Source organism: Eptesicus fuscus, chromosome 24 (assembly GCF_027574615.1).
Source record: "Eptesicus fuscus isolate TK198812 chromosome 24, DD_ASM_mEF_20220401, whole genome shotgun sequence".
NCBI lineage: Eukaryota > Metazoa > Chordata > Mammalia > Chiroptera > Vespertilionidae > Eptesicus > Eptesicus fuscus.
Genome location: NC_072496.1, coordinates 867,664 through 934,790, shown reverse-complemented (window position 1 = coordinate 934,790; position 67,127 = coordinate 867,664). Strand labels below are relative to the sequence as shown.

At 66.0% G+C, this 67,127-nt stretch overlaps 3 protein-coding genes across 3 annotated transcripts in view; 2 read left to right on the top strand and 1 right to left on the bottom strand.

Annotated features, from left to right (window-relative positions):
• IGFN1 (immunoglobulin like and fibronectin type III domain containing 1) overlaps positions 1-10,915 on the top strand; it is a 26,903-nt gene extending 15,988 nt beyond the window's left edge. The window contains exons 14-24 of the mRNA XM_054713151.1: positions 540-681; positions 1,816-2,115; positions 2,945-3,244; positions 3,651-3,824; positions 5,043-5,171; positions 6,005-6,307; positions 7,014-7,102; positions 7,646-7,841; positions 7,995-8,294; positions 9,300-9,626; positions 10,902-10,915. Coding sequence (XP_054569126.1) covers positions 540-681; positions 1,816-2,115; positions 2,945-3,244; positions 3,651-3,824; positions 5,043-5,171; positions 6,005-6,307; positions 7,014-7,102; positions 7,646-7,841; positions 7,995-8,294; positions 9,300-9,626; positions 10,902-10,915 — 2,274 coding nt within the window. The remainder of the gene's footprint in view (positions 1-539; positions 682-1,815; positions 2,116-2,944; positions 3,245-3,650; positions 3,825-5,042; positions 5,172-6,004; positions 6,308-7,013; positions 7,103-7,645; positions 7,842-7,994; positions 8,295-9,299; positions 9,627-10,901) is intronic.
• Positions 10,916-26,127: 15,212 nt separating this feature from the next.
• Positions 26,128-53,347, top strand: PKP1 (plakophilin 1). The gene is made up of 14 exons (XM_054712894.1): positions 26,128-26,721; positions 34,179-34,279; positions 43,337-43,728; positions 44,545-44,689; positions 45,388-45,595; positions 46,694-46,871; positions 47,905-48,019; positions 49,210-49,365; positions 50,099-50,275; positions 50,461-50,614; positions 51,352-51,538; positions 51,972-52,056; positions 52,424-52,528; positions 53,075-53,347. Exons 1-13 carry the CDS (start codon positions 26,520-26,522, stop codon positions 52,496-52,498), a joined length of 2,175 nt encoding a protein of 724 aa, XP_054568869.1. The 5' UTR covers positions 26,128-26,519; the 3' UTR covers positions 52,499-52,528; positions 53,075-53,347.
• A 5,052-nt stretch (positions 53,348-58,399) lies between these two features.
• TNNT2 (troponin T2, cardiac type) lies at positions 58,400-65,824 on the bottom strand. Its single transcript, XM_054713150.1, has 14 exons — positions 65,790-65,824; positions 65,435-65,445; positions 65,300-65,314; positions 64,803-64,907; positions 64,240-64,275; positions 63,673-63,706; positions 62,679-62,739; positions 62,308-62,424; positions 61,390-61,467; positions 61,033-61,143; positions 59,578-59,687; positions 59,044-59,134; positions 58,856-58,896; positions 58,400-58,637 (listed from the first exon to the last, which is right to left on the bottom strand). Exons 1-14 carry the CDS (start codon positions 65,822-65,824, stop codon positions 58,592-58,594), a joined length of 891 nt encoding a protein of 296 aa, XP_054569125.1. The 3' UTR covers positions 58,400-58,591.
• Positions 65,825-67,127: the final 1,303 nt, after the last annotated feature.

The following is a 67,127-nucleotide window of genomic DNA, read 5'->3' as shown; positions in this document are numbered from 1 at the left end:
TCGATGTGTCTTTTTTTTTTTTAATATTTTTTAAATTGATTTCAGAGAGGAAGGGAGAGGGAGAGAGAGAAACATCCACGAGGAGAGAGAATCACGGACCGGCTGCCCCCTGCACGCCCCCTACTGGGAATCGAGCCTGCAACCCAGGCACATGCCCTTGACCGGGAATCGAACCCGGGACCCTTCCGTCCGCAGGCCGGCGCTCTATCCACTGAGCCACACCGGCCAGGGCTCGACGTGTCCTTTAAGGCCGCGTACAAAAGCCGCTTTGTCCGCCTAACGAGGCAAGACCCCTTGGCCCCGGGACGGCCTCTGACCTCTGGGGAGGGAGCGTGCCCCCCCCCCCCCCTCCCCCCCCCCCCCGTGTTTCCTGGCTTCATCTCTCACGTGGGCGGATAATGGCCCGGCCCCGCCCCCCTTTGATGCTCACCCGCCCGTCACGGTGGCTCCTGCGATCGCATTGGTGGCGGCCCCCGGGGGGGCGGGGCCGGAGGAGCCTGGGCGGGAGCTGATTGGCTCAGCTGCCGGCCTGTTTGCAGCTCAGCGCCCAGGACGGACTCGTCTTGGAGCAGGAGGGCCTGGTGCGCAGGCTGCTCATTGCCCACGCGCAGGGCGCCCACGCCGGGAGGTACAGCTTCGTGGCCGGCGACCAGAAGAGCGAGGCCACCCTGACGGTCCGAGGTGAGGCCCGGCCCGCCCTCGCCCGCCTGGCGGTCCCCCGAATGGGAGGCTGGTCTGCAGCCAGTGTCCCGCCCACCCTCCGTCTGAGAGGACGGCTTTATTATTTTACTAGAAGCCCGGTGCACAAAATTCATGCATCGGGGGGGGGGGGGGATGTCCCTCAACCCAGCCTGCACCCTCTCCAATCTGGGACCCCTCGGGGGATGTCGGACTTCCCTCTCACAATCCGGGACTGCTGGCTCCCAACCGCTCGCCTGCCTGCCAGCCTGATCACCCCCTAACCACTCCCCTGCCAGCCTGATCACCCCCTAACCACCCCCCTGCCAGCCTGATCACCCCCTAACCACCCCCTGCCAGCCTGATCACCCCCTAACCACTCCCCTGCCAGCCTGATCACCCCCTAACCACTCCCCTGCCAGCCTGATCACCCCCTAACCGCTCCTCTGCCAGCCTGATCACCCCCTAACCACTCCCCTGCCAGCCTGATCGACCCCTAACTGCTCCCCTGCCAGCCTGATCGACGCCTAACCACTCCCCTGCCAGCCTGATCACCCCCTAACCACCCCCCTGCCAGCCTGATCGACCCCTAACCACTCCCCTGCCAGCCTGATCGACCCCTAACCACTCCCCTGCCAGTCTGATCGACACCTAACTGCTCCCCCGCTGGCCTGATCGCCCACAACTACCCTCCCCTGAAGGCCATCTTGTGGCAGCCATCTTTGACCACATGGGGGCGGCCATCTTGTGCAAAGGCGTGAGGGTCTAAATTTGCATATTACCTCTTTATTATATAGGATTTATTTACATATTAATATATATTTTTAATTGATTTCAGAGAAAGGAGAGGAAAGGGAGAGAGAGATAGAAACAGCCATGATGAGAGAGAGTCATGGATCGGCTGCCTCCTGCACGCCCCCTACTGAGGGTGGAGCCCACACCCTGGGCGTGTGCCCTTGACCGGAATCGAACCCGGGACCCTTCTGCTGCAGACAAACACTCCCTCCCCCCGCCCCCCACATTAGACCTCAGGTTCCTCACTCTTCGCCCAGACTTAGGTCTCTGAGCCCTTCTGTGCCCTCCCCCGGCGCCTGGGGCCCCGTCCTCCCTGCCCCCCTTGCCCTGTGTCGCCCCTAGACCCCCCGGTCATCGCCGCGGACGTGATGGCGAGACTGAAGGAGCCGCTGGTGGTCAAGGCGGGGAAGCCGCTGAGCGTGAAGGTCGCCTTCGAGAGCCGCCTCCCGGTGCAGGCGGCCTGGACGAAGGACGGGGCCGCGGTGGACGGCACGGGGGGCCGAGGGGCGCAGGTGGCCCTGGGCGACGGCTTCGCCCGGCTGTGCCTCCCCAGCGCCAGCAGGAGGGACGGCGGCCAGTACAGCGTGACGCTGCGCAGCCAGGGCGGCTCCGTGTGCGCCGGGCTCACCCTGCACGTCATAGGTACCCGCCCAGCCTCCCCCACGGCCTGGGGCCCCGGCGCTGACCCTCCAGCCCACCGGCCGGCTGTTTAAGATCAAAGCAGCTGCCCCCCCACAATCCCCTCTCCCCTCTGCAGCCTGGGGGGAGGGAGCCCTGGTCCTGAGCGGGGCTGGCTGGTGCAGCTGGAGGGCTGAGCGGGGCAGCTGGTCTCAGGGCTGGTGTTCTTCATTGTACCTCCCTGGGCATGTTCATATGTGTGAGTGTGTGCATGCATATGGTATGTGCACACGTGTGAGTGTGTGCATGCGTGAGTGTGTGCATATATGTGTGCACACATGCATAGGGTATGTGCACACGTGAGTATGTGAGTGTGTGCATATGTGTGTATGCATACATGTGCATATGGTGTGTGCACACGTGTGAGTGTGCACATGTATATGTGTGTGCATATGGCTAAGTACACACATGTGTGGCTGGGTACGTGTGCATGTGTGTGGCATGTGCACACGTATGAGTGTGTGCATATGTGTGTATGCACGCATATGCATATGGTGTGTGCACACGTGTGAGTGTGCGCGCATGTATATGTGTGTATGCATATGGCTATGTACACACATGTGTGGCTGGGTGTGTGTGTATGCATATGGTATGTGCACACGTGTGAGCGTGTGCGTGTGTATATGTGTGTGTGCATGTGTGTGTGTTGGCACCAAGGACACCTCTAGATCCTACCTGGCTTCTCTGGGGGTCCCCCCACGGCAGGCTTATTTGCTAACCAGGGTGGGGGTACACCAGGCCCCCCCAGTTCCTCTGACGCCCCTTCTCTTCCTGCCCCTCCCCCGGGTCCCAGACAAGCCCCAGCCGCCCCAGGGCCCCCTGGAGGTGCAGGACTGCCGGGGGGCTGGCGTCTGCCTCCGCTGGGGGCCCCCCCGGGACGACGGGGGCCGCGCCGTGGAGCGCTACGTGGTGGAGCGGCGGCAGGCCGGCCGCAGCACGTGGCTGAAGGTGGGCGAGCCCCCCGCCGACGCCACCAGCTTCACGGACGCCCAGGTGGAGCAGGGCAGGAAGTACGCCTTCCGCGTGCGGGCCGTGACCTCGGAGGGGCCCGGCGAGGCCCTGGAGTCAGAGGAGGTGCTGGTGGCTCCCGAGGGTAAGAGGACGGACGGGTGGGGGGGAGTGGGGGGCTCGGGCTCCCCTCTGTGCCCGGGGCGGAGGGACTGTGCAGGGTCGTGGGTCCTCGGTGGGCACCGTGGAGGCGCCCCCTCCCCGTGTCACTCAGGATCTGGAACAAGATGTGGGGTCTGCTCCCAGCCGGGGCCCTCCGGACGCAGGGGACCCACGGGCGAGCCCGGGGGGGCAGGTGACCTCGTCCCCCACAGACGCCCGTCTGGCGGGACCCCTCGGCCATGGGCTCCTCTGTCCCCGTCCCTCCCCGGGCAGCCGGGACGCGTCCCTGAACAACGCTCCCCGGGGAGAGACCATGTGGCCCCACAGACACCCCACCGGCCCCTCCGACCCGTCCTGAGCCTCCGGCTGATCCCCCCCTCCGCCCCCAGCGCGCCCTGGGCCCCCCTCGGCCCCGGCCATCCTGTCCGCCTCCAGCCAGAGCATCACCCTGAGCTGGACGGCGCCCCGAGGCCCCGGCAGCGCCCACATCCTGGGCTACCTGGTCGACAAGCGCAAGAAAGGAAGCAACACGTGGGCGGCCGTGACCGAGCAGCCGGTGCCTGGTGAGCGGCCCGCACCCTCGGCCTCCACGGCCCCGGGCGTCCCCCTGGCTCCGAGGTCCTGGGGTGACTCGGGCCAGATGCGCCCCGATCCTGGGGATGCTGGGAGAAGGCGGGGAGGGACGTCCAGGGGGAGGAGGGTGGGCGGAAATACGGCTCCACACCCCACGGCACCCAGGACGGCCCCCTCCCCCCGCATCACCCCAACAAGGAATCGTGTGGCCACAGTGTCCACCGCACGGAGGGGAGACCCCGGGCTGGCGGGCATCTTGGGGTGGAAGCCGGAGACATGGCCATTAGCCTGTACCCCCGTCCACCCTTGACCTTGGGTAGCTCACTCCCTGCTCAGGCCTTAGCGTCTCAACCACAGGGGAGAGGTTAAGCCCGGCCGCCGTGGCTCAGTGGTTGAGCCTCGACCTAGGAACCAGGAGGTCAGGGTTCGATTCCCGGTCGGGGCATGTGCCCGGGTTGCGGGCTCCATCCCCAGTAGGGGGCGTGCAAGAGGCAGCCGATCGGTGATTCTCTCTCATCACGGATGTTTCTCTCTCTCCCTCTCCCTTCCTCTCTGAAATCAATAAAAATACTAGGTGCACCGGCTAGTAATGCGGATTGACCCTCTACCGGTTAATAATGCGGGTTTTGTCATCAAAGAAAACACGATCATTTCAAGAGAAACATCGAACGTGCTTTGTTCAAAGTAACATCCATCGCTAGCTACACATTTCCCCCATCTTTCAGGGGATTTGTGGGTACCGACCCAATAGAACTTTTCTTGTTTTGAGGCAGACCATTCAGAGACCCCATTGTCCACGCCTCCGTACGTGTTGAAGGGCTGCTCAGACAGTGCGTGTGCCGCCGGTCGGAACACGGGGTCGTCTGAAGGAGCGATACAACAAAACAGCACACATGTCACATCGCATACATATCAACATACGTGTGACTCCATCTATTGAATAAAATCCGCATTATTCACCGGTACACCTAGTCTGTTCGAACAGAAAGATGAGGGGTTAAGGCACCTGCCCGTGGCCACCCGGCAAGTCAGTGGCAAGGATTGGGGGCCTGAACCCCGTGAGCAGCGCCCGCTGCGCCGTGGCGAGGTCTGGGTCTCCCCCGCCGGCTGGAGCGCGGGGCTGTGTGGGGCCCCGGGACCCCCAGGCCCTGCCTGTGTCCCGTCGCCTGGTCCCGCCCCCGGGGCGCTGACGGGCGGGTCTCTCACAGAGCGGAGGTGCACCGTGACGGACCTGCGGCACGACTGCCAGTACGAGTTCCGGGTCACGGCCGTGGCGCCCTCCGGCCCCGGGCAGCCTGGGCCCCCCTCGGACCCCGTCTTCGCTCGGGACCCCATGAGTAAGTGAGGCGGCAACCCGGGACGAGGGGGGTGGAGGGGAGCTGGGGGCGGCTCTGAAGCCAGGAGACAGGACAGGAGGCCGCGGGTCAGGGACAGTCGGACGGGAATGGCCAGGCCCGGCCGGCGTGGCTCCGTGGTGGAGCGTCGACCTAGGAACCAGGAGGTCACGGTTCGATTCCCGGTCAAGGGCACAGGCCCGGGTTGTGGGCTCCATCCCCAGCAGGTGGGTGTGCAGGAGGCAGCTGATCCATGATTCTCTCTCCTCATGGATGTTTCTCTCTCTCCCTCTCCCTCCTCTCTGACATCAATAAAAAATATATTAAATTAACAAAGAAAAGGCCTCGCTGAGAGTCAGGCAGTCTGGGAAGCACAGATCCAGACGCCTCTGTGACAGGCAGTGGTAACGAGCAGCTCAGAGCTCAGGACAAAGAGATACAGGATTCTATGCCCTGACCTGTGTGGCTCAGTGGGTAGAGCGTCGGCCTGCGGACTGAGGGGTCCCAGGTTCGATTCCGGTCAAGGGCATGGACCTTGGTTGCGGGCACATCCCCAGTGGGGGGTGTGCAGGAGGCAGCTGATCGATGTTTCTCTCTCATCGATGTTTCTAACTCTATCCCTCTCCCTTCCTCTCTGCAAAAAATCAGGAAGATATATTTTTTTTTAAAAAGAGAGATACAGGATGCTAGTCTTTGGGATCTTGGGGATGGAGACGTCACCCACGGAGCCCCAGGTGGCAGGAGTCACGGGGGGATGGTGGGTGGGGGGAGCGGGGGGGGCAGGGGCGGCTCCCTGGAGGAGGTGCCACGCCTCACGCTCCCCGGTGCTCGGCCAGGACCCCCCGGGCCCGTGAGGGACCTGCAGGTCACAGACACGTCGCACACCAGCATCAGCCTGCGCTGGGCCGCGCCGGACGCCCAGGACGCGGACGAGGCGCAGGGCTACGTGGTGGAGCTGTGCCCCTCGGACAGCCTGGAGTGGGCCCCGTGCCACGCGGGCACCGTGGCTGGCACCGCCCACACGGCCAAGGGGCTGCGGCCCCGGGCGGCCTACTTCGTGCGGGTCGTCGCCGTGAACGAGGGGGGCCGCGGCGAGCCCGCCGTCCTGGACGTGGTGGTGCACGCCATGCCCGCCCAAGGTGAGCGCCCCTCCCTCCTCGCCCTTCCTGGGGGGAGGGGGGGCGCCCTGAGCGGCCTAACCAGGTCACGTCCACGGAGCACCGACTACGTGCGGCCGGGCCCTTTCAGACACGGTTTCCCGTTGCAACTTGTAAAACAATCCCACGAGGTGCTCTGGCTGGTGTGGCTCAGTGGATAGAGCGCCGGCCTGTGGGCTGAAGGGTCCCAGGTTCGATTCCTGCCAGGGGCACATGCCTGGGTTGCAGGCTAGATCCCCCAGTAGGGGGCGTGCAGGAGGCAGCCGATCCATGATTCTCTCTCATCACTGATGTTTCTATCACTCTCTCCCTCCTCCTTCCTCTCTAAAATCAATAAAATATATTTTTTAAAAATCCCAGGAGGTTCGTATGGGCACATCCCCCATGTTCACACGAGGCACTGGCCGGGCCTCACCCCCCCTCCCACCCCGGCTGTGGCAGAGACGGGATTTAAACCAGGTGCCCCCCTGGCCGCCCCGGCCGCCCTGGCGAGGCTCCGGAAGAGCTGGCTAACGCTGTGTCCCGCTCTGTCCCTGCCCAACCCCGCCCTCCCCTCCGGGCTCCCTCAGGGCCTCGGGGGCCACCTGTCCCTCAGGTCTCAGCCCCGCCCTCCCCCGCCCTCCCCCGCCCGCCTGGTGGTGACCCTGACGGACAGCAGAGGGCGTGACGGCCGCCCTGTGTGCTGCAGTCTCTCCCAGGTTCCTGGTGGACGCCAGCACCAAGGACGTCCTGGTGGTCCGCGTGGGGGACACCATCCGCGTGCCCGTCCGCTTCGAGGTGAGCGCGTCTGCCCGACGGCGTCGGGAGGGGCCGTTGCCCGCGGCCAAGGGAGCCAGGCTCGGCCCTCGGTGCCCTTCTGACCCGGGTTGGCGCTGGGCATCAGGCCACAGGGAGAGAAAGGGGGGAGGGAGGCCTTAGCTAGTGTGGCTCAGTGGATAGAGCGTCGGCCTGCGGACCGAAGGGTCCTGGGTTCGATTCCGGTCAAGGGCATGTACCTCGGTGGCAGGCTCCTCCCGGCCCAGGCCCTGGTCGGGGGCGTGTGCAGGAGGCAACCCATCGATGTGTCTCTCTCACATGGATGTTTCTCTGTCTCTCCCTCTCTCTCCCACTCTCTCTAAAATTCCATGGAATAATATCCTCGGGGGAGGATTAACAACAAAAAAAATAATAAAATAAAAAAGGAAGGAAGGGGTCTCCTCGCAGGCCCAGCCCCACCCACACCCCTCCCAGCACCCCCTCTGCCCCAGGTCCCCGCGGGCCCCCCCCCCAGGCCGTGGACACCCCAGAACCATCCCTCCCCGCGCTCCCCTCTCCCCCCAGGCGGCCCCGCTGCCCGAGGTGACGTGGCTGAAGGACGGCCTGCCCCTGTCCAAGAGGAGCGTGACCTCCACCGAGGACGGCCTCACCCGGCTCCTGGTGCCCGCGGCCGGCCTCTCGGACAGCGGCCTCTACCGCGTGGTGCTGAGGGGCCCGCAGGGGCAGGAGGCCACCCACACCTTCACGCTCAGGGTGGCAGGTGAGGCGCCCGGGCCCCAGGCCTCAGCTATGCACCCCCCCTCTCCGCTGCCAGCCCCCGGCCCCCACCTGTCTGTGCAGGGACCGCACCCCAACCCTCCCAACGGCTGATTCTTTCTTCCTGTTTTTTATTTATTTTTTTTAATGAAAAAAGCGAGGCCGCAGGCCCCGGGGCCCATCCACCTGCAGGAGAACGTGCCGGGGACGGTGACGGCAGCGTGGGAGCCCTCGCCGGACGAGGCCCGGGGCGTGCCGCTGCACTACACCGTGCTGATGCGCTCGGCGGCGCACGGGCCCTGGCGCGAGGTGGCCGACCGCGTGCACACCACCCGCTTCACCTTCCTGGGCGTCGTCCCCGGCCACGAGTACCACTTCCGCGTGGTGGCCAAGACCGAGCTGGGCGCCAGTGAGCCCTCGGACTCCACCCAGCCCTGGTGCCTCCCGCGGCGGCGAGGTGAGTCCGGGCACCCCCGGGGCCGCAGGGGATGGGGGTGCCCAGGCCGCGTGGCCAAAGCGGCCGGAGCGCGTCTCCGTGGGTAGCTGGACCCTCTCCTGCCCGACCCCCCTGCACCGGGTCCTCCGAGTCCCTGACTCGGGGGGTCCCACCTCCGTGGGGAGGACGGAGGGGCTGTGGGTGCCTGGGGCTCCAGGTGCCCTCGGGGGGCAGGCCATGAGGTCAGCGGCTCTCGGAAAACGCAGCCAAGCAGAGGAGAGCTTGGACACAGGCCCCGGTGTTAGAAGCGAGGACGGAATCAGGCGCATTTCCTAACGTTCAGACACGCCTGGAAGGTTCCCCTCCGAAAAGGGAGGCGACGCTGGCTTTTCACGCGCTCTGTGCCCTCACGTGTCCACAGGGGACCTGTGTTAGCTCGTGGTAAAAAAATAAAAAATCCGCCCTCACCGGTGTGGCTCAGCGGACAGAGCGTCGGCCTGCGGACTGAAGGGTCCCGGGTTTGATTCCGGTCAAGGGCATGTACCTTGGTTGCGGGCACATCCCCAGTGGGGGATGTGCAGGAGGCAGCTGATCGTGTTTCTCTCTCATCGATGTTTCTAACTCTATCCCTCTCCCTTCCTCTCTGTAAAAAAAATCAATAAAATATATTTTAAAAATAAAAAATAAAAAATCCCTTGCCCAGCCGGCGTGGCTCAGGGGTGGAGCGTCCACCTATAACCCAGGAGGTCAGGGTTCGATTCCCGGTCAGGGCACAGGCCGGGGTTGCGGGCTCCATCCCCAGTGGGGGGCAAGCAGGAGGCAGCCGATCGGTGATTCTCATCACTGATGTTTCTCTCTCCCTCTCCCTTCCTCTCTGAAATCCATTAAAATATTGTTTTTTAAATTAAAAAAATAACAATAAAAAGAGTGAGGCAAGCCTGGGGCCTGCTTGTCAGGAAGGACACGCCGTGGGCAGCCGCCTGCCTCCCTCTGAGCCTCCCGTCTGTCCCGGTGCTTCCCTCCCAGACAAGGTCCCGGCGAAGGCGCCGCGCCACCGGGAGCCGGACCGCGGCCAGAAGCCCTGGTTCCTGGTGGGCCTGCGCTCGCACCTGCTGCCCGCGGGCTGCGAGTGCTGCATGAGCTGCGCCGTGCGGGGCTGCCCGCCGCCCCGCGTCACCTGGTTCCGGAACGGCGAGAGCCTGGAGGGCCGCCGCGGGGCGTACAGCACCGACACGCTGGGCGTCTGCTCCCTGGTCATCCCCGGCGTCGGCCCCGAGGACAGCGGCCTGTACAAGGCGGTGGCCGAGAACGCGCTGGGCCAGGCCATCAGCACGGCCACCCTCCTCGTCACAGGTACCTGCCGGCCTGGCCACGGCCGGGCTCGGGGAGGGGAGGGAGCCAGGGGCCTGGACACCTGCCTGCAGGGGTCCTGGAGGGTGGGGTGGGGGCTGGGCGGGGTTCTCCGAGTGGCCGCCATGGACTCTGCCTTGAACCCGGCCCTCGCTGGCCCTCGCTGGCCCTCCAGGGCCCCCGGTTGGCTGGTCAGCAAAGGTGGCATGGGGACCGCATCGTGGACGGGCGATGCGTGGCGTCCACAGAGAAAGAGGTTTATTTTTTTTATTTTTTTTTAAATATATTTTATTGATTTTTTACAGAGAGGAAGGGAGAGGGATAGAGAGTTAGAAACATCGATGAGAGAGAAACATCGATCAGCTGCCTCCTGCACACCCCCCACTGGGGATGTGCCCACAACCAAGGTACATGCCCTTGACCGGAATCGAACCCGGGACCCTTGAGTCCGCAGGCCGAGGCTCTATCCACTGAGCCACACCGGCTTCGGCTAGAGAAAGAGGTTTGGAGTTGCCTGTTCCCTCCGTAAACATGGCCGCCTGTGGAGTCAGCGCCCAGAGCCGTGGCGGTTCTCCCGTCGGTAAACCTCTTCACAGCGGAGCGAATCGCGCACGCTGAAAAGAAAGCATTGCTCGCCCTGGCCGGTGTGGCTCAGTGGGTAGGGCGTCGGCCCGCGGACTGAAGGGTCCCCGGTTCGATTCCGGTCAAGGGCACGTCATGTACCTCGGTGGCAGGTTCCCCGGCCCTGGTCGGGGCGCGTGCAGGAGGCAACCCATCGATGTGTCTCTCTCGCATCGATGTTTCTCTCCGTCTCTCCCTCTCTCTTCCACTCTCTCTAAAAATCAGTGGGAAAACATCCTCGGGGGAGGATTAACACACACACACACACACACAATTTCTCCCCAATGATCTCATAGTTTGAACATCTCATAGTTTGAATAGCCACATAAATAACCCTAAACACTTTTAATTATTCAGAATTGTCCTTGGTACAAAAATGGCCCTTGAGCTCTGGCCCGGGACCCCCCTCCCCGCCCTGCGCCCTCTGTGCCAGGCACTCGGGGGCCCCTCAGAACCCCCGCTGGCAGAGGTGCCTCCTGCCTGGGTGCTGAGGGCTCCGAGAGCACCTTGTGGTTCTGGGTTCGAGCCCACGGCCCCGCGGCAGAGCCCAGTCCTGACCCCTTTGCTGTAGGACCGTCCCACTCAGCAGGTGTGTGTGGGGGGGGCGGGCGCTGCCCCCCGGGACCAGCCCGATGCCCTGGTGTCCGTGTCTTGCAGATCCCAGCTCCTAGCCCGCCTCGCCCTCGATGGCCCTGCCCGGCCACCCAGCCTCGGAGGAGGACGGACGCCTGATCGCCACGCGGGCCGGACGGAGGACGCCACCCGGAGGCCAGGGCGGCAGCAGCGAGGGGCCTCTGGGAGGTCCCCCCAGGAAAGCCCGTGGGGACCCCAGCCTCCGGCCCCACCCACAGGCGAACCTCTCCCTTCCCCCTGCTGCTTCCTTCTCACTGAGCCCCCCCACCCCGGGGAGCCGCCTGCAGGGGGGAGGCCGAGCCCCGGGTGGGAAGACCTGGGCCGCTGTGACCCCAGGGAGGGGACGGGAAGGAGGTCCCAGGTCCTGGCTGGGCACTGGGGCCCGGAGGACACGTGGGGGGGCTGCTCGCCGTGCTTTTCCTCATTAAAACATTGGGCGACCACTGCGATGGCCCGGAGGTGTGTTTGGGAGGCGGCTCCCGGAGCAGAGCCTGGAGACCCGGCTGCAGCTGGGGGGGGGTGGTGGTTCTGGGTTGTGGAAAGAAGGGGGTCAGAATCGGGCCGACGACGAGGCCAGCACAGTCCAGGGGAGAGGGGGAGGGGGCCCTCCCTCCATGTGTGTCTCCTGTGGGTCAGTGTCTCCGGGGCACTCGGGCCGTGCTGGGCCGGGGTCTCCCCACATTCATGCGAGGGCACACCCCAGCTGTGAGCTCCTCTGTCCCGGGGAGACTGTGACTCGGTCAGCGGGGAGCCTGGAGCCCAGGCCTGTGAGGAGGGGGGCTGACTCCTGCCCTCAGAGGGCGGGGGGCGGCAGGGGACAGCGAGGTCTCAGCCCCCTCCTCTGAGTCCTATCCCCCCAAGTCAACCAGCCTGCCATTCCAGACCTGACCACCAGGTGGCGCTGCAGGCTCTGCAGTGGCTGGGAAGGTGGCAGAAGTGTGATCTGGGCCCAGCCCACGGTCTCTGGCCTCGCCTCCTGCCCCCGTCTCCCCCAGGTCTCTCTGGGAGAACTGTCTAGTGGACACAGGAGCCCTGGATGGGCCTGTATGGCTGCCTCCCCTCCCACCCTCCAGGGCCTCAGCGTGGCCAGACCCTCAGCCTGGGGCCTCCCGGAGGTGGGGCCTGGAGCTCGGGGTGTCACTGAGAGAGTCCTCAGGGTGGAGGCCCGGAGGCAGGACCCTTGAGGGCCTGGGGGGGTCTGGACCGGGGGGGCCTGGGTGGGGACAGGGTCGGGGCCATCAGGCCCTGACTGACAGGTCCTCTCCCGCTTGGCTCTCTGACTCCTCAGCAGCTCGGACCCCCCTCCTCTGCCCTGCTGACATGGAGGCCGCGCCCCACCCCAGCAGCCCTCCCCTCTCCTTCCTGACACCAAAGCTGGGGTCCCTGAGGTCAAGGAGTGGTGTGTGGGGGTGCAGCCAACGTGACCCCCTCGGGGCCTGGGCAGGACTGCAGCGCGTGCCGTCAGGGAGAAGTGGACGGGCTGGTGGGAGAGACGCCGAGGCCGGACGGGGCCAGGGGCGCAGACCCGGCCAGGTGTGGGTGCTGGACAGCACACAGGCCTCTGTCCCGCCCGCGCCCACCTCCCGGGCGCTGGCAGGCCGGCCGGGGTGGGAGGACCGTAGGGCGAGGCCGGGCTGCTGACAGCTGGTGTCCCGGGACGCGGTGTCCTGGGTGCGGAGCTGGGACTGGGGTGCAGGCCGGGGAGGGTGGGGCCCCCAGGGGCCGGGGACGAGCGCTTCTCCAGCATTTGGCCGCCGCCGAGCGCCTGGCGGGAAGCTGCCCGCACTCAGCAGTGGGGCGGCCCCTCCCAGGAGCAGGGATGGGTGCGCCCTGGGCCCTCCTGCCAGCCCGCCCCTCCCCCCCCCGCCCCGGAGGGTAACCTGCCCCCTCCCAACCCCACAAAGCCCCTGCCCTGCACCCCGACAGTCCCCTGTGGAGCCCTCCCCTTTGTCCCTCCGTCCCCCGCCCCTCGGCTTCCAGCCCCATAACAGTCCCCACCCCCAGGGGCCTGCCCTCCAGGCCGGGGGTCTCCAGGGCCCCCTCCGGGCCTTGAGGGAGACGCACGGTGTCCCTAAGGCAGGACCCCACCCCACCCACCCGCCTGGGGCTGTCCCTCCTCAGGGGACCCCCGGGACCAGGGCCGAGGGAGGAGCAGGTCTGACGCCCACCGGGCAGGGGACGGGGTGCCCCCTGCACCCTGCTGTCCCGTCCAGCTCGGCTGCGGCCTCGGCCAGGACGGCCCCCTCCCGGTCCAAACGCTGGGGTGACGCGGGGGCTGGACCGGGTGCCGTGGGGGCAGCAGGCCTGGCCTTCGCTGGGGGGGGACACGGGGGGGAGGGGGAGTACAGGGGGGAGGGGGCACGCGGGGGGAGGGGGAGGGGGGCCTGCAGGCTCGGGCTCGCCCTCCCTCAGCCTCGGAGCCTCCTGGGGAGGGCAGGTCCCCGTTCTGCTGAGCTGCCAGTTTCACTCTCCTGAGAGCGTGTGAGTGTGTGTGTGTGTGTGTGTGTGAGTGAGAGAGAGAGAGAGAGAGAGAGAGATGACGAGGGAGTTGGTCCCTGTTGGCATCACCTGCCACCGAGGCTGGGCTGCCTGCCTGGGACCCCCTTCCCCTCCCGTGGGGAGATGCAGGCCTCCACCCCCTCCCCCCGCCCGGTCCGGGGCCTGGGCTCTCCCGTTCCCGGCTGGCGGCCGGCGGCACGTCCTGGCGGTTGCGCGGGGTTAGGAAGGGCAGGCGAGGCGTCGGGCCAGGGCGGTGGGTGGGGGCCTCCTCTGGTGCAGGTGAGCCAGGTGTGGCTTTGCTGTTCCCCCGGGGGCCTCCGCTGGGGGCCCCCCCCGCCCGCCAGGCCTGGCCTCGCCCAGGAGGCTGCCGTCCATCAGGGGCCGGGCCCCGGGGGGCTGTGGGGTCTGAGGCCCTGCGGAGAGAGAGCTCGGGGTTCGGGCAGCGCTCACGGGGGCTTCCCCACCCCGGGGCCTGGAGGGCGCGGCCGGCCCAGCCTGCTGTTGCCCTGGCAGCCGCGCCGCCCCCCCCCCCGCCATAACCCCCCCGCCCCCCGCCTGCGTCAGGGGAGCTGTCGGCGCTTGCACTGGCTTCCCAAGCGATGAGGCAGCACCCCGCCCGCCCCACGCCACCCCGACTCACGCCCTGTCATTCCCAGCGGCCCAGCCCCTGCAGGGCTCCCCGAGACCCCTCCTCCAGGGCCTGTGGCTGCCCGCCCACCCCCCCCGCCCCGTGTCCCCAGCAGGCAGTGCCCTCGGAGGAGGGGGACCCATGGCAGGGGGACTGACACAGAGCTGCAGGTGGACAAACCCGCTGTGGGTCCGTGCTCAGCTCACGCCAGGCCCGGGGGTGGGGTGGGGGGACCTGGATGGGGGGTTGGGGGGGGGCGGGTGTTACAGCCTTGTCACTCCCCGGGCCCCTGGCCCTGTGGCTGCCCACGTTCCCAACTCCCGCCTTCCACCCTGTCTTCCTGGGTGACTTGGGTGGCCATCGAGGCTCGTTTTAGTTTTATTTATTTTTTTTAAATTTATTTTTATTGATCTCAGAGAGGCAGGGAGAGGGAGAGAGAGAGAGAAACATCCATGATGAGAGAGAATCATGGACCGGCTGCCTCCTGCACGCCCCCCACTGGGGATCGAGCCCGCCACCCAGGCCTGTGCCCTTGACCAGGAATCGAACCCGGGACCCTTCAGCCTGCAGGCCGACGCTCTATCCACTGAGCCACCCCGGCCGGGGCTGTCGGTTGTCCTCCGAACCCCTCTCCCCTCGGGTCCCTTCCGCCCCTGTGTCTGTCCCTCGCCTCGGACACGGACACGACGGTTTGGAGGCTTCCTGCCGTTCTATTTTTAGCCTGACGGGCTGCCGTTCCTAAACCTTTTCTTCGACAAAGCGGCGGGCGTTTCGCTCCGCATCTGTTTTCCTAAGCGGCCGCCTCCCTCCCTCCCTCCGCCTCGCAGCCCGGGTTGGCCGTGACCTTGTCCGGGTTCCCACGGCAGGAACACGCTCTCGGACACAGGAGACGTGGGCGCGGGGCCGGCCTCTGCGTGGAGCGTGGGTCTCCTTCCCGGCTGGACTCTGTCCGCCCACCCCCCCGCCCCGGGCGGCGCCTCCCGTCCCCGGCACCCCCCCCCCCCGCACCCCGCGGGCGTTCTCCCAGCTGCTGCGCTGACACCAGCAGCTCTGCCCGCACCCTCTGTGCGCCCGGGTCCGAGGCCGGTGAATCACAGCTGCTCCCATTGTTCCCCCGATTGCCTCACGCACGGCGAGCCTGCCCTCCCCCCTGGGGCGTCCCAGAGACAGGGCCCTGCTTCCTCCCGGGCCCAGCTGGGCCCAGCCCTGCCACCGTCCACCCTGCAGCCCCCGAGGGGCCGTCAAGGGGGGGCTGGGCTTGGAAGAGGCCAGGTGGGATCTGGAGACAGAAAAGCAGGGTCGTTCTAGGCCGGGGGGCGGGGGGACCATGGGTGACACGGCCGGGTGAGGAGAGAGAGAAGGGGTGGGGAAGACCCAAAAGGATTGAAAATGGGGCCCTAGCCCCGTGGTCGGCAAACCGCGGCTCGCGAGCCACACGCGGCTCTTTGGCCCCTGGAGTGTGGCTCTTCCACAGAACACCACGGCCTGGGCGAGTCTATGTTGAAGAAGTGGCGTTAGAAGAAGTTTAAGTTTTAAAAATGTGGCTCTCCAAAGAGATTTCCATCGTCGTGCTGTTGGTATTTGGCTCTGTGGACGAATGAGTTTGCCGACCACTGTCCTAGCCGGTGTGGCTCCGTGGCTGAGCGTCGGCCTGCGGACTGCAGGGTCTCGGGTTCGATTCCAGTCAAGGGCACAGGCCCGGGTTGCAGGCTCACCCCCCAGTGTGGGGTGTGCAGGAGGCAGCCGATCCATGATTCTCTCTCCGCATGGATGTTTCTCTCTCTCTCTCTCCCTCTCCCTTCCTCTCTGACATCCGTTTAAAAATATATTAAAAAAAAAAAAAAGGAATTGGGAGCGGGGACCCCCACGCTGCCAGTGGCGCTGTTTACCGTCATCTAAAGGTGGGCGCCCCCCAGGCGGCCCTCCGTGGGTCAGTGGGCAGACGAGGTGAGCTCTGTGCGTACAGCAGAAGGTCACTCGGCCACGGAGAGGGAGCGTGGGGGCATCGAGCTCTGTGGAATGGGCCAGCCCCCCACGTATCCGACCCGGAACAGCCCAATCCCGAGGGACGGGGTGCAGGAGGGGGCGCCCGCGGTGGGGAGGGTACCCCCTGGTGGTCTTTATTGGGGTGGAGTGTCTGTCTGGGAAGATGCAAGAGTCCTGAGGATGATGGCGGAGATGGTTGCACGACCGTGGGAAGGTGCTTCATGCTTTATTTTTCTTTTTTCTGTTAATCCTCACCCGAGGCTATTTTTCCACTGATTTTTTTTGTTGTTTTTTTAGAGAGAGAGAAGGGAGGGGGAGAGACAGAGAGAAACATCCGTGTGAGAAAGACACGTCGATGGGGGCTGCCTCCCACACGTGCCCCGACCAGGGCCCGGGCCGGGGACGGAGCCTGCAACCCAGGTCCATGCCCCTGACCGGAATCGAACCCGGGGACCCTTCCGTCCGCAGCTTGACGCTCTATCCACGGAGCCACACCGGCCAGGGCTGCTGAATGCCTCCCAACTGGACACTTAAAAATGGTGAAAATGGTCCATTTTTGCCCCGGCCGGGTGGCTCAGTAGGTTGAAGCATCGTCCAGTTCAGCAGCAGAAGAGTTACGGGTTCGATTCCCGGTCAGGGCACGTGCCTAGGTTTCAGGGGGCAACTGATCAATGTTTCTCTCTCTCTCATCAATAAACATATCCACAGGTGAGGATTTTTTTTAAAAAAGACAAATTTTATGCCCTGGCCGGTGTGGCTCAGTTGTTAGAGCGTCGGCCTGCGGACCGAAGGGTCCCGGGTTCGATTCCCGGTCAGGGCACAGGCCCGGGTTGCGGGCTCGATCCCCAGTGAGGGGCGTGCAGGAGGCAGCCGATCCATGCTTCTCTCTCATCATGGACGTTTCTCTCTCTCTCCCTCTCCCTTCCTCTCTGCAATCAATAAAAATGTATTGTAAAAATAAAATAAAATAAAAACCAAGAGGCCGTGGGTGTGTGTTTTATAAACGTGACCCATCCCCCCACCTAAACCCTTCAGACCTAGAAACTCGGCCGGAGCCCCGAGGCTTGGAGCGGGGAGGGGCCCGGTTCATTCGGGGCGGGGCTGGGCACGGGGGGTCCCTCAGGTCCCCCTCTCGGGCGGCCCGGGCTCTGGGCGCCCCGGGCTGCTGTCGGGGGGCCCGTCTGGGTGACTCCGGCCCCTCCCGCTGTGAGGCCGGTGATGACGGCGAACTTGGTACAAACAGCAATTAGGGTAATTGTTCTGTTTGGACGTGACCAGAGTTGATGGTGCGGTGGGATCGGCCCCCCGGCAGCCTCTTGTGGGGGGACACACAACCCTGTGAGGGGTGAGGGGTGGGGGAGAGGGTGGGGTGCTGGGGGCAGGGGGGCACAGCTGGGGGGGGGGGGGAGTCCCAGTCCTGGAGGATCCAGCAGGCACCCTGCCTTACACCACAGACCTCGTCGCCATGGAGACCGACGGCTCCCGCCAAACCCAAGCGATTTCCCAAGGGAAATGCAGCTCGGATCCCTGGATCCCAGCCCACGGGCTCCTGGGCTGGGGCGGCGGGGCCCACGGCTCCCCAGGTGCAGTCTCTTGAGGTCCCGCCTCCGGGAAGGCAGGAACGCGGCGGGCTCAGCCGCCAGCGTGCTGTGTGACTCCGGACAAGTCGCTTGCCCTCTCTGGGCTGCCGTGTCCCTGCTTGTAAAACGAGGGGTTGGGGTTGGTGCTCGAAGCCGGTTCCCCTCACGCCTTCATGTGGGTGCGACCCCCGGGGATCGGGAAGATGCTGGGGCAGCAGGAGGGGGCGGGGCCGAGGCCCCGTTTCTAAGAACCTGCTGCGTCCGGGGGGCTGCGTCCGGAGGACCAGGCTTGGGGCCGGTCACCCACCCCGACTGTCAGAGGCCACCCGCGCCCTGTCCCCGCCCTCCCGGGGCTGCTGGAAGAACAGAGGGGCCGCGGCATGTAGGAGCCCCTGGCACGCGGCAGGTCCCGTGTAAATGCCGTGTTTGGGAACCTCACCCGTCGCGTGGGTTGGGCTCTCCCCGGCGCGGGGCGCGGGCACGTCTCTGAGCCTCGGACGTGGGGGTGACAGAAGCCCCCCTCGGGCCGGTGGTGAGGACTCAGCCCGATGAGACCACAGAGCGGACACCGGGCACCCTCGCTCCTCTCGGCCGCTATCCCACCCGCAGGGCGGGACGGTGAGGGGTGGCGGCCGCTTCCACCCTCGGCTGCTCCCCTTCTCATCCTGGGAGTCCAGGCCACTCCCTCCATCCCCAGGGGGGCCTCAGAGCTAATGGGGGAGCCGGGGGGGCCTCAGAGCCAATGGGGGAGCCGGGGGGCCTCAGAGCCAATGGGGGAGCCAGGGGGCCTCAGAGCCAACGGGGGAGCCGGGGGGCCTCAGAGCTAATGGGGGGGGGCAGGGGGGCCTCAGAGCTAATGGGGGAGCCGGGGGGGCCTCAGAGCCAACGGGGGAGCCAGGGGGCCTCAGAGCTAATGGGGGAGCCAGGGGGCCCTCAGAGCTAACGGGGGAGCCAGGGGGCCTCAGAGCCGATGGGGAGCCGGGGGGCCTCAGAGTTAATGGGGGGGGGGGGCAGGGGGGCCTCAGAGCTAATGGGGGAGCCAGGGGGCCTCAGAGCTAATGGGGGGGCCAGGGGGCCTCAGAGCTAATGGGGGGCCAGGGGGCCTCAGAGCCAATGGGGAGCCAGGGGGCCTCAGAGCTAATGGGGGAGCCAGGGGGGCCTCAGAGCTAATGGGGGAGCCGGGGGGCCTCAGAGCTAATGGGGGAGCCAGGGGGGCCTCAGAGCTAATGGGGGAGCCAGGGGGCCTCAGAGCTAATGGGGGAGCCAGGGGGGCCTCAGAGCTAATGGGGGAGCCGGGGGGCCTCAGAGCCAACGGGGGAGCCAGGGGGCCTCAGAGCTAATGGGGGGGCCAGGGGGCCTCAGAGCTAATGGGGGGCCAGGGGGCCTCAGAGCCAATGGGGAGCCAGGGGGCCTCAGAGCTAATGGGGGAGCCAGGGGGCCTCAGAGCTAATGGGGGGCCAGGGGACCTCAGAGCTAATGGGGAACCAGGGGGCCTCAGAGTTAACGGGGGGGGGGGGGGGCCTCAGAGCTAATGGGGGAGCCGGGGGGGGGGCCTCAGAGCTAATGGGGGAGCCGGGGGGCCTCAGAGCTAATGGGGGGCCAGGGGGCCTCAGAGCTAATGGGGGAGCCGGGAGACTGATTGACAGGTTGACCGGCGCCCGGTCCCAGTCCTCCCCCTGGCCGGGGCCTCGGTTTACCCATCTAGGAGCAGAGTGCGGCCCCCCCAAGCTCCCAGCGCCGCCCCCCCCCCCCAGCTCTCAGGACGAAAGACCCGCAGACAGACAACGTCCACGTGTCTCCTGGCCGAGTGATGGCCCCGGGCCGCACCTGCCGGGCCCTCATTCGCTGAGAAGGAAGGGCCATGAGGGTGACCGTCGGTCGTCAGCGCTGGGCCCCGGCGTCCTGGCTTCGTAAACCCCTCCCCAAAGGGTGAGGCGCCGTGGCCACTTCCTTTCCCACGGTCGCCGCGGGCCCGGCCTGGCGCATGGCTGAGGGGCCGTGTCATCCTGGCGTGTGCCCGGCAGCCCTGGTGCCGCCCCGGGCCACGGGCCGTGGGCCCGCTGAGAGAGGCCCACCGCGCCTGCCAGGACGGCTCCCTGCCGTTTGGGGTCGGGGCCCTGTTTCCTGGGCTTCACCCCCTGGGTCCTGCCGGGCTCCGGGCAGAGGCCATGCTCCCGGCGTCCGGCGTCCTGGGCTCGGCCGCGCGGCTCCGTCCTGCCTGGTCTCCACGAGGCTCTCCTGCAGGGACACTGGCCGTGGGATCCAGGGCCGCCTGCACCCGGTGACCTCATGGCGAGAGCCCGTAGGGGGCACGACCTCCTCCCCAATCTGGGCACACGCAGGCTCGGCCGGACCATGGACCGCGCCTCGGGGGCCACCACGCGGCCCCTCATGTCCTTCCCCAGACCCTGCACTCGAGCAGCTCTCCGCCCAGGAACGTGGTGTGTGTGTGCGTGTGTGTGAGTGTGTGTGTGTGTGTGTGTCTATGTGTGTGTGTGTATGTGTGTGTGTGTGTGTGTGTGTCGTGTGTGTGTCTATGTGATGTGTGTGTGGTGTGTGTGTCTATGTGTGGTGTGTGTATGTGTGTGTCTATGTGTGTGTGTGTGTGTGTGTGTGTCTATGTGTCTATGTGTGTGTGTGTGTGTGTGTGTCTATGTAAGTGTGTGTGTGTATGTGTGTGTGTCTATGTGATGTGTGTGTGATGTGTGTGTGGTGTGTGTGTCTATGTGACGTGTGTATGTGGTTTGTGTGATGTGTATGTGGTGTGTGTGTCTATGTGACGTGTGATGTGTGGTGTGTGTGGTGTGTATGTGGTGTGTGGTGTGTGTGTCTATGTGATGTGTGTGTGTGTGTGTGTGTATGTGATGTGTGTGTGTGTGTGTGTGTGTGTGTGATGTGTGTGTGTGTGTGTGATGTGTGGTGTGTCTATATGATGTATGGTGTGTGGTATGTGTGGTGTGTGTGAGTCTATGTGATGTGTGTGGTGTGTGTGTGTGGTGTGTGTGTGATGTGTGTGTGTGTGTGTGTGTGTCTATGTGATGTGTGTGTGATGTGTCTATGTGATGTGTGTGTGGTGTGTGTGTCTATGTGATGTGTGTGTGTCTATGTGATGTGTGTGGTTTGTGTGTGTGTGTCTATGTGATGTGTGTGTGGTGTGTGTGGTGTGTGTGTGGTGTGTGGTGTGTGTGTCGTGTGTGTGTCTATGTGATGTGTGGTGAGTGGTGTGTATGTGGTGTGTGTATGTGGTGTGTGTGTGATGTGTGGTGTGTCTATGTGATGTGTGTGTGGTGTGTGTGTGTGTGTGGTGTGTGTGTGTCTATGTGATGTGTGTGTCTATGTGATGTGTGTGTGGTGTGTGTGTCGTGTGTGTGTCTATGTGATGTGTGTGTGTGTGTGTGTGTGTCTGTGTGATGTGTGTGTGTGTGTGTGTGTGTGTCTATGTGATGTGTGGTGTCATTAACAGCCCCCCCATTCCTCTTTGTCAAAAGGGCCCAGGCCCAGCCCGAAGCCCCGCCCACCCGGCGCAGACCAGAGGTGCGGGCCGGGTGCTCCTGGTGACGGGCGCTCCCAGCAGGAGGGCACGGGCGGGGCTGCCATGGCGGCCTGGTGAGCGATGGGGCAAGGCCGACGGGAGAGAGGTTCTGCCACTCAGCAGCTTCTCCGCCCGCCCAGGCCTTGGGGCGTCTCGGCTCCCCGTCCGTGCCCATCCACAGCCCGGCAGCTCCGAACAGAAACACCGACCGGGATGCCAGCTGCCCTGGGTGTGGCCGCCCCGTCTGCGGGCGCGGGCGGGTGACTCATCAAATTACCACCAGGCCGTACGGGGCTGGGGTTGGGGTGGGCAGGTGACTGAGACAGAGAGGCCGAGGGCACGGGAGCCTGCTCAGCTCTTTGGGGCGCACACCGCACGCTCCTGCCGGCTCGGCGGCCCCCGCGGCCGTTCCCCGGGCCCCGCTCCACCTCCCGGGGGCTAGCCATCTCCCAGCCCCGGGCGGCGGGAGCGACGCCTCCAGGAAGCCCTCAGGGATTTCTCCCTCGGAGCCTGGCTTCCCTTCAGGCCTCAAGCTTGTCCCTGGCTCTCCACCCTCATCCTCCCCCAAGGGAGAGGGAACCCATGCCCCCTCGAAAGGCCTCTTGGTACTCAGCTCATCTTCTGGCAAATCAGGGGCCCAACCAGTGGTCTGTGAGCCGCCCCCACCCCCCCCCCCCCCCCCGGCCCCTGAGGTTCTGAAGTCCCCAAGGACAGTCCTGATGCTGGGCTGGGGCAGGAGGAGAGGCCGCTGGGGAACTGGCCCAGGAGAGCGGGCAGCTGGGAGACTCGGCGGCGCTGCGGGAGCGAGGAGGTTCTTCTTCTTTTTTCTTTTTTTTAATATATTTTTACTGATTTCAGAGAGGAAGGGACAGGAGAGAGAGATAGAAGCATCGTGATGAGAGAGAATCATGGATCGGCTGCCCCCTGCACACCCCACACTGGGGATGGAGCCCGCAACCCGGCCATGTGCCCTGATCGGGAATCGAACCCTGACCTCCTGGTTCCTAGGTCGACGCTCCACCACGGAGCCACGCCGGCCGGGCCAGAACGAGGAAGTTCTGTCTGTTATCAGCTCCCGCAGGGCACCCAGCGCCGGGCTGGACGTGTAACGTGTAACATATTTTTAAACACATATTGACGGCCACCGTACCCCTGCGAGGTGTTACTCGGCTGAGCTGACGAGTGAGGAGATGCAGGCACAGAGAGGTTCAGCGGCTCCCTCCAGGCCACACAGCCAGCCGTGGGAGAGCCGGGCCCACGCCTGCTCTCCTTTTCCCGGCCACCGCCCTGGGGAGGCCCTGGCGTCCGAGCCCACGTGCCATTGGGTCCCGCCGAGGGCTGGAGGCCCCGACCGGGGGGGAGGCGGGGACAGGCGGGAAGGCAGGTCCCGGGTATGCCCGCGTCGTCGGGAGGGCAGAACTGGAATTTTGGGTTGGCAGAGGGGCGGGGCGCGGGCCTGCCGAGTGCTGAGGCAGCCGGTTGGGACGGGGCTGGGCCGCTGCGCTGTTATTCATCGCTGTGCCTGGCCGCCCCACCCGGCCCGCCCAGCGAGACCAGAATGCCAGCCCGGGGAGAGTCCTGGCGTGTCGGAGGCCTGGTGCACGCCCCGGCCGCGCCCCATCGCCGGCCCAGCCCGGCCCAGCCCGGCCCGCCTTGGGCTCATCCAGGTCCCGGTGTCTGGGCCGGGCCCGACCTCTTTGCTCTCTCTCCGCCCGCCGCCAGCCTTGCCCGTCGGCTCCCGGAGCAGAGCAGGCTGGTGTGAGAGGGCACGGGCCCCTCTAGTCCCAGCCCTCAGGGACAGGGGCCCAAGGTCATGAGTGCTGACCTTTCCACCCAGGTGCCTGCCCGAGGCTTGGGGCAGGGCCTCGGCGGGCCACCCCTCCATGCCGGCTCCCCATCCAGGGGTGGGAGCTGCTCGGCGGCCCTCCGGACCTCCCAGGCACCGTGGCCCCAGCCCTGGGGACGTAAGGTCCCATCAGGGGTCAAGCTGCGAGTCTGGCCCATTCATTCCTGCCCCGGTGCCTGGAGGGCAGCGAGGGTCAGAGGTCACCGTACATCCTTGGGAAGATGACTTCCCCGATGGGCTCCCCCGAGGTGACCAGGCCAGGGCAGGGGGTGAACGGATTCCGGCTTCCCGATGTGAACTCCCCGTAGGAAGTGAGCCGAGCAGGCTCCCCCTGCACCCGGGGAGGCCCCGAGTTGGGCGGGGGGGGTGCGGGCATTCCTGAGGGTGTCCCGCCGACAGGAGACGGGACACAGGTCATCGCGGACACGGGCCTTCAGGACAGCGAAGGCGGGACCAGGACGCCCAGCGCGTCTGAGGGACCTTCCAGAGCGAGCACCCGCCCGGTCACGGGAGGCCGGCACGTGTGGGCCCTTGTCGGTCAGCCGAAGGAATCTCCGTGTCCACGTGGAGCAGACACACTGGGAAAAACCGAACTTCGGCCCGGCCGGCCGGCCGGCATGGCTCAGCGGTGGAGCGTCGACCTTTGAACCGGGAGGTCACGGTTCCATTCCTGGTCAGGGCACAGGCCCGGGTTGTGGGCTCGATCCCCAGTAGGGGGCGTGCAGGAGGCAGTCGATCCATGATTGTCTCTCATCACGGATGTTTCTCTCTCTCTTCTCCTTCCTCTCTGAAATCAATAAAAATGTATTTAAATTTTTTTTAAAAAAAAGCAATACTGAACGTCATACCTGGAAATAATTTTCAAGGTAACCCGCGCCAGCGTCCGGGGGTTATGTGTGGCCTTTTATAGCCGAACTAGAGGCCCGGTGCACGAAATTCGTGCATGGGGGGGGGGGGGTCCCCTCAGCCCAGACTGCACCCTCTCCAATCCAGGGATGTCCGACTGCCCGTCGTCCTGAACCGGCAGTCAGACATCCCTCTCACAATCTGGGACTGCTGGCTCCTAACTGCTCACCTGCCTGCCTGCCTGATCGCCCCTAACTGCCCTCCCTGCCAGCCTAGTCACCCGTCACTGCCCCCCCCCCCTGCTGGCCGGGTTGCCCCCAACTGCCCCTCTGCTGGCCTGCGAATCGAACCCCGGACCCTCCTGCCAGCCTGGTTGCCCCAGGCAGCCTGTGTTCGGTCGTCCATCCGGTTGTTTCGGCCGTGTTATATATTAGGATGGGCCGGTCCAGGCATCTCCTCCAGGGCCCTCTGCCTCCGGAAGGTAGCAAAAGGGCCCCTCTGTGGAGACATGGTTACCACGCACCGTGGCCGGCGTGTTAGGTTTCAGAGAGGCCGAGTGCGTGACACAATGCCCCTGGATTTTTATGTGCCGGCGTGTGACTTTACAGTTCTCCGGGGCCCTTACGTAACCCGTGAACACGAGGCACTTCAGTGCCCGTTTTATGGGACGTTTATAAGGGAGGCGGGGGCGTGTAGAGGAAGTCGGTGGCCCGGGAGTCCCCAGGGCTGATGAGGTGGTTGACACGTGCTGGCTGGTGACCGCAGGCGGGCCATCTCCTCTCCCCATCGGAACGCGGCGGAGGCCGGGCGGGCGGCCTCCGGGGCTCCGTGGGGCCTGGCGGTCCAGGGCCCGGAGCCGCGTCTCACGTGTTGACGTGATGCTGGAGGCTCACGGGCGTGGGGCTTCTGTACGTCTGACGTCCCGTCGGTCCCACCTCCAGTTTATGGGGCCCTGGGTCCTCGGGCACCCGGCCCTCAATTAGAGAACTATTTCTATTGGGCGCTATAATGCGCTTTACGATGTTCTGCTCAGCACGCGGCTGCCAGGAATGCCTCCTGGGGAGACGCCGGGGCCGCCCGCACGGAACACCCGCTTCCTTCCGGGGAGGTGAGCGCGTGACCCGCACGTGGCCCCCGAGACGGCCCCTCGGGCTGCTCCGTCCTTCCTCTGCAGGTGACAAGGGGAAGCTAAGCGGTCAGGGTGAGCCCGGCCCGTGTGGCTCAGTGGCCAGAGCGTGGACCAGCGGACCAAAGGGTCCGGGGTTCGATTCCCGGTCAGGGCACAGGCCTGGGTTGCAGGCTCCATCCCCAGTAGGGGGCGTGCAGGAGGCAGCCGATCAATCATTCTCTCCCCTCATTGACGTTTCTCTTTCTCCCTCTCCCTTCCTCTCTGAAACCATTAAAAATATATTTAAAGAAATAAATAGCCCGGTGGCCGTGGCTCAGTGGTGAGCGTCGACCTAGGAACCAGGAGGTCACAGTGTGATTCCCCATCGGGGCACATGTCTGGGTTGCGGGTTCGATCCCCAGTGTGGGGCGTGCAGGAGGCAGCCGATCGGCACCCGGGGAATGTGCCCTGACCGGGAACCGAACCGCGACCTCCTGGTTCATAGGTCGACGCTCAACCACGGAGCCACGCCGGCCGGTCAGAAAGTATTTATTTTATTTTGTTTTTGGTAATCCTCACCTGGGGATAGTTTCCCACTGATTTTTTAGAGAGAGTGGACGAGAGAGGGAGAGACAGAGAGAAACGTCCATGTGAGAGAAACACGTCGATGGGTTGCCTCCTGCACGTGCCCCAACCAGGGCCCCAGCCGGGGAGGGAGGAGCCTGCAACCGAGGTACCTGCCCTTGACCGGAATCGAACCCGGGACCCTTTTGGTCTGCAGGCCGGCGCTCTACCCACTGAGCCACACCGGCCAGGACCAAAAGCATTTTTTAATTGAGCCCCTAACATGTGGTTGGGGGGGGGGGGGCGCCTAAGTCTGGCGCTTCGAAAGGATCCACACGTGCTTTGCGGGGAGGGAGGGGTCCCCACGCGAGACAGGTGTCCCGTTTCAGGCCTCGTGCCCCACCCCACCCTCCACGGAGAACGGAGTGTCCCACAGGCGGGAGAGGCCTCCCTCTGGACGGGGAGACAGGAGACGCGCTTCTGCCTCCAGCCGGGAGCCCTCGCCCGCGGCCCCGCCTGGACCTGGGGCGGAGGGGGATGGGCTGCGGGCACGGCCGGCCGTCCAGGAGCCGCCAGACAATCTCCTTCCTCGAGAGAAGCCTCCCAGGTCCCGGGGGCCCCGAGCTGAGCACATAGTTTCTCCCAGAGCAGGAGGAACGGGGCCGGGCCGAGGGGCGGCTCCCGGGACCTCACCTGCGCGCGGGGGAGGGAGGGGGAGCGAGGACGAGGCGCACCGTCCCACACTCAGGAGCGCCCTGCCCCCCAGGAGCGCGGCCCCGACGGCGCACGGCGCGGCGGGCGGAGTGGGTGGTGCAGGCAGGGGCGGTATATCCAGTCTGACGGAGGGCGGGCCCGGCCAGAGCCTGGAGGAGCACCCGCCGGGGCGGAGGCGCCACGAGCAGTCGGAGGAGCCGCGCGCGCAGACACACGCACCACGAAGTCTATGGCCACAGGGAGCCGCTGAGCGCCAAGAGCCCGCCGCCGCCCCGCGCCTCCCGCCCGCACCTCGCGCCTCCCGCCCGCGCCCGGCCGCGCGCCGCCGCCGCCGCCACCATGAACCACTCGCCGCTCAAGACCGCGCTGGCCTACGAGTGCTTCCCGAACCAGGACAACTCGACGCTGGCGCTGCCCTCGGACCAGAAGATGCAGACGGGCACGTCGGGCAAGCAGCGCGTGCAGGAGCAGGTGATGATGACGGTCCGGCGGCAGAAGTCCAAGTCCTCGCAGTCGTCCACGCTGACCCACTCCAACCGAGGTACAGGCTCGTGCGCGCGCGGGGGGGAGGGAGTGCGTGCGCCCCTGGCGGAGGCCGCGGTGGCGCGCACGGCCCCGGGGGTTGCAGCGGGGACCAGGGAGTGTGGTTGAGGCCGGAGCTAAGCCGGGTGCAAACCCAGAGCCCCCCGCTTGTCCCTACGACGGGGCGGGGAAGGGGAGGGGGGTAGCAGCGGCCCCCACCGGCGGGGGGACTCCAGGATGCAACGCGCGCCCAGGAGCGCCAAGGTGGCTCAGGGGACGCGACCAGGAGCCCTCTCCACGCGTTCGCCGCTCTCCCTCCTGCCGGGCCCCCCCCGACGGCTCTCTTCTCCCCCATCCCCACCCTCCCAACCCTGCTCCTTTCCTGCCTCGGCTCCGCTAGGGGCTGCGGCCGCTGGGTTCGCCCTCACCGCCCCGTCCTTCCCGGGCGGCGCAGGAACGCGGGCAGCCAGCGCCCAGGCGGGTGGGATCCGGTCCAGGCGGGGCAGCGCCTGGATTCCAGGGAGCGAGGGTGCCGCCAGAACCCAACGGGGGACAGAGAGGCGCTGCGGGGCGGGGACAGGCTCTTGTTGCGCCCCCCCCCCCACTGCGCTCCCTGGGGGCCCCCCCAGGCAGATCTGGGGGCCGGAAGCGAGTCTGGGGACGCCCTCTTCCCCTGGGAGCCTAGGGGAATCCCCGTTTCCCATGATTCTCCCTACTGCCCTCCGCTCGGCTGCGAACAGTGTCTCGGTGAAGAGTAGGGACCGAGGTTGGCCATTGGGGGTCCCCCTGGGCCCCCATGGGGGCGCTTGTCTGCTCGATCTGGGTGCTTGTCTGACCAGGCAGCCCCACCCCCACCCCCAAAGTGCCCAGACTGGGTGAGGGGGAGCGGATAGGGACCCCCGAAACTCAAGGGGGGAGACACAGTATCGGACCCGCTGGGGGAGAAACTCCAGGCCAAATGCTCTCAGACAAAGAATCCCACACCAGTTGGTGAGCCTTTGGTCTCTTTAGTGAAACTTTGGTCCAAGGCTAACAAAGACTAAGGACGGCAAACCGGACAGTGGGCCAGGATGTGAGGATGGGGTCCAGGCCTCGTGGGAGACAGGGTGCTGGTGAACAGGGGCGGGCCTGGGGGGACTCCCCCCCTCCCCCCCAGGACCCCAGACCCTCAGCCCTGGGCTGGGCCCCTGGGTCCGCTCCTGCGACCTCCGCCGACCTCCGCTCAAGGTCACGCGGCCTCCAAAGCCTTTGTCTCCTCCTTTACGGGGCGCCTCGCCGGCTGCTCGCTAGAAGGTTTGGGGTAACAGAGGCCCATGTCTGGCCCCGGTCCAGTCACAGCTGCGGCGGCCAGTCTGCTCCGGCCCGGCCCCTCCCTGCGCCAGGCTCACCTGTCCCCTTCCCCTTGGGCCTCAGCTCTGGGCTCGCCGCCCCAGGAAACCCTCAGAGCAGCCCTGGGGCCCCAACCCTCTTCTTCTGCCCACGGACGGGGACACCGCCATCACCCCCAGGGGCCTTCGGCCAGGCGAGGGCTGACCCTGGTGGCTCCTGGGGGCCTCTCCATACACGGGGCTGCCGGGCCTGCCCCTGCGGGTGTGTCCCGTGCCTCCGCCTGCGGCCGGGTTCCCACAGGGGCCAGGGGCCAGGCCCCGGCGGCATCGGCATTGGCATCGGCATCGGGGCTGGGAGAGGCGGTGAGGTCACCCGAGCTGGTGGGTCTGGTTGGGCGGCTTTGTTTCATCAGCTCCCTGTCCTCCTCGGCGGCTCCGCCCCGGCCTCCCCTGCTCATCACGGCCACTCACTGCTCTCCCTCTCCCTCTCCCTCGAACCCGTTTACATCCTGGGCTCCCGCTCTGGGGCCTGGGAGGGGGGCCTGGCGGCTGTGAAGGGTCACCCTCCCCCCAGGACATGTCCCTGGTCCCGCTGGACAGACTGGGACCCTGATTCCGTGTCACCCACGGATTCTCCGGCCCCTGGGGCCCATCAGGGACCTCCGAGTGAAGAATTCGGGGCCCGGGGAAGGCCGGCCCCCGACTCCTGGCACCCGGGGAGCATCTAGGAGAACCCACGGTTCTCTCTGCCTTGTCCCAGGAGGGGAGCCCCGTGGAAGGAGCCTGGGTCCGAGGGCCTGTCCGTCAGGGCCTCCCAGACACTCACCCCCGAGCCGCAGGGGGAGGGGGGTCTGGGGCCTGGAGACCCCCGGGAGGAGGCTGCTCGGAGCCTGCCTGCCTTGGGGGGCTCTTCCCCGGAACTGGCCCCTGTTTCTGGGGGTCTCTGTGCACAGAGGGTGGGGGACAGGGGATGTGGCTGCCCACTTGGATCTCGGCCGGAGCCCCGACCTGCGGGGGTGCTGACCAGGGGCCGGTTGGGGGTCACGGAGACACTTGTCCACACGGGGGTTCTTTGTGGCTTTTGAAGCTTCACCCTCTGGCCCGACCCCAAGCCCCGCTGCTGCCCGGTGAGGTGGGGGAGCCCTAACCCCGTGGCGCCATTCGCCAGGCATGCTTCCTGCCGCTGGGACAGCTGGGACTTCGCCCCGGGCCTCCCTTCTCCCACCTCCAGTGGCCAGACCTGTCCCTCTCCCTGGGCAGAAGGGGGTGGGCGCAGCTTTCTGGGGGTGCCCGTCTCCCTGTCCATCACAGGGCACAGGGATGTGAGGCCTCCTGGGGGCAGGCTCGGGCTGGGCCCCCCACTCCCCCCGGCACAGGGGAGGCCCTTCCCGGACCCCAGACCGTGCACAGGCGTCCGTGTGGGGCCGTGTTTTGGGGACCGCGGCTGGGAATGGGGCAGTTCTGAGCTTGTTCGGCAGCGAACCGCCAATTAAACTTCAAATGAACCAATTTTGGCTTCTTTACCACGAAGCTTGGCTCGACGTGGAGTTGGAACCAGAATTTCCGCCGGCCTGTCAGAACGCATGCCGCAACGCGGGCATTCCAGGGGGTTTCACGGCGAACGCCGCTTCCCTGGCTCGGCTCACTGGCGGAGAACTTTTTAAAAACACAAACACACACGCGCACACACGTATAAACACACACACATGCACGCACGCGTGCACACACACACACACACACACAAAATTCTCTCCGCGCCCACAAATCTGTGACTCCCCACCAGCAGTCGTCCTAACTGTGCAACCCGGGAGCCGCTCCTGGGCGGGGGCACGGCACCCAGAAGGTGTGTGAGGGCCTCGTGTGGCATTATCTGTGGGGTACATCGCGCACATGCACACACACGTATGCCCACACCATGCACACACACATGTATACACATGCACATGCACACGCATGCACGGCATGTACAGGAGCCACGCTCCAAGGAGCCGTGGAGCCGCGGGGCAGCGGGCAGTGACCCTGCTGCGGGGTGTGCAGGGCCCAGCGCCGGGCGGGGTCCCCTCCGGGAGGGCGGTGTTCGCCGCGGGGAGAGCGCTGGGCCCGGGAGGAGAGAGACGGCGCAGGTGGGGTGGGTGTGCCGCCCTGGGGAGCTCGGGGGTGCAGGGTGAGTCACCTCGGCCCAGGCCCGCCTGTCCCCACGGGAGGAAGAAGCCACGCGCCCTAACAAGGCAGCTTCTGCAGGTGCGAAAGCTTGGCAGCTCCCCGGATGCAGAGGGGCGGGGCCTCCCCAGGCGCCGGCTTCCGATTGGCTGGGACCAGGTGCAGGGCGTGGGCAGAGCAGCTGATGCTCTAGGAAGGCCCCGCCCCCCCGAGGCACTGATGTTGGACCTGAGGTTGGGGGGCGGAGGGGGGGGCAGAGGTCACCTGGACGGTGCACCGGCGGGCGGGGGGGGGCAGCCAGGCTCCCCAAGGAGCGCCACCCTTTGCCAGGGGCGTGTCCGCCCATCTGGAGGGACAGGGGGATGGGATGGTCACCTGGAAGGTGGGGAGATTCCCTGACCACACCCCTGGACCAGGGACCCCCCTCAAGGAGGCGACCTCGCCCTGACCGGTGTGGCTCAGTGGATAGAGCGTCGGCCTGCGGACTGAAGGGTCCCGGGTTCGATTCCGGTCAAGGGCATGGACCTTGGTTGCAGGCACATCCCCAGTAGGGGGCGTGCAGGAGGCAGCTGATCGATGTTTCTCTCTCATGGATGTTTCTAGCTCTCTATCCCTCTCCCCTTCCTCTCTGTAAAAAATCAATAAAATATATATTTTAAAAAAAGGAGGCGACCTCGGCTCTAGAGCTGTGCTCAGCGGCTCTCTCTCTCTCTTCCTGGTTCACCTGACCAGCCAGCAGGGGGCCTGGCTGAGCCTCGCTGGGCAGGGGCACCACCCTCACCGTGCCCCCATACAGGGTGGACAGTCGGCCCCGGGTGAGGGGATCGGGGGGAGGTAATCAAGGAGGGCTTCATGGAGGTGAGCTCCGGAGAAGGGGGGGACCAGGCGGAGAGGTGAGAGCGGTCACACCTGGCCCCCTTCGTCTCCTGGAGAAGCTCCAGGTCCTGGCTGTTGAACTTGACTTTGAGGCTAATACGTACCAACCAGACCCCCCACGTCCCCCCACCCCCACCCCCACCCCTCAGGCTCAGGAAGGGGACAAGTCGCTTTCCGTTGTGGGAGCAGCTCTCACGCAAACAGAGCTTCCCTCCCGCCTGCGCCCTCTGACCCCAAGGCTCACTGCGAGGTGAGATGGCGGCCCCGTTCCCACCAGGAAGCCGAGCCAAGCATCTTACGGTGGGAGTCGGGGGTCTACGCCCAAATTCATTTCTTTTATAAATTTTTATTGATTTCAGAGAGAGGAAGGGAGAGGGAGAGAGAGAGAGAAACATCAGTGATGAGAGAGCATCACGGATCGGCGGCCTCCTGCACGCCCCCTACTGGGGATGGAGCCCACAACCCGGTGCCCTGACCGGGGATCGAACCCTGACCTCCTGGTTCCTAGGTCGTCACTCCACCGCTGAGCCACGCCGGCCGGTCGGACCCCCAAACTCAGAGGCCCTAGGCCTTGGCCCAGCTGGAAGTGAGCGTTCCATGCCCACCCCTGTCCCTCCTGGACAGGGGGACTGGCATTCCAGGGGTGGCCTTGTCCGCCCCCCACTCGCACCCCCGCCTCCACGGCAGAGAATGCCCGCCAGCCGCAGGAGAAGAACATGAGAGGGAGGCGGGCAGGCGCTGCGGCGAGGGAGGGATGCTCCTCGGATGGCGGAGGGGGGGGGAGGGTGACCTCACCGCGGACAGGTCCGTCTGGAGACGGGGCGGAGGCCGTGGGAGCCTGGCTCCCCGCGGGAGGCCTCCTGGGGCCCCGGGACTGTCTGTCACCACCCAGCGTTTCCACCCGAGAGCCGCTGGCTGACCCACGCCTGCCCTTTGGTGAGAACTCGCTGCGTGTGGGCCACAGCCAAGCGCATCGGGCTGCCAAGCCTTAGGAGGGAGGCAGGTGCCGGATGGAGGGAGGGAGGCGATGGCACGGGCGATAGAACGGGCGTGCTCCTGGCCGCGGCCCCTCCCAGGCCCCTCCTGACAGAGGCCTCCTTTTGGGGGGGGAGGGCAGATTCTGGAGAAAGGGGGGCACGGAGCCACCCGCACTCAGCAAGGAGCTCGGAGGGAGGCGGGGCCCCCAGGATGAGCCTGTGGCATCAGGGACGGGCCCAGGAGCCCGAGGCGGGCGGCCAGGAGGCTGTGGGTCGCGTAGGTGAGGGCACCTCTTCCGTGTGCTGAACCCCGACCCTGGAGAGGAGGAGCCGGCGTCCCTGGAGGCCAGTGGGCACGTGTCACTGTCCTCACTCCCCAACCGCGGGCCCCGGAGCCGTGCGGGCCTTGGGGTGCACAGAGGTCAGCCCCTGTTTACGGAGGAGGAAGCTGAGGCCCAGAGGCCGGAGCCCAACCCACGTGGAGGCCTCCCGGCTCCCGGGGCCACAGCCCGCGACACGGATGGCCAGGGGATCATCTGTGATCGGGGGACGGGGTCAGGGGTCAGTGCCCTGGCCTCTGAGGGGGGGGGGACGCCGGGGGCAGGTGGCATTGCACAGAGGAGGTGGCACCATACCGGGACATGTGACACCTTTTTTTTTTTTTAAATTTTTTGTTTATTGATCTCAGAGAGGAAGGGAGAGGGAGAGAGAGAGGGAAACATCCATGATGAGAGAGGATCACGGATCGGCTGCCTCCTGCACACCCCACACTGGGGATGGAGCCCACAACCCGGGCACGTGCCCTGACCGGGAATCGAACCCTGACCTCCCGGTTCATAGGTCAACGCTCAACCATTGAGCCACGCCGGCCGGGCCACCTGCCACCTTCTAAGGCTGCCCCTCCTGCTCATGGTGCAACCCCCCCCCCCCAAAGGGCTTGGGAGTCTGAGTGGGGGTGGCAGGTGGGGTTGGGGCTCAGGTACCAGGTGAGCCTCCAGCAAACCCCTCCCCCCAGACAGAGCCTCCGAGGCTGCCGCCCGGCCGACCCCTGAGGAAGACGGGGCGCTCACCCCCCTAGGAGGCTCTCAGAGGCCCCCTGAGACCGGCACTGAGCTAGCCGTGGGCCCGTCCTTGCTCTGGATGTCGGGGTCCCAGGCGCCCCTCGCACCTGGGGACAGTGTTGGGAGCGGGACTCCGGGCGGGAAGCGGCTTTTGGGCACAGACGGAGGCAGAGGAGGCCGAGGTGGCCGTGGGTCGGTCAGGACAGGCCTCCTGCGGGGAGGACGCCTTGAACTTGGCTCTGAACTGGTGAGGCCCAGGGTCAAGGCCAAGGGTCAAGGCCGAGGGTCAAGGCCGAGGAGAAACGGCAGACAAGGCGTGGGAGCTAGGTCCCGGCCTGGCGCTGTGACCTTGTCTCAAGGTCCGTAGGGTCTGTCCTTTAGCCCCCCACCCCCGCCCCGCCATCTGGTGAAGGGGAGAGGAGAGAAGGGGACCCCCCCCACCCGGGAACCCCAACCCCAAAGCCATTTGCTGCTAATAACCCCAACCACCCCGTCACCAGAGAAGCCTGTCATTGTGGGGCTCGGGGCTCGGAAAACAGTAATTAATCCTCACGGGGCCGTGGAGGCGGACGGCCACCCCCCTTCTCCAGCCAGAGATGCAGGAAGGGGCGGGAGGTCCCCCGTGGGGCCGGCCGAGGGCGGAGCCAGCGTCCGGCCCGCAGGTGGACTCCAACCTGCGAGGCTGCCCTGCGGCCCTGACCTTGAGCTCCGGCCCCGGCATGTCCCTCTCCTGCGGGTCCTCCCCGAGCCGCAGGCTCATCTTCGTGGGGCGCGGGGTCGTGATCCCCTGGAACGGGACGGCGCTGCTCCAGGGCCCCCCGGGCCGGCTCCTGGCCTGTAGGTGTCCCCAGGGGCCCCGGGAGGGGGTCGCCCGAGACTCCCTGTCCCAGCTGCTGTCTGCTGCGGCCCTGGCGGGGGAGGAGGGGGAGGGGGGAGACAGCCCAGGCCGGTCTGGTCCCCGCCTCTCCGCCGAGGCTCAGACCTGGCGCCCCCCGGATCCCGGCGATGCCCGGCAAGGCGGGTGGGTGAGGGGGCTGGCCGGTCCCACGGCCCTAACCCCTGCCTTCCCCGCAGGTTCCATGTACGACGGCCTGGCTGACAATTACAACTACGGAACCAATCGGAGCAGCTACTACACCAAGCTGCAGGCGGGCAGCGGCTCGTGGGGCTACCCGGTAAGGAGCCGTGCCGCTCGGGGGGAGGTGCCCGAGTGTCTGCAGGGGGGTGCGGGGTCTAGGGTGCAGGGAACCGCACGGACGCTGAGCGGTGGGACCCCCCCAACTCTGAGTGGGCTGATGGGACATTTCTGAGTGTCTCCAGTGAGAGCCATTCTCCAAAAGCATCAAGAAAATACCTTTTTTTTCTTTTTTTAAATTCTCACCCAAGGATATTTCTCCATCGTTTTGGGGTGTTTTTTTTAGATAGAGGGGAAGGGAAGGAGGGAGAGAGAGAAACGTCCATGTGAGAGAGACCCATGGACAGACCCCCAACCAGGGCTGGGGATCGAACCTGCAACCCAGGCACATTGCCCTTGGCCGGGAACCGAACCCGAGACCCTTCGGTACCTGGGCCGGCGCTCTAACCACTGAGCCACACCAGCCAGGACCGTGGGCGGCCCTTCGTCCCCCTCTCGTGTGGGCTGATGGGATATTTCTGAATGTCTCCGAGGAGAACAGTTCTTTAGAAGCACCCACAAAGGGTCACAGTCCCCGTGGCTGGGTCGGATGGGGTCGGATGGGGTCCCGGGGCGGACGCGCGCTCTCTGAGGTCCGTTCGCGGTTGGAGTGAGACGTCAGGTTTTGTGGTTGCTCCGTGGACGCGGGTAGAGATGCTTTTAGACCGACCCCTTCCTCCCAGCCCATTGCCGTCTTTCTCTGTGACCCCCAGGACGTCTCCCAGCCCCCCCCCCCCCCAAATCTCTGGCTCCCCTTGATTTTGTCGGTTTCAACAAGTCTGGACGGTTCTCGGAAAACTCTTTTTGTCCAGGCCCTCGAAGCATCGTGCGGGCGGGAGTGGAGGCTGCTTCCCGTGGGGGGGCTGGGGCGCCGTCTTCCAGGGGCTCATTGCTCAGGGAGGCCCCCCCGCCCCCGCGTTGCCGGGGTCCTGGGCCGGGGAGACCGAGGGTGGGTGGTTTATGAGCCAGCTGTCCTCGTGCTGTCAGCGCGATTCCTTCCTCCTCAGGCTCTTGTTGGGGCTTATTTAGGAGGCCTGGTGTTTGGTGTCTGTTTGTTTTTGTGCGTTATTGGTGAGGGACTAAAGGCAACACTAACCAGGATCTGCTGAAAATCTAGTTCCCTCGCTGGTTTTTTTTTTTTTTTTTCCTGATTCCTTTTATTTAAAAAATATATATATATTTTATTGATTTTTTTTACAGAGAGGAAGGGAGAGGGAGAGAGAGTTAGAAACATCGATGAGAGAGAAACATCCATCAGCTGCCTCCTGCACACCCCTCACTGGGGATGTGCCCGCAACCAAGGCACATGCCCTTGACCGGAATCGAACCCGGGACCTTCCAGTCCGCAGGCCGACGCTCTATCCACTGAGCCACACCGGTCAGGGCCTTTTTCTGATTCTTAATGTCAGTGGACACGCTCGGTGCAACCTGAGTCCAGGTGACAGACCCCTCAGGGGGCGACGGGTCAGGCCCCGATGTGGACCCAGGGATTCTGACAGAGAGTGGCGGCCAGCCAGACTTTGGGGAGCCAGCGCCTCACTCCCCGCAGGCGGGGTCGGTGAGAGCCAGGAGGGCGGGGCGCTGGGTGGGACCCGCGGGCCGGCGGGCGAGATGAACCATCTCGCTGATGCTGACGATGCAGATGGCACCGGGAGGCGCGGCCCTGCTCCGGGACTCCAGATAAACCTCCCACCACCTCTGGGTGCCCGTCCCCTCGTCTGGGAAACGGGGGCGGGGCCACCTGGGCGCGAATGTGTCACTCGCAGGTGGATGCATTGTTGCATCAGCCCTGCGTGTCACCGGCTGGGTTACAAGCGTGAAACTTGGGAACCAGGCGCCGTCAGCATCGCCCCTGGGCCCCCCGTGAGCCTGGACTCCAACGCGCCGGCTCCCAGCCGCACCCCTCCTCCACCCCGGTTTTCTGACCGGCAGGGAAAGCCCCTTCTCTTTCCCGCACCCCAAGGCCCACCCTCCTGCCCCTCCTTCCTTGGCAGGGCCTCAGACGTGACTCACGCCAGGGCACCTGCCGGGGCACGTCCTGTCTCCTCTCAGCTCCGCGGAGGCTCTGGGAACGGCACGGAGCTGCGTGCACACGGGGCTTTGGCGGAGGGAGGGCCGAGGAGGAGGAAACGGAATAATGCACATTGGAGCCAGGCCCGCAGGCAGATGAGTGAGGGTTGGGCAAGGGAGGGGGGGGGGGGAACAGGGAGAAGGAGAGCAGGGGGAAAGGTAACCGAGGTTGGGGCCCAGCGGGTCCCCTGCCTGGGGACTTCCCGGCTGAGATAGGACAGGCACAGGGGCCTGTGACCCCCCCCACACCCCTTAATACGAGAGAGAGGGGGGGGGGCAGGCCTCCATTCCTTTCTCTTTGCAGAGAGCAAATGTGGGCCCATCCAGCAGCTACCTGACTTAGCACACGCACACGCACACACACACACCCACACACATGCACGCACGCCCAGGCTGTCCTCCTCCCCGGCTCACCCCCCCTCAGCTCGCAATGCCCTTTCCGGATGTGCCAGTGGTTCCTCGGGCCATGCCTGCCGGGCCCCTGCCGGCTCCCAGGGCCCAGAGGGGGGAAGTGAGGGGCCACAGGCTCCCTTCTCCCCCCCCCCCGCCCCACCCCCCCCCCGCAGGCCTGGCTCCCGCTCCCAGAGCGAGCGAGGGAAGGATGGGTGTGTGTGCCAGCCCGTGACTCACTGCCACCCAGCTCCCGGGAGATAGGAGGGTCCCAGGAGGGCCCCAGGCGCTCCCCCAACAAGAAGAGACAGCATCCGGCTTGCCGAGGGACAGGATGTGCCCGGGAGCAAGGAGCGGGGAGCTGGCGGGGACGGGCGGCGCCCAGGCCCCGCACCCACCCCACCCCCACCCCCACCCCCACCCAGAAGGCACAGCGGCCCCCAGCCTGTTCTCGCCGACCCCCGGCTGAGCCCCAGACACTCCCTGCATTTAAACTGCGGCGGCGCCTCTGTCTGGGGCAGCGGTCCTCAACCTTCCTAAGGCCGCGGCCCTTTATTTATTTATTTATTTTTAATATATTTTATTGATTTTTTTACAGAGAGGAAGGGAGAGGGATCGAGAGTTAGAAACATCGATGGGAGAGAAACATCCATCAGCTGCCTCCTGCACGCCCCCTACTGGGGATGTGCCCGCAACCAAGGTCCATGCCCTTGACCGGAATCGAACCCGGGACCCTTCAGTCCGCAGGCCGACGCTCTATCCACTGAGCCACACCGGTTTCGGCGGGCCGCGGCCCTTTAATGCCGTTCCTCATGTCGTGGTGGCCCCCAACCATAACGTTATTTTCGTGGCTACTTCATAACGGCAATGTTGCTCCTGTGAATGAATCGTCATGTAAACATCTGTGTTTTCCGATGGTCTTAGGCGACCCCTGGGAAAGGGTCGTTCGACCCCCAAAGGGGTCGCGACCCACAGGTTGAGAACTGCTGGTCTGGGGTGTCCCCCAGGGAGGAGCCCCCCAGCCCTCCGTAAGCTCCTGCCCAGGCCGTGGTGGGACTCCGGGGCGGCGGGGGGGGGGGGGAGGGGGGAAGCGCCTGCTGCCCAGGGCCGGGCTCAGTGGAGGGGCTCCCATCTGTCTCAGAGGCCTGAGGTCCCTCCCCCAGGCTGAGGGGTGGGGGAGGCCTGGGCACGGGGTTCCCCGACCCTGCCCAGGTGACCCCTGGCCTCAGGCGTATCACCAGCTCAGACCGGCTCCCTGCAGCCCTGACGTCCCACAGCCCGTCAGAGACCATAGCCCTGGCCGGGGCGGCTCAGTGGATAGAGCGTCGGCCTGCGGGCCGAAGGGTCCCTCCCGGGTTCGATTCCGGTCGTCAAGGGCCCGGACCTCGGTGGCGGGTTCCTCCCCGGCCCGGGCCCTGGTCGGGGCGCGTGCAGGAGGCAAAAACCCATCGAGGTGTTTCTCTCACGTCGACGCTTCTCTCTGTCTCTCCCTCTCTCTCTCCCACGCCCCCTAAACTATCCCGGGGTGAGGATGAACACATGAAAAAACAGAAAATAAATGGTGGTGGGACCAGATGCCCCCCCGCCCCCCCGAGCCTTGCTCCGCCCCAGCCCAGCGCCAGGCCCCACCCTGCTCCTGGCCACAGGGGAGCGGTGCTCAGGAGGAGGCAGGGACCCCACCCCACCCCTCACCCCACCCCCCAACGCCCAAGTCCCACCTTGGGTGACTCAGGCCGGGGCTCCCACGCTGCCTCCCTCTGCTGAGCAAGCAGGTCCCTGCCCCCCACCCCCACCCCCAGCCCTGGGCCTCGAGTGCCCCCTCCCCGCAGCCCTCGCTGACAAAGGGCCCATGCCCCCCGCCACCTGCAAGGCCCCCCCGCCATCGGTGACGGCCCAGCCCTGACCCCAATCCCAGGAGGGTCCCCGTCCCCGGGTGCCCCCAGGCCAGGCCCCCTCTCCCGAGAGCCCTCCCCGGGCCTGAGGGGCACGGAGTGGCCCTGTGTGCAGGGCTCCCACGGGGAGGGTGAAGGAGATGCCCGCCCGGTGTCTGCTGGGCGTGCCGGCAGGGAGGAGCAGGGCGCGCCCCGGAGAGCCGGTTCGGCCGGCCTCACCCGGCTGGTTTCACGCGGCCTCATCACCGGCCGGCCCAGCACGTCCCTGGCTCCCTGGGACCCGGGCAGCTTCGGTGTGGTCAGCCACGGCCACCCAGCTGCTGCCGCCCGGCCAAGGGCACGGGAGGCTCATGGACCCCCGCAGCTGGCCCCATGCTGGGCCCCCCATCACCTGGCTCGCCCCCAGGGAGAACACCCCGCCCCCCAGCAGCTCACAGAGCGGCCTGAGGCACCCTGGTGCCCACAGTGGCCCAGGGCACCCCGTGCCAACCCGCAGCCGAGTCTGCACCCAGGACAGGTCCCCTCCCATCGATGTTTCTCTCTCTTTCCCTCTCTCTCCCTCGCTCTCTACATTCAGTGGGAAAATTTCCTGGGAAAGAAAGATAGAAAGACGAAGAAAGGAAGGAAGGAAGGAAGGAAGGAAGGAAGGAAGGGAGGAAGGAAGGAAGGAAGGAAGGGAGGGAGGGAGGAAGGAAGGAAGGAAGGAAGGAAGGAAGGAAGGAAGGAAGGAAGGAAGGAAGGAAGGCGTGGAGAGGATGGCAGGATGGGGGTTCGTCCAAGAAGAAGCGGGGACGCCTGGACGGGCTGGTGCCACGGGGCTGCCCGGGCCGTGGGCTGAAGGGAGGGGCGGGGCCCGGCGTGTGTCGGGTCCGAGGCAGAGACACGGCGGGCTCCCGGGCGGACCAGGGCTAATGCCGCTCTGTGTGAGGGAGGTCAAGGCCGGCACCTCCCGGCAGGCGCCAGGCCTGCGGACAGGGCGGGGCGGTGGGAGGCCCGGGATCTGGGCCGTGGAGAACCCGTGAGCCGGGCTCAGCCTGGGCGCGGGAGTGGAATGGAGGCGTCAGAGAGTCCTCAGACGGGGGGACAGGAGAAGCCACCCCTTCCTTCCCGCACGGCGGTCCCTGTCCCGTCCGATGCCTCGGGTGCTGAGTGGGGGGCTCAGACGGGAGGGCAGGGGGGCTGCGCTCAGCCCTGCGAGGCCCCGGCTGACAGGAGCCCTGCTTGGCCTCGGCCTGGTCACCGCGTAGAACTGTCCCCTCGCCTACAAAACAGGGGGGTGGCCTCTGGGAACCCCCTGACTCAGGAGGGAACGGAAGCCCGGCCGGCGTGGCTCCGTGGCTGAGCAGCGACCTAGGAACCAGGAGGTCCCGGGTTCGATTCCCCATCAGGGCACAGGCCCGGGTTGCGGGCTCGATCCCCAGGGTGGGGCGTGCAGGAGGCGGCCGATCCATGTTCCTCTGTCATCACGGATGTTCCTGTCTCCCTCTCCCTCTCCCTTCCTCTCTGACATCCATGACATTATATAGTTTTTAAAAAAGAAAGAAAGAAGGAAAAGGAAGAGAGACGCCCGGCTGGGGAGCGCCCAGTGGGGGTAAGGGCGGGAGGAGGGCAGAAGCGGGGTGAGCCCCAGCGCCCCATCATTAGCAGTAAAGGGGGCGGGCGAGACCCTGGGGCCCCCCTCAGGGACAGGCGGGGTGTCGCCTCCCCAAGAGCCCCATGGTCTCCCAGGTGGAGGTACGCCTCCCGGGCGCCCTCTGCTGTCCAGCCCCGTCCTCTCTGGGATTGAGGGGTCGACCCCGCCCCCAGGAAGTCAGGTTCTTCGCGCCTTTGGAATGCTCTGTGATCACCCCAGCGGCGGCTGGAGGTTCCCAGGGAGGCTGGAGAGACCCAGACCAGGGGGGTGTATTCAGGCAGCAGATCGCTATCTGTGTGTGGGGGGGGGGGGGGGGCGGGGGGGGGGGGGTGTGCCTGGGAGCCAGCTCTCCCATCTGCTGGGCCAGCTGTGCACACACACCGCCGCCCGGGCGTCCCGCCGGTTGGAATGGAGGGGGCACCCCTGTGCGTCACCGTGACTGAGAGGCAACTCCTGGCTTTCGGGGCCCGGGGGCTGCCAGGCTCAGGTCCCCGCACAGAGGGGAATTGTCCTCCCGGGATGCCAGCCGCGCCCACGCCATTCCTCAAGGTGCCAGCTGGCGGGGCCACTGCCTCTGCTTTTATGAAACTCGGAGGCCTTCTCTGTGGCCATGGGGGAGGCCCCCAGGGCGGAACCCCGGCCCGGGCTGCCCTGGCTTCGGGCTTCACCCCCCTTTTGTGCCCACCTGGCGGCCCCTCTCGGCGGGGGGACGGGGGGGGGCTTTGGCTGTCAAACCTTCAGCCGGGTCCTGGGGGCGGCCGGCCTGTCCCCATGGTGAGCGTCAGCGGGACACGGATGTGGGACACGGAGGTTTGCTCACCAGGTTCCCTGGGCACAGCTATTGTTTCGCCCGCTTCACAGATGAGGAAACGGAGGCTCCTGGGTGTCAGGGACGTGCCCGAGGCTGCCCACCGGGCCAGGGGCATAGGCGGAGGTCGGCCCAGAAGGCCCGGCTCCAGAGCCCCCCGCCCCCCCTCCTCCGCTGCCCATGTCTCACTCAGCCCAGGGAGCCCCAGGGATGTGCCTGGAGCCCCTGGTGCCACCGCCATGTGACCCCGATAGAAAAAGGGGAGCCGGCCCGGCTGGCGTGGCTCCCTGGTGGAGGGTCGACCTATGAGCCAGGAGGTCATGGTTCGATTCCCGGGTTGTGGGCTCGATGCCCAGTAGGGGGCGGGCAGGAGGCAGCTGATGGATGTTTCTCTCTATCTCTCCCTCTCTCCCCCTTCCTCTCTGAAATCAATAAAATTATATTAAAAAAAAAAAAGAGAGAGAGAGAAAGGGCCCTAACCGGTGTGGCTCAGTGGATAGAGCGTCGGCCTGCGGACTGAAGGGTCCCGGGTTTGATTCCGGACAAGGGCATGTACCTTGGTTGCGGGCACATCCCCAGTAGGGGGCATGCAGGAGGCAGCTGATGGATGTTTCTAACTCTCTATCCCTCTCCCTTCCTCTCTGTAAAAAAATCAATAAAATATTTAAAAAAGAGAGAGAGAGAGAGAAAGGAGAACATTCAGGCTGTAGCTGGGACACAGGCCGTCTGTGCAGGGAGGGCCGGGCCACCCCAGACAATACCGCCCACCTGCCCCAGGCACACGGCGCTGGGGTGGGGTTCCCAGAACGGGCGAGGCTGCAGGAATGAGGCTGATGGGAGCTGGGAAGTGCAGTCCACAGGGGTGTCCCCCCCCCCCGCCCCCTGCGGGACCCACCAGCACCCCTCCCCATGGGCCAGGCCTCCCCTGCTCCTGCCCAGCCAGGAGAGCAGAGCCCCAGAGCCCGTGGGGCTCCCTCCAGCGGGGGGGTGTCTGGGGGGGCGCTGGGTCTGCCCCAGGATGAGCGCCTGGCTCCGCGTCAGGTGACAGATGACGACGGGCGTGTCCTGTCGGGAGAACAAGGCACTCCTGTCCCCCTTCCACCTGAGGCCGCGGGGCTGGGAGGCACCGGCTCTGCCTGGGAGAGCGGGGGCGAGGGGGCGGGGCCTAGCTGCCTCGTTGGCGTGTTGTCTGCAAGGTGTGCAGTCTGTCCGTCCGTCCGTCCGTCCGGGCGCTCCCCACACACTGCCCCCTCCCCTGCCCCCCGCCCGTTCCTGCTCACTTCCCTCCCAACACCCACACGCCAGCTCCCCGAGGGCAGGCGGGTGTGACCCCGTGTGGGGAGAAGCCCGCCCCTGCCCGGGCGCACAGCTGGGTGTGCGGGCGGCGTTGGCGAGCGCCATGGCCAAGGCCCAGGTGGCGGGGGCACCGTGGGCTCCGGGCACAGCCCTCAGGCTCCTGGGCTGAGACCTGGGCAGTGGGGGAGGCGCCGGACCCGTGGGCAGCCTGGGACACGGTCCTTACACCCAGTGTGCCTTCCACCCACCCCGGCTTCCTGCTCTGAGGCTCTCCCTGCAGAGAGGGAGGGACAGGGACCCCTCCCCGCCCGGGCCTGGGTGGCCACATCTGGTGTGGAACGGAATTACCCAGTTGTCTGACCTCCCCCCCCACACACACATACACATATATACACACTCACACTCACACAGTCACACACATTCACACACACACACATGCATACATATACACACATAGTCACACACATTCACACACAGTACATGCACTCTCTCACACACACACACTTTTAAAATATATATATTTTTTTTTGTTGTTGTTGATCTCAGAGAGGAAGGGAGAGGGAGAGAGAGAAAGAAACATCCATGATGAGAGAGAATCATGGATCAGCTGCCTCCTGCACGCCCCCCACTGGGGATGGAGCCCACAACCCAGGCATGCGCCCTGACCGGGAATCGAACCCCGACCTCCTGGTTCTTAGGTCGACCACTGAGCCACCCCAGCCGGACTCTAGTCTATTCTTTAAAAGGATGGTGACAGTCTGCCAAACCGATTTCATCGTCCGTCATGGGCCACAGCCCCGAGTTTGGGAAATAATGTGTCAGACGCTGGGTAAAGGTTCCGGGCCCCCAAACCTTCTGGGGTCCCGTGAGCATCGCTGCGGGGCCAGGGGACCCTCCGCTGAGCCGTCCTCTCCTCTCTCTCTCTCTCTCTCTCTCTCTCTCTCTCTCTCTCTGTCTCTCTCGGGCCAGATCTACAATGGGACCCTCAAGCGGGAGGCCGACAACCGGCGCTTCAGCTCCTACAGCCAGATGGAGAACTGGGGCCGCCACTACCCCAGGGGCGCCTGCCACACGGGCGCGGGCAGCGACATCTGCTTCCTGCAGAAGATCAAGGCCAGCCGCAGCGAGCCCGACCTCTACTGCGACCCGCGGGGCACCCTGCGCAAGGGCACGCTGGGCGCCAAGGGCCACAAGGCCGCCCAGAGCCGCTACAGCTTCTACAGCACCTGCAGCGGCCAGAAGCCCGCCAAGAAGTGCCCGGTGCGCCCGCCCTCCTGCGCCTCCAAGCAGGACCCGGTCTACGTCCCGCCCATCTCCTGCAACAAGGACATGTCCTTCGGCCACTCGCGGGCCAGCTCCAAGTGAGTGCTGTGGGAAGGGGCGGGGCCTGTGTCAGAGAGAGGGCGGGGATAGGGCAGGGCCTGGGCTAGGGGCGGGGCCTGTGTCCGAGAGGGGCGGGGATAGGGCAGGTCCTGGGCTGGGGGCGGGGCCTGTGTCCGAGAGAGGGCGGGGATAGGGCAGGGCCTGGGCTAGGGGCGGGGCCTGTGTCCGAGAGGGGCGGGGATAGGGCAGGTCCTGGGCTGGGGGCGGGGCCTGTGTCAGAGAGGGGGCGGGGTTTATGTCAGGGAAGGGTGGGGATAGGGCAGGGCCTGGGCTGGGGGCGGGGCCTGTGCCAGAGAAAAGCTGGATGGGGATGGAGTAGAGCCTTGGCTGGGGGCGGGGCCTGTGTCAGAGAGGGGCGGGGATAGGGCAGGGCCTGGGCTGGGGGCGGGGCCTGGGCTGGGAGGGGCGTGGTCTGAGCTGGTGAGAGTGGTGTCTGGGTGATGAGCGGGGCCTTGGTGGGGCGTGGTCTGCGCTGGGGAGGGGCGGGGCCAGGGAGGGACAGGATGGAGGACATCCCGTGGCCTAAGAGCGATGCTCAGTTTATGGAGCCTCCTCCAGGGTGAGCCTTGTCCCTCCCTCCTCTGATGCACAGAGGTGTCCCCAGGCGGGCCGTGTCCGCAGGTGGGCCGTGTCCCCAGGCGGGCCTTGTCCCCAGGCGGGCCGTGTCCCCAGGCGGGCCTTGCTCTGGCTCTCCGGAGGGCAGGTGAGGCTGTGCCCGGTTGGGTGTGCAAAGATGATGCTGCAACCCCTGCCCCAGGGCCCCCGTAACCCAGCCCCACGGCCATGCCTCGCAGGATCTGCAGTGAGGACATCGAGTGCAGCGGGCTGACCATCCCCAAGGCCGTGCAGTACCTGTGCTCCCAGGACGAGAAGTACCAGGCCATCGGGGCCTACTACATCCAGCACACCTGCTTCCAGGACGAGTCGGCCAAGCAGCAGGTACCTGGCTGCACACCGCCCCCGCCGCTGGCCTGGGCGGCATCGGCCTGCGCCTGCATTGACAGATGGGTGGGGGCACTTCCCGTCGGCTCCCTCCCACCCTGCCCAGCTGCCTGGGGCAAGCAGGGTGCTTGGCATTGCCCAAGATCAGAGCTTGGGCAACTTGACCTTCTGTTGAGCAGACGTTTCTCATCGGGTCTTCACCACCAAACTCCAGAGGAGGAAATGGGGCTCAGGCAGGAGGGCTGCTCCCCTGAGTGTGTCTACTAGGAGGGAGGGGAGTCAGGGTCTGAGTCCCCATCTTTTATATATATATATATATATATATATATATATATATATATATATATATATTTATTTTTTTTTTTAATTGACTTCAGAGAGGAAAAGAGAGAGGGAGAGATAGAGATAGAAACACCCACAATGAGAGAGAATCATGGATCGGCTGCCTCCTGCACAGGAGGTTGCTAAGGATCAAGCCCGCAACCGGGGCACGTGCCTCCTGGTTCCTAGGAGCCACGGAGCCACGCCGGCCGGGCTGAGTCCCCATCTTGGCTCCGGGTCTGGCCCATTCCCCTCGGGCGGCCCGGCTCCTGGATGGGGGCTGGCGCGGCGGTTTCTGAAGGGAAGGAGGAAGGTAGGGCCCGTGGTCCGAGCCACCTCCCTGACCGGCGCCGCCGCGGCGCCCTGTCCCCCAGGTCTATCAGCTGAGCGGCATCAGCAAGCTGGTGGACCTCCTCCGCAGCCCCAACCAGAACGTGCAGCAGGCCGCGGCCGGGGCCCTGCGGAACCTGGTGTTCCGGAGCGTCGCCAACAAGCTGGAGACCCGGAGGCAGGGCGGCATCCGCGAGGCCGTCAGCCTCCTGAGGACCACCCGGAGCACGGAGATCCAGAAACAGCTGACCGGTAGGGAGCCCGGCCACAGGGGTCGGGGGGCAGGGCTGCCGGACGGGTCATCCCTCGGGGGGGCCGCGCGCACGGGGGCAGGCGGCTACCCTGGGCACCCGAGGCGCCAGCTGTGGCCAGGTGGTGACCCTGGGCATTAGGCATGGGCAAGGGGCGCAAGGTCGGTGTCCAGGCGGCACCCACCTCCAGCAGGCCTGGGGGTTTCTGGGCGAAGGGGACAGGGGCTAGTGGGTCTCCAGCATCTCCCCCCTCTCCCCCCCCTGCCATGTTCCAAAAAAAAAGCGCTGAACACTGAGGGCCGGGCCCAGAAACACGGTCACTACGCAGCCTCGATCGGACGGGGATTGTGTGACAGGGAGGGGTACTCCTGGATAGAAAGCAGAGCCCTGTCCTAGCTGGTGTGGCTCAGTGGATAGAGCGTTGGCCTGCAGACTCAAGGGTCCCAGGTTCGATTCCGGCCAAGGGCACATGCCCAGGTTGTGGGCTCGATCCTCCCCCCCCCCCCCCACCGTGGGGGACGTGCAGGAGGCAGCCGATCCACGATTCTCTCTCCTCATGGATGTTTCTGTCTCTCTAGCTCTCTCCCGTCCTCTCTGAAATCAAATAAAAATTTAAAAAAAAAAGATAACAGAGCCCAGTAGGAGACTCTGAACGTTACAATGCCTCCTGGAAACCACCCCTCCGTGGTTTTTCTTGTTTTAAACATTGTTGCTGATTTCTGAGAGCAAGGGAGAGGGAGCCAGAGAGAGAAACATCGATGATGAGAGAACCATCGACCGGCTGCCTCCTGCGCGCCCCCTCCTGGGGATGGAGTCAGCAACTCGGGCGAGCGCCCCGACGGGCCACGGAACCTCGGCCTCCTGGTTCCTAGGTTGACGCTCAACCACGGAGCCACGCCGGCCGGCCCGATCCATGGTTTGGGGTCACCGTCCCTGTGCGTTCATTTTGAGCTACACAGAAAGCTCGGGAAACGATGGGGCCGGAGATTTGGTCGACCAGGCCTGGGGCAGTCCACAGCAGGCTGAGGGGTGGCGGGGGGACCCCCCCCCCCCGGCCCCGCCGAGCCGGCATGTGACGGGCCACGGTCCCCACCCCCAGGGCTGCTCTGGAACCTGTCCTCCACGGACGAGCTGAAGGAGGCGCTGATCTCCGACGCCCTGCCGGTCCTGGCCGACCGCGTCATCATCCCCTTCTCCGGCTGGGGCGACGGCAACAGCAACCTGTCCCGGGAGATGGTGGACCCCGAGGTGTTCTTCAACGCCACCGGCTGCCTGAGGTGCGAGCAGAGGGCGTCCGCCCGCCGCACGCCTTTCTCCCCGTCCCGTCCCCCCACCCCGTCCCCGTCTCCCAAGCAGCCCCAACGCAGCCGAAACTCACCGGGCCAGGACACAGCCGTACCCCCCCCCCCCCCCAGCTCCGAGGCTCGGCCGCCTCCCCGCTCCCCTCGCCTTCTCCGAGGGACCCGGCCCACATAGGCAGGCATCGAAGAGCGGCAACGCCTGGATCTGCACGTGCCAGCGGGCTCTCCCTCCTCCCCCTCCGGCCCCTGGAAAAATGCGTCTCTTGTCCCGTCTTGAAGAGCCGTCCGTGAGACTAAAGTCTGTCCCGGCTGCTCATGAGTCACCTCCGGGCCGCGGGGCTGAAACCCTCCCCGCCGTTCACCGTTGGCATGAAGCGGGCGCTTCTTTGCCCAAAGCGTCCCGAGTTCCTCTCCAGGGTGTGGCGAAGCCCCTCGGGGCGGTGGGGGGCGGGGCCTCGCTTCCCGACAGGTTTAGGAGCTGGGAGTGGGTGCCCGGCGGGCGGGCGTGGTGGAGCGGATCCCTTAAGGGGGGGTCACACCTTCTCCGAGGGGCTTGTCTCCCACAAGCCCTGGGGGCCCTCGCAGACTGGAGTGCAGTGGGCAAGGGGCTCTGGGTCTCAGCTCCCCCCACACCCCCCGCCCCCCAGCCAGCCGCCAGATGGAGATGAAAGACCGGGGCAAAGGCTGCTGGGAAGGAGCCCACAGCTGCGGGCAGAGCACAGCCTCGGGGGGAGGGACCCCCCAGCACCCCCAGAAAGAGACGGGCGGGCAGGCGGGCGGGGGCTCCATCCAGCCCCTGGTCCACAGGTGCCCGGGTCACACGAGCCACGGACACGCAGGCCCACGGCTGGTGGACCCTGTGGGCGGACAGAGAGGTGGGACGGACCGCGCAGCCAGAGCCGGCCCTGCCGCCTCTCCTTCCCTCCCCCTCCCCCTCCTCCCTCCGCTTCCCTGTCCTCTCTCGGCCCCTCCGACCAAGCCTCCTGCCCACCCCCCCTCTGTCCCTCAGGAACCTCAGCTCGGCCGACGCGGGCCGGCAGACCATGCGCAACTACACGGGGCTCATCGACGCCCTCATGGCCTACGTCCAGAACTGCGTGGCCGCCAGCCGCTGCGACGACAAGGTGAGGGCGTGGCCGGGGGCACCCCATCGGAAGGGAGAGCAGGGCCTCCGGACAGAACCTGTGCCGGGCTGCTCAGCCTGGTCCCAATGGGCATCTTGCTTTTTTATCTATCTACCTACCTACCTATCTATTTATCTATCATCTATCTATCTATCTATCATCTATCTATCTATCTATCTATCTATCTATCTATCTATCTACCTACCTATCTATCTATCTATCTATCTATCTATCTACCTATCTGTTTATCTACCTACCTATCTATCTATCTACCTACCTACCTACCTACCTATCTATTTATCTATCTACCTACCTATCTATTTATCTATATATCTATCGATCTACCTACCTATCTATCTATCTACCTACCTACCTATCTATCTATCTATATCTATCATCTATCTATCTATCTATCTACCTATCTATTTATCTATCTACCTACCTATCTATCGATCTACCTACCTATCTATCTATCTATCTATCTATCTATCTATCTACCTACCTATTTATCTATCTATCTATTTATCTATCTACCTACCTATCTACCTATTTATCTATCTATCTATTTATCTATCTATCTATCTACCTACCTACCTACCTACCTATATATATATATATATATAGCCATCTATCTACCTACCTATCTATCTATCTATATATTTATTTTTTTAAATTGATTCCAGAGAGGAAGGGAGAGGGAGAGAGAGAGAAAAACATCAATACTGAGAGAGAATCATGGATCGGCTGCCTCCTGCACGCCCCCACTGGGGATCGAGCCCACAACCCGGGCGTGTGCCCTGACCAGGAATCAAACCAGTGACCTCCTGGTTCCTAGGTCCGCTGGGCTCGGTGGCTTTTGAACCGACAGATGTCAGGACTGCTCCCGTAGCCCTTCTGACCCCTGGCACGTGGGCCAGAGCAGTAGACACACGCCGCCGCCTGCTGCCCTACTAGGCGCTGGGCCCCCTCCTAGGCACCTCCCACGGGTAACCTCCCCAATAGCCCGGAGCAGGTGACTTCAGCCCCATTTTACAGCCGGGGAGACTGAGGCTCCGAGAGGCAGAGCCGGTCGCTCCGCGCACACAGGCAGGGGATGAGGGCCCCGGAGGGGTCTTGGCTGTGTGTGTGTGTGTGGGGGGGAGCCCGGGCGGCCCCCAGCGCGGCTCAGGCCCACGCTCCCTCGCCCCCAGTCCGTGGAGAACTGCATGTGCGTCCTCCACAACCTCTCGTACCGCCTGGACGCCGAGGTGCCCACCCGCTACCGCCAGCTGGAGTACAACGCCCGCAACACCTACACGGAGAAATCCTCCACCGGCTGCTTCAGCAACAAGAGCGACAAGATGATGGTGAGCGGCCTGGACCCCCTCCCGCCCTCTCTGCCCACGGGAGCCCGCCGCCCTCCGGGAGCCGGGCAGGGCGCATCTCACCGTCTCCCCTTCGTCCCCCTTCGCGCTGAGATTCGGGGTGATGGGGCTCTCACCCCTCTCCGGCCCGGTCCCCATGCCTCAGGGTCTCCTGGTTCCCCAGAGTCAGGAGGGACCGGCCCCTGAGGGCAGGTTTACTCCACGGGGCAGGACTGTGGGCCCCGGCCCGGCCCCCTGCCCCGGGGACCCCACGCTGCCTCTCTGGGGCAGGAAGCAGCGTGGCTCGAGCCCCCACAGCAGCCGCCGCGCGGCCAGGTTTGGCCAGAGGCTGGTCACTGCCCGAGGGACCGGGCGCTTTCCGTCCTCAGACCTGACGCCGGGGACCACGGCAGGGCCCTCGCTGCTTTTACATTTTTTTAAAATATTTATTTCAGAGAGGAAGAGAGGGGGAGAGAGAGAGAGACATCCATGATTAGAGAGAATCACGGATCGGCTGCCTCCCGCACGCCCCCCACTGGGACTCGATCCCGCAACCCGGGCCTGTGCCCTGACCAGGAATCGAACCGCGACCTCCTGGTTCCTAGGTCGACGCTCAGCCACTGAGCCACGCCGGCCGGGCCTCCCTCCCTCTTTCTTGTGGCCTCAGTGAGGGGAGGGGCCCCGGGTGGGCGCCCAGGCGGGAACCGGGCCCTGCTGACCTGCCCTGTGTCCCCAGAACAACAACTACGACTGCCCCCTCCCCGAGGAGGAGACCAACCCCAAGGGCAGCAGCTGGCTGTACCACTCGGACGCCATCCGCACCTACCTGAGCCTCATGGGCAAGAGCAAGAAGGACGCCACCCTGGAGGCCTGCGCGGGGGCCCTGCAGAACCTGACGGCCAGCAAGGGGCTGGTGAGGCCCCCCCACCGCGTCCCCGTCCCCCTGCACCACCCCCACCCGGCCTCCGCCCCCTGCAGGCTGCTCCCCGCTTCCCCGGCCGGCCCCGAGTCCCCTGCGGGAGGGAAGGGCCCGGCCGCTCTGTGGGGCCCCCGCCCCCTCCTCCCCAGCCCCGGGGCCTCACGGGGTCCTCTGTGCAGATGTCCAGCGGCATGAGCCAGCTCATCGGGCTCAAGGAGAAGGGGCTGCCGCACATCGCGCGCCTGCTGCAGTCGGGCAACTCGGACGTGGTGCGCTCCGGGGCCTCCCTGCTCAGCAACATGTCCCGCCACCCGGCGCTGCACCGAGCGATGGGTGAGCGCCCGCCCGGGCCGCCCCCCCGCCCCACAGCCGGGCCGCCCCCCACCCCCACAGCCAGGCCATCCCCCCCACAGCCAGACCGTCCCCCCCCACAGCCAGGCCGCACCCCCCACAGCCAGGCCGCCCCCCCACATCCAGGCCGCCCCCCCACATCCAGGCCGCCCCCACCCCCCACAGCCGGGCCTCCCCCCACAGCCAGGCCATCCCCCCCACAGCCAGGCCTCCCCCCCCACAGCCAGGCCGCACCCCCCACAGCCAGGCCATCCCCGCCACAGCCGGGCCGCCCCCCAACAGCCAGACCATCCCCCCACAGCCAGGACACCCCCCACAGCCAGGCCGCCGCCCCCACAGCCAGGACACCCCCCACAGCCAGGCCGCCCCCGCCACAGCCGGGCCACCCCTCCCCACAGCCAGGTCTCCCCCCCCCACAGCCAGGCCGCGCCCCCCATAGCCGGGCCGCCCCCCAACAGCCGGGCCGCCCCCCGCCCCCCACAGCCAGGCCATCCCCCCCCACAGCCGGGCCGCCCCCCACAGCCAGGCCACCCCCCAGCCCCCACTCTCCAGGGCCACTGGAAGGTCACCTACCCGCCTCCCGGGGTGAGCCTTCAGGGGGGACGCTCAGAGGTGGGAAGGGCCCGGTCACCTGGGATGGACAGCAGGTGTGGGAGGTCCCACCCGGGTCCCCAGCCCCTCCCTCCCCTGACCCCCCCCCCGCCCCCCTTCTCTCCCAGGGAACCAAGTGTTCCCCGAGGTGACCCGGCTGCTGACCAGCCACACGGGCAACACCAGCAACTCGGAGGACATCCTGTCCTCGGCCTGCTACACCGTGCGGAACCTGATGGCCTCACAGCCGCACACGGCCAAGCAGTTCCTCTCCGGCAGCACCGTCAACAACCTCCTCAACCTGTGCCGCAGCAGGTGTGTGGGGGGGGGGGGGGGCCCCACCAGCTCCCCCAGCCCCCAGCCCCCCAGCCCCCCAGCCTCGGAGCTCAGGGCCCAGCCGCCAGGCCCCAGGGCAGCCGGGGCCCCCCGGGGACACTGCGCCCTCGGGGGGTCAGGCCAGCAGGAGGCAGGGGCTGGGCGGGAGCTTCATTCTCTCTCCTCCCAGGACCAGGGCCGGGGTGGGGCCCCCCAATGGAGGGCAGGTCCCCGTCATGGCCGCGGGGAGAACCCTGGGGCACCTCCAGGGGGCAGGGGTGTGGGGAGGAGTGACAGCGGGTGCCGTGCAGCTCTTCTCTGGTGCTCCCCGGGGTGGGCCCCCCAATGTCTCCAAGACCCGGAGGTGAGGGTGGGCGCGAGGGGGCCCGTGTCCCCCGGAGCCTCACCCACAATGCACTTCCCGCCTGCACAGCGCCTCCCCCAAGGCCGCCGAGGCCGCCCGCCTGCTGCTGACTGACATGTGGTCCAGCAAGGAGCTGCAGAGCGTCCTCCGGCAGGTAAGCCCCCCGCCCCCCCCCCCGCCCCCGCCGGCCGGGCCTCCCGGAGCCCTGGGTCTGATGGCCTCTGAGGTCCCCGCCGGCCGGGCGGGTGAGCAGGGAGGGGAAGAGGTGGCCGAGGGTGGACCCGGAGACAAAGGGTGGTGGAGTGATGCCTGTGTGAGGACAGGGGGTCCGGGCACCTCTGCAGAGACCCAGGGAGTGGGCGGAGCAGGGCGGGGGGCCGGGGGTGTCCAGGGGGGGTGAGACGGGAGTTCGGGGGTCTCAGAGGCCCGAGAGCCTCCGGATGGGCAGGAGAGGAGGCGGGCGAGCAGGCCTGCAGGGGCGCAGACGCCGGGACCCACGCCCGCTGTCCCCCCCCCTGCAGCAAGGCTTCGACAGGAACATGCTGAGTGCCTTAGGCGGGGCCAACAGCCTCCGGAACTTCACCTCCCGGTTCTGAGGGGGCTGCCCGAGCAGGCTCGGCTCGCAGGTGAGGCTCAGCCCGGCCCCCGGGTCAGGGGGGCCCCGGGACCCCCGCGGCCTCGGCCAGTCTCAGGGCGAGGGGCCGGCCCACAGAGAGCATCCTCACCGGGGTGCCCCTGCCCTCATGGGGTACCCCGGCCCTCATCGGGGTGACCCTGTCCTCACCTGGGTGCCCTCATGGGGTGTCCCTGCCCTCCCCGGGTGCCCTCACCAGGGTGCCCCTGCCCTCACCGGGGTGCCCTCAGTGGGGTGCCCCTGCCCTCTCCTGGGTGCCCCTGCCCTCACGGGGTGCCCCTGCCCTCACCGGGTGCCCTCAGTGGGGTGCCCTCACCAGGGTGCCCCTGCCCTCACCTGGGTGCCCTCAGTGGGGTGCCCCTGCCCTCTCCTGGGTGCCCTCACCAGGGTGCCCCTGCCCTCACGGGGTGCCCCTGCCCTTTCCTGGGTGCCCTCACCAGGGTGCCCCTGCCCTCACGGGGTGCCCCTGCCCTCACCTGGGTGCCCTCAGTGGGGTGCCCCGGCCCCCACCCGCTGCCACCACCTCCTCCCTTTGCAGAAACGACACGACCCCGTGGAGGAGGCCTCGGCCCGGCGGAGGGTTGTTCTGCCACCTGTGCAGTATTTGGACACGTTCAAGCCACGGAGCGCAAAACCTGGGAACGTGGCCGACGGAGAGATTTTCAGATTCTTTTTTCCCCTTGGCAAGGGGGGTTGGGGAGGGTGGGGGGGGCTTTTCTTGAGTTAAGTGAGCTTTTTCCGATGTCCATACTTCTTTTGCTGAGAAATGGTATATATATATATGTGTATAACATAAGTGTGTGTGTGTGTGTGCGTGCACATGTGTGTGTGTGTGTGTGTATGTGAGTGCCTATGGGCTTGGCCTTGAACCGCAGGCGCCAGGCAGCTGCCGGACGCGGCTCAGAGGCCGGGAGGAGGCTCTCCTGTCGCTTACCCTGTGCTTTGTGGGCGCTGCCCCCGGGGTCCCCCCAGGGTCCTGCAGGGGGGCCTCTCCCAGGGGCAGGGCCGCCCCCCCTCCCCCGGAGGCAGCTTGGCAGGAAGGAGGCGGGCTGGGTGCTGAGGTCCGTGGGTCTCATGGGGCAGTCTGGTTGCAGAGCCACGGACTGGGCTGGGCGGGGGCAGGGCCCGGGACGCAGGCAAGGAGAGGCACACCTGGTTGGCTGTGTGGGGTCTCTCCTGGGGGAGTGGGGTCCGGGGAGAGGGGGGGAGCCACGGGCAGGCGGGCCAGGCCCTGTGGGGAGGGGCCAGGCTGGGCCCGGACAGGGGTCCTTGGGAGACTCCCAGGAGGGCACGTCCCACCACCACACTCGGGGGCCTGGGAGACTCCCGTGAGGGAGGGTGTGGGGTTCGGGACGCACGGAGAAAGGGAGGAACAGACCAGCCAAGGGACTGAACCCTCAGCCAGAGGCCCCGCCGTCCCCTGGGCCCCGGCCGGCCCCGACTCCACTCCAACGGGACAGAGAGAGGCCCGTCCGGGGCGCCTGCCACCCCCAGGACCCCACTTCACATGCATTTCAGAGGGGGAGCCGCAGGGCCTCCTGGGAAGAGCTGGCTGGAAACGGGCCTCAGAGGGCTGTGGCCGGAGCGGATCCCAGGGGCCCAGGTGTCCCAGCCCCCGCCCCCGCCTCGCTGGCCTGGGGGCCTCAGGCAGGGCGTCACTGGGGCCCATGTCCCTCTCTGGACCCTCACCCTCGGAGCCTGGCGCGGAGGTGGGGCGGCTGGGGTGGCGGCAGCCAGGCGGGGGCAGGGCGGGGGTGCTGGGAGCTGTCCGGCGCCCTCGTGCCCGGCTCCGTGTTGGGGTGCGAGCTCGGTGCGGGCCTGGCCGGGCCCCGTGCGCCTGTGTGATACGCTATGTATTTGCTTTTTTGGAAATCAATAAATCGCTGGCATGTCTGTGACCGTTCCAAGCAGTGGATTATTTGGGGGTGCCGTGGAGGAGCCTTCCAGGCCACCCCCCCTTCCTCACCCCCGAGCCAGGCAAGGACCGAGAGTGACCCTGTAGGGACGGGGAGGCCACCACCCACACCCCTGCTCCGTGTCGGGGTCCACAGGTCCCCCAGGAGGCTGGTGTCACCCCAACGTTCCAGACGAGGGAGCGGGGCGCAGGGAGGGAGCAGCGTGCCCCGCAGGGCACCCGCGGGGAAAAGAAGCTTCCGGGGTAGCAGGCACCCCCGTTCCTACATGAGGACACGGAGACCCAGACACAGAAGGTGACCTGCCCAGTCCTGGCCGCTGTGGCTCCGTGGATAGAGCGTGGGCCTGCGGACCCAAGGGTCCCGGGTTCGATTCCCGGCCCGGGCGCCTGCCCAGGTTTCCAGGCTCGATCCCCAGTGGGGGGCGTGCAGGAGGCAGCCGATCAGGGATTCTCTCTCATCATGGATGTTTCTCTCTCTATCCCTCTCCCTTCCTCTCTGAAATCAATAAAAATAAAAACATAAACATTTCTAATGTCTTAAAAAATAAAAAGAGCCGAAACCGGTGTGGCTCCGTGGATAGAGCGTCGGCCTGCGGACTGAAGGGTCCCGGGTTCGATTCCGGTCGAGGGCATGGACCTTGGTTGCGGGCACATCCCCAGTAGGGGGCGTGCAGGAGGCAGCTGGTCGATGTTTCTCTCTCTCATCGATGTTTCTGACTCTCTATCCCTCTCCCTTCCTCTCTGTAAAAAATCAATAAAATATATTTAAAAAATATATATATTTTTAAATAAATAAATAAATAAAAGAAAGAAAGAAAAGAAAAAACGCCAGCGAGCTCCCGCTTTTCTGCAGCGAGAATTCTGTGCAGTCGCCCCGTCCCCCCGCGGCCCCGCCCCTCGAGGCCCCCTCCTCCCGGTTCCCGCTCACCCTGCGCCCGCAGGTCCCTGCCTGAGCCCGTGTGCCGGCCCCGCCTGTCGGTCCCGGAGGCCGCTCCCCGGGGCCCCTCCCGGGACCTGGGCGCTCACCCCCCGCCCCCCGCGGAGGCCCAGACCCGCCTGACGGGCGGGGTGTCCCTCTCGCCGCCGCGCACGGTGGGCTCCCACGGGCCGTGCTGCGCAGGGGACTCGGGTGGGGAATCGGGGTCCCGCGTGGACCTGACCGGAGATGCTCCCGGACTCCTCCCTCTCACCGACCCGGTCCAAGACCCGCCCCCTGACCCCGCCCAAGACCCCCCCTCCCCCGACCCCGGCCAAGACCCGCCCCCACCCCGGCCAAGACCCGCCCCCTGACCCCGCCTAAGACTCCCCCCACCCCGGCCAAGACCCCCGCACCCCGGCCAAGACGCCCCGCACCCCGGCCAAGACCCGCCCCCCGAGGGGGACGCCCCGCTCCTCCATGCTCTCAGCGAGTGGGGGGAAGGGGGCGGGGTCTGTGGGTGAACAGGTGGGGGGCGGGGGCGGGGGGAGGGGGGAGGGTCCCGCCCCAAGAAGCATCCGGTCTGGCCCTCCAGAAGGTGAGAACGAGGCCTGTGTTAATTAGCAAGTTTTATTGTTTTACTTTAAAAAATATATATATTTTAAATTGATTTCAGAGAGGAAGGGAGAGGGAGAGAGAGAGAGAAACATCCATGATGAGAGAGAACCATGGATCGGCTGCCTCCTGCACGCCCCCTACTGGGGGGTCGAGCCTGCAACCCCGGCCTGTGCCCTTGACCGGGAATCGAACCCGGGACTCCCCGAGGCCAAGGCTCTAGCCGCTGAGCCAAACCAGCGAGGGCTCAGTGTCTTTTAAAATGTGCTCTTGTTTCTGTCAGACACCCGATAATCACTCGGTAGGAAGTGTATCCGGCAGATTATAAACAAACAAACTCGCAATCAGAACACTCAGGACCCTGCACCGTGACCTCAGCGGTCACCTCCCCCCCCCCCTTAGCCTTGGTTTACTCGTGTGTCAAATGGGTCCTATCTGCAGGCCCTGACTCGGCTGTAGTCAGGGAATGTCTGTAAGGTGCTCAGCGCAGCGCCCAGCGCACAGTAGGGCTCCTTGGTGGCAGATACGGGGCCGGAGGGGGGTCCCTGTGTGTCACGTTCAGGGGGGAAGAACTCTCCTTGTCCTTTTACCCCCAGCAGCAACCAAGTGACCTCCTGCCTCATGCGTGTCCCCGTGGCCGGCTCCTCTGGGGAACTGGCAGGGGAGGGGTGGGTGGGAACAGGACAGGGGTGAGGCCGCTTACACTCAGCACGTCTCTCTGATCCCCGTCAGTCAGTACGGCGGCGGCGGCTGCGTCAGCACAATCTCAGCCCAGAGCCGCCCTCCGGGGACCGCACCACCTCCCACCGCCCTCCACCCAGGTTCCTGAAAAGCAATCCTAGCCCCCCCTCCCCGCCACCCCGCACTCCCCTCCCCACCTCCTTCAGCGTCGCACTGCCCGGGCCTGATTTACCGGGGGAAGCTGCTGTGGGATTAGGGTGCGGGGAAGGTGTGGCGGGTGTGGCCAGGGCCTGAGCGCAGGGCCACGGGCGGGGTGCCCGGGGGTGCCCGCCCCCGTGTGGAGACAGTCCTCTCAATGGCCAGCAGTTTGCACCCCCACAGCAGCTGGGCTTGTTGGGGAGGCGGGGAGCCAGTGGGCGGGGACAGGAGGGAGGGAGAGAGGGCGGGGCCCCCAGACCTGGTTTCTGGAGGGTGTTGCCTGTGGAACCCATGGACACTCAGGGAGGGGGCCCCCCCCCAAAGACTTCTTGGGAGATCGGGGGCACGAGCAGCCCTCGGGGACGGGACGGGAGAGGTAGGATTCCAGGGAGGGAAGGAGGGGCGTTCCGGGTTAGGGAACAGTGGGGACACAGACTCCGTGGCCTGCCCTGCCCTCCAGCCAGCCCCCACCCAGCCTGGGACCGTCCCTGAGAGAGGACACCCCAGACCCCCCCCCCCAGGGAGGGGACTGCCCCACCCTCTGGAGAAACCGGCTGTGGAGTCAGGGGTGGGGCCCGCCTGGGAGTGGATGCTGCCGCCTCATCCTGCCCTGGCACAGACGGGGCAGCCACGGCGACTTGGCTTTCTCCTCCTCACGCTCTGGACCCCCTTTCCTCAGAGGCCTCGGTCTCCCCGGGACTCGGGCCCTGGTACCTGGTACCTGGCCAGGTGAGACAGGGGAAGTGATGGACACCCTAGCCCAGTGGTCGGCAAACTCATGAGTCCACAGAGCCACATATCAACAGTCCAACGACTGAAATTCCTTTGGAGAGCCACATTTTTTAAACGTAAACTTCTTCTAATGCCACTTCTTCAACATAGACTCGCCCAGGCCGTGGTATGTTTGTGGAAGAGCCACACTCAAGGGGCCCAAGAGCCGCCTGTGGCTCGGGAGCCGCAGTTTGCCGACCACGGGCCTAGCCGGTTTGGTTCAGTGGACAGAGCGTGGGCCTGTGGATCGAAGTATCCGGTTCGATTCTGGTCAAGGGCACGGACCTCAGTTGCAGGCTCCTGTACCCCTGGCCCTGGTCAGAGCACGTGATGGAGGCAACCAATCGATATGTCTTTCTCACATCAATGTTTCTCTCTCTGTGTGTCTCCCCGCTCCCTTCCCCTCTCTCTGAAAAAAACAATGGGAGCCCTGACCGGTTTGGCTCAGTGGATAGAGCGTCGGCCTGCGGACTGAAGGGTCCCGGGTTCGATTCCGGTCAAGGGCATGTGACCTTGGTTGCGGGCACATCCCCTGTGGGGGGCGTGCAGGAGGCAGCTGATCGATGTTTCTCTCTCATCGATGTTTTTCTAACTCTCTATCCCTCTCCCTTCCTCTCTGTAAAAAAATCAATTAAATATATATATTTTTTAAAGTTTAAAGAAATAAAATAAAAAAATCAATGGGAAAATATCCTCGGGTGAGAATGAACAAAAAACACACGAATAAAATAAAAGAAAAGAAAAGAAAGAAAGCGACAGCAGTGCCATTGGTGTGCGGTGGCTTTATTCCCGGCGTGGTGTGGGCATGTGGGTTGCAGCCGTGGGTGGCGGTGGCCAGCTGGGCCCCCCTGGTATCCAGACAGGACCTGCTCCCCACCCCGCCCCCCGGTGCCAGGAGGGCCCGGGAGCTGGGGGGCCTGCAGGGCGGGCAGGACATGGCCAGGAGCAGACCTGGGCCTTCACTTCCAGCGTCCCGTGACCTTGGCCTTGCCTCGGGTCTTGGAGCTGCGGGAGAAGCATGACCCAGTCGGAGGGGCCACGGGCAGGGCAGGAGGTCTCCCCAGGGTGGGTGCTGAGGGTGGGAGGGGGCAGCCTGGGTGGGCAGTGGCCAAGGGCGAGAGGACAGGGAGGCCCTGGAGGCCAGAGGAGGAGGCCTGGGCGCTGGAGGAGGCCACCAGGCCGTAGTGGACAAGAGGGAGGAGGCGGGGCCAGGGGAGACTCACACTTTCTGGTTGTCGTTGATTCTGTTCCGGAGCACGTTGATCTGCAGGAAAAGTGGGAAAGGCAGGGTCACGTGGGAGATCATGTGGCTCAAGTCCCAGGTGGCTAGAGCTGGGGGAAGGAGGGGGGTCCCAGCCCAGCAGCAGGGTGGACCCGCTCCAACCAGGGGGAGCCAGGCGGGCAGGCTCACCTCGTATTTCTGCTGCTTGAACTTCTCCTGCAGGTCGAACTTCTCAGCCTCCAGGTTGTAGATGCATTGCCACAGCTCCTTGGCCTTCTCCCTGCACGGGAGCCAGAGTGGAGGGGGGGGGGGGGGGGGGGGCTGAGGACAATACGGACGGGCCCCTCATCTGCCTTCACCCTCATCCTGACCCCGGGGCCCCCAGGGCCTCAGACTGCCTGCCCCCCTGGCTCTGCCCGGGGCCCAGAGAGCAGGTACCCAGGGCTGCCAAGACCAGGCTCCGGGGACACGGGGGAGAGGGAGGAGCCCTCTGTCCTTGCGGAGCATCTAGTTCGACCCCCACCCCACCACCTGCGTGCAGAGGGCAAGGTGAGCCCCCAAGGCGCTGGCTGCACCTGCGGACGCCAGTCCCGCCCCCCAAACGCGCCCTGGGGAGGATGCGTGGGGCGGCAGCGACCCCTGGTGGCAGCGGCGAGCACGCGCGCCCTTGCCGGCGCCCTCGCGGTGCGCATGCGCGCGGCCGCAGCATCCCCCGGGCCCCACCTCAGCTGGTCTTCATTCAGGTGGTCGATGGCCAGCACCTTCCTGCGCTCGGCCAGGATCTTCTTCTTCTTTTCCCGCTCCGTCTGCCTCTTCCCGCTTCTCTTCTCCGTCTGGAGGGGGTGGCCAGCGGGGGACGGGGCGTTCGCTGGAGGACACCCCCTCCCCCTCGTTCCCCAGCGCCTCCCCCCCTCCCCCAAAACCCAGTGGGGACCCATTGCTCATCCTCTTCCCACAACACCCAGCCCATCCCTGCCCGGATTCCCCGGGGAAAACCGAGGCCCGGACGAAAAGGGCCATTTGGGCCACCCAGTCCCAGCGCCACGGCCCTCCCTCCAGGGAGCCCCCCAAAACTAAGAGGAGGTTTCGTACCCACCTGCGCCTGCTAAACCAGGGAACCAGGACAGACAGACCCAGAGAGAGAGGCGGAGGAGATGGGACAGAGACAGAGAGAGGGCGGGCACGAGGCGGAGGACGGAGGACCAGGCAGAGAGAGACAGGGGACAAGGAGACGGTGACTCAGACGCGGTCCCTGGGGGGGCGGGGGGCGGGGGGGACTGGGGGGCAGGGCTGGTCTGAGAGCAGGGCAGCCAGAGCCAGAGTTTGGCTGTGTGGTCCCTGCGGGGCAGAGCGGGGAGGCGGCCCGGTTCGGAGCTGGGGACTGGGACAGTCTGTGGGACGTTCCCTCCTCCCAGGAGGACCGGGGGCGTCTAGCGGGCGTGGGGCATGGAAGTCAGGGATGGAGGGTGAGCTTCCCGGAATAAGTCACCTCCCCAGGGTGCGCCCCCTTGACCTCAGGCCACGTTAACCCCACTTTACAGATGAGGAAACTGAGGCCCCACACAGCTGTCTCCGACCAGAGTCTCCAACTGGAGCTCTGAGTGGGCACCGGGCTCTGCCCGCTGTGTCCATCTGCGTGGGCGGGGGGAGGGGTTGGGGGAGGAGAGGAGGCTCCTGGGAGTGGATGAAGGGGGACAGAGCGGGGCGGCAAGCCATCCCAGCCCCGCCCCAGCCCCGATCCCAGCAGGACCCTCCTGGGGAAACCGCCGCCTGAGGGCGCTGGAGGGCCGGCGGGAGGAGGCTGCGGCCTCACCCACAGCAGCTGGGAAGTTCCCCGTGGACCCCTGGTCCCTCAGGATCCCTCAGCCCCAGGACCACCGCTGCCCCGCCCACCTTCGTGCTGCCCCGCCCACCTCCTGGATGCCACGCCCACCTTCTGGGCACGTTGCCCCGCCTCCTCTGGACGTGCCGCCCCGCCCACCTCCTGGACGCCCGCCTACCTTGTTACGTTGCCCCGCCCCCTCTGGACGTGTTGCCCCGCCCACCTCCTGGGTACGTTGCCCCGCCCACCTCCCGGATGCTCCGCCCACCTCCTGGGCACGTTGCCCCGCCCCCTCTGGACGTGCCGCCCCGCCCACCTTCGTGTTGCCCCGCCCACCTCCGGGACGCCCCGCCCACCTTCTGGATGTAGCCTCCGAAGTGCATCATGTTGGACAGCGCCTTCTTCTTCCGGGCCTCGTCCTCCGCGCGCCTGCGGTTCTCCTCCTCTTCCCGCCGGGCTCGCTCCTCCTGGTGGGGAAGCGGGGGGTGAGGGAGGGAGGCAGCCGTTAGGGGCGGGGCTGGACCCCGGTTCCGGGGTTCCTGGATGCATGGCCTGTGCTTTCTCTCCGCGGGGCTAGGGGGTCCCCGCCGGGGCCTGGCCCGCGGGGGTGGTGAGCCCTTGGGCGGGTGGGTGAGTGAATGAATGAATGAATGAATGAGGCCCCATCGCCCCGGGGCGCAGGAGGGGGGGTGCCTCCGGGGCCGGTCGCTCACCGCCAGGCGGTTCTGCCGCTCCTTCTCCCGCTCGCTCCGGATGCGCTGCTGCTCCGCCCGCTCCGCCCTCCGCTTCTCCTGCGGGGAGAGGCCGAGCCGGCCGTGAGCGCGTGGGGAGGGGGGGGAGGGGGAGGGAGGAGGAAAGGGGGAGGGGAGGTGGCACAGGAACCCCGGGGACGGCCCCCTGAGCCTGGGTCTCGGCCAGCCCAGGGACACTGGCCAGGTGGGCAGCGCTCAGCCCAGTGCTGCCCCCATGAGGCGGGACCGCGCCCCACAGATGACCCCACCGAGAGGCACCCAGCGGGGGACTGGCCTCCCTCTCCTGGGTGAGACTCCTCCTGCCCTGGCCCCGCTCTGTGCTCAGATGGTGGCCAGGTCCCAGCTGCCCGCCGCAGCAGCCGGTCGACCTATGAACCAGGAGGCCCCGGGTTCGATTCCCGGTCAGGGCACAGGCCCGGGTTGTGGGCTCGATCCCCAGTGAGGGGCGTGCAGGAGGCAGCCAATCCATGATTCCCTCTCATCATGGATGCTTCTCTCTCTCTCTCTCTCTCTCTCTCTCTCTCTCTCTCTCTCCCTTCCTCTCCTTTCCTCTCAGAAATCAAGAAAAATAAATAAAAATAAAAAATTTTCAAATATCCCCACTCCACAGTGATGGAATGGTGGGGGAATCCCGGAGTCACCACACCTTCCCTCCCCTGCAGGGGAGCCGTGCCCAACGGGAGGGAGGCAGGGCCAGGGCAACGGACACTGACCAGTCACCCCAAAGCCGGGCCCGCTCCAGCCCCCCAAGGAGTGAGCGTCCAGGCTGCTGGGTTTCCCAATGGAGAGTCCTCCCCCAGCAGGCGAGGGGCATCCCGGAGGACTGCCTGGAGGAGGGGAGGCCCGGCTGGAGGGGTGCGGCCAGCGAGGGGCACCTACGATCCTGTCCTTGAGGGAGATCAGCTCCTCCTCCTCCTTCTTCCTGTTCTCGAAGTGGGCCTCGATCAGCGTCTGCAGCTCGTTCAGGTCCTTCTCGATGCGCTTCCGGTGGATGTCCTGCGGGACACGGCTCCAGGGGAGGGCGGGCAGGCACACCGCCCCGCTCCCCGCCCGAGGCCGCGGGCAGGGCCTGGGGCCTGGCCAGGAAGGGCGCCGAGGCCTGCACCCAGGGCAACGCCAGCCTGGCCGGGGCCGGACCCCACCCCGTGCCGTCTCCTCTCAGCCCACACGAGTCAGGGGGGTCTCCCTCTCTCAGGGGGGCCCCGCCCACCACCCCCGCGCGGGCCTGCCCTCCCCACAGCCCCACTCACGTCGAAGTCCACCCTCTCTCCGTCGGGGATCTTGGGGGGCACCAGGTTGGGCATGAAGGGCCTTGGGGGGAGAAGGAGGGTCTGTGAGCGCCCAGCGCCCCCGTGGGAGGGGCCGGGTCCCGGGGCAGGCCGGCCCCGCCCCCTGCCCAGCGTGGCCACCTCTGGGTCACAGCGGGCGTCCCCACACTCGCTCGGCACCCGGGGCGCCCACGGCTCTCACAGGTCATTTCTCTCCGTCCTCACTGTCCAGCGAATCCCAGGTGGGAGCCCTGTGGCTCCGAGAAGCAGTGATCGGCTCAGAACCGGGCCTCCAGGAAGTGGAGAAGGGGGGACGGGCTTACCTGACTCCGGGTCCCTGTGGGGGACCCCACAGACTCGCCCGGGAGCCCAGGAGCCCTGCGGTTTGGCCCCTGCATGTGCACACGTGCACACACACACACACACACACACACACACACACACACACGCTGTGACAAAAAGGCCCGGGGCGGGGGGGCTGGCTGGTGCAGCTCAGTGGATAGAGCGTCGGCCCGTGGACTTAAGGGTCCCAGGTTCGATTCCAGTCAAGGGCACGTCCCTTGGTGGCAGGTTCCCTGGCCCTGGTCGGGGTGCGTGCAGGAGGCAACCCATCGATGTGTCTCTCTCACATCGATGTTTCTCTCCGTCTCTCACTCTCCCTTCCACTCTCTCTAAACATCAATGGGAAAATGTCCTCGGGGGAGGATTAACCAGAAAGGCCTGGGGGGGATCTAGTCCTCCGTCTCCCCATCGCCCACAGGTGTGCGTGGGGCTGTGGACACGCCGGTGGCCGGGGAGGGAATGGGCTGGACACAGGACGGAGCTGGGGAGTCGGAGCCGGGCCGGTCAGTCTGTCCCCCCGAGCCTGGGAAGTGTCCCCCGTGAGTATGCCTGCCACACCCCGGCCCATGCCCCCCGCGCCCCCTCCCTGCTGGCCCTCCGCTCCCCGGGCCTCCCACACGCGTGTCCTGCTCACCTGGGCTTGGGCTTGGACTCCCCGACGGGGCCATCTGCAGAGAGACGTGCACAGCCGGGGGTCAGGGGGCCCTGGCCCTGGGCCCAGCTCTGTCCCGAGGGGCTGGGGACCGAGGGCCTCCGTCTCCCCGTCCGCACAGTGAGGCCCCTCCAGCCCGGGGCTCCCAGTCCCAGGAGCACCCGCGGGAATGGAGGCCCCGTGGGCTGCAAACCCCACAGGCCCTCTGGAGCCCCGGGGGGGGGGGGGGGGGCGGGATGCTGAGCCCCTGCTGGCTGCCCCTCCCCCAAGGGCGTGGCTGCGGCCCCAGCAGTGACCACCACGTGGACGGCGAGGCCTTGGGGTTTCACCCACGGCCCCCCCCACCCCCCACCCCCGGATGCCCCGCCCAGTGACTCTGGATTGAGGGGCAGAGGCGTGGAGCCCAGCACCCCAAACCCGCGTCGTCACCACGTCTGTCCAGACCCGTGAGCCCTCCCCCACCTCCCACCTTCCCGGGAGCCGCCTCTCTCAATGGGCAGGGGTCCCCGCATCACCCCAACCCTCTCGCCTCTGCCCAGCCCTCCTCACCTTCAGCCTCTTTCACTTCCTCCTCTTGTCTGTCGTCTGAACAGAACGAGAAACATCAACCAAGTCCCGATTCTAAGCTCAGGGGCCCCCCGCCGAGAGCCCCCCCCAGACAGGACATGACCCAGTGCGCCTGCTGGGTTCCGGGGTCACAGGGCTGTCTGTTCACACACATGCACACACGTGCACACACGCACACACAGCCATGCATGTACACACATACACTCACACACAACCACGCATATATGCATGCACAGCTAGACGCACAGCCACACACACACGTACACAGCCCCCACACATACTCTCTCACACGCATGCACACGCACACACATGCGCACTCACACACAGAGACACGTGCCCTGGGCCCGGCCTCCGCCCGACACGGAAGGAGCTCGCTGTCCCGGCTCCTCGGTGGACAACTGACCGCCGAGCCCCAGCCCAGACGGAGGCGCAGCCACACCGGCTGGACGGCACGTCCAGAGGGTCTTTCCGGCCACAGGAGTGGCTGCGGGCTCTGCCCCCGCCCGGCACCAGGGCGCAGCCCCACGCCCGCCCCAGAGCCCCACCTTCCGCGTTGGTCTCGGCCTGCCCCTCGCCCTCAGCCTCGCCCTCAGCCTCCTCCTCCGCTGCGGCCTCCTCCGCGGCCTCCTCCTCCGCGGCCTCTTCCTGCTCTGAAGCGACAGGCGAGCGACGGGCACAGTGAGGGGCGGGTGTGGGGGTCCACGAACCAGGAGCCGCAAGCTCGGCCCCCACGGTCCTGCTGCAGCCGAGTGGAGTGGCCCACAACCTACAATAGTCCCCCCCCTTCCTGTGCGCCCGGCAGAGGGCGGCCAAGGTCAGGGCGGCCAAGGTCAGGGCGGCCAAGGTCAGGGCGGCCAAGGTCAGGGCGGCCAAGGTCAGGGTCGATGCTGTGTAGGAGCCAGGGCTGTGGGAAGGGCTTCGCTCCGCTGAGAGAGGCGAGGGGGGGACAGGGACAGGGACAGGCAGCAGGCTGCCCAGGAAATCTCGGCTCCCGGGGTTCCCCCCCCAACTCCTTGGGGTTCCACCAGCCCAAGCCCCATACCTCCCACAGCTTCTTCTGCTCGGACAAGGTCACAAGGTCACGGCCGCAAGAAAGGAGACAAGAGGCGGGTCAGTCTCAAAGGAGGCGGCCCTCCGTCCGTCCGTCCGTCCGAGGGAGGTACCGGCGGGCCCTTACCTTCCTGCTCCCTGCAGCGCGGAGGGGACGCGGTCAGGAATGTGCATGCGCACACACACTCTCACACACACACACACGCACACACACACACACTCACACACACACACACACACACACACACACGCACACACACACTCACACACACACTCACACACACTCACACACACACACACTCTCACAGACACACGCACACACTCATACACACTCACACACACACACACACACACACACACACTCACACACACACACACACACACACACTCACACACGCACACACACCCTCCTGCTCCCAGGGCGGCTCCAAGGATAGGTGGTCGGGGACAGGGGCGAGGGGACAGGATGCTCTGGCACTCACCCCTCGAACTCCTCCACCTCTTCTGCGTCAGACATGGTCTCTCTCTCTCCCTCCAAAAGAGAAAGATGTCAGTGTGGGCCACGGGGGCCCGCAGGGCGGGGGGAGACGGGGGCTGTAACCGTATCCACGTCCTAAGTGTCACTTGCAACCTTGTTGCAGAAATGTTGCCACCGGGAGCCCTGCAAGGCCACCCTGGTTTCTGACAAATGCTTGTCCTCTGGAGTCCCCAGGTGTGGTGAGGAGTCTGTGGCCCCCAGCACTGCCCGGGACCCCGGGAGCAGCCGGACGGTGGCTTAGAACTGGGGGGGCTGCTCCCCAAGCTGGGCGGAGTTTGTCCCCCCAGGGAGGGGGTGGTGCGCGGCCAGCCTGGGGCACGGGATCTCAGGGATCTCAGCATCCTCTCTCCTCTCCCGCCCCACCTCCCACCTGCTCGGAGCCACTTGCCTGGGGTGCAGAGGAAGAGGGAGCCCCACCCGGCTCCCCCAAAATAGCATGCCAGCCCCCGGAAGGTGGGGGAGGGCTCTCAGACCAGGATGCAGCCGGGCCAGTGGCCCCAAGGCCGGACTGAAGGAGAGGCTGGGGCAGGCTGAGCCGGGGGCTGCAGCCTGGGAGGCAATCAAAACCCCGCCCCGAGCAGATGTGATCAAGTCCCCAAACCGCTTCTCCTCCCACCTGCCCCTCCTGCCCCACAGCCCAGAGATCAGGGTCCACGTCCTTGGGGACTGAAGCCAAAAGAACACTGGCCGTGAGGTCCAAAGGTGGGTTTTGAAAACCGAGTATTTGCTGTGTGACCCTAGTTCAGCCCCTTAACCTCTCTGGGCCTCCGTCCACCGATCTGTAAAATGGACGCGCTTCCGAGTTCTAATCCTGCAGAACGGCTGAGCTTCTGAGGAATGTAGTAGCCCTTGTCCCCGACACAGCTGGGACAGCCCTCGCTGCAGCTGTCAGCGCCCCCGGGAGCCAGGGGACAGGGCATGGGCAGGGGCAGCTGGGGGCGGAAGGGAGGGGCAGGGAGCAACTTGATCCCCACAAATGCCCCCTCTGCCCCAGAGGATGCGTCAGAGGAGGGACTCCCTGGGCCTGGAATGCCACTGACATTCCTGACCCTCCAGGCAACCCTTCCCTCACATATTTTCTCCGCAGGAGAAGCTGCAAAACCAGGGGGAGATTTCCCTGCGGGCGTGTTGGGGGGGTGGGACGAGGGGAGCTAGACTCAGGGGTGACCCTCTAACCCACGAGCTGGGCTCACACACGCCGTGACACGACCTCCCCGCCCGGCTCTCTGGAGCCCTGTCCCTGCGTCCCCTCCTCGGAAGCCTGGCCCCTCGTGGAGGGAAC

Coding starts and splice junctions, on each gene's coding strand:
- TNNT2 (XM_054713150.1), bottom strand. CDS start 65,824: ATGTCTGACGCAGAAGAGGTGGAGGAGTTCGAGGG. Junction 61,468..62,307: donor TCTCCCTCAAGGACAGGATC/GTAGGTGCCCCT, acceptor CTCTCCCCGCAG/GAGAAGCGGAGGGCGGAGCG. Junction 58,638..58,855: donor ATCAACGACAACCAGAAAGT/GTGAGTCTCCCC, acceptor CTTCTCCCGCAG/CTCCAAGACCCGAGGCAAGG.
- PKP1 (XM_054712894.1), top strand. CDS start 26,520: ATGAACCACTCGCCGCTCAAGACCGCGCTGGCCTACGAGTGCTTCCCG. Junction 44,690..45,387: donor ACGAGTCGGCCAAGCAGCAG/GTACCTGGCTGC, acceptor CCTGTCCCCCAG/GTCTATCAGCTGAGCGGCAT. Junction 52,057..52,423: donor TGCAGAGCGTCCTCCGGCAG/GTAAGCCCCCCG, acceptor CCCCCCCTGCAG/CAAGGCTTCGACAGGAACAT.